The sequence below is a fragment of the Haliotis rubra genome, unplaced genomic scaffold, assembly GCF_003918875.1.
Source record: "Haliotis rubra isolate DU_JTF1 unplaced genomic scaffold, ASM391887v1 Scf128, whole genome shotgun sequence".
NCBI classification, from domain to species: domain Eukaryota; kingdom Metazoa; phylum Mollusca; class Gastropoda; order Lepetellida; family Haliotidae; genus Haliotis; species Haliotis rubra.
The window spans coordinates 3,915-76,003 of NW_025765203.1; the positions used below are offsets into that span (position 1 = coordinate 3,915).

Below are 72,089 nucleotides of genomic sequence, written 5' to 3' on the forward strand. Positions count from 1 at the left end.
ATAGACCCTACTGCTGGACCAAGTCGCCCTAAAACTATATCCCCACCACCCCAACGGAGAATTGTACAGGGAAACACCAGATTTACGCTTAGTCCCTGAACATATATAATTTTGATAGGAACAAATAAACCCAATTAAAGTGAAAAGGAGTCCCAGTGAGTTGGCAGATTCAGAGGGAATCTGAACCTGGGGAAATCTAGATTTGCTTCATATAGGGCTTTAGCATTACAGGGAGGACAAGGCAGAAGGGAAAATAATTTGGTTCAGGGTTTGTGAGACAGATTAGGGAAACACCATAGTCCCTGAATTAGAGTTATAATATTTGTAAACATTGGTCTAAAAATGAATGGACGACATCGAAAATGAAGCCAGAAGAATTCACAGTGTCCCAGAGCTGAAGCAATCTAGACTTGAGTTTGACTCCTTATTAATCAATGTTCTCGGGACCGGGAGACTGAATAACACACTATCACAAGAGTGAGTGAGTGAGTTTAGTTTTACGCCACACTCAGCAATATTCCAGCTATATGGCGGCGGTCTGTAAATAATCGAGTCTGGACCAGACAATCCAGTGATACAGCATGAGCATCGATATGTGTGTCAACCAAGTCAGCGAAACTGACCACCGATCCCGAAGTCGTACGACAAGATATTATCATGGGTTGCTGAAGACCTATTCTACCCCGGATCTTCACGGGCCCACTATCACAAGAAGCACATAGCAGTAACAGGATGTAACCAAACCAGAAGACATAGAGGATGACAGAAGACTGTGATTGTGTCCATTACCAACAACTGACATCCTGAAACGATGAAGTAAGCCCATCACATCAACTGTACATCCTTATTTAAAGGGTTAACAAACAGGGCAATAATGTCCATCATACCAACTGGACACCCGGATACAGAGCAGTAAAGGCGACAATAGCGTCTGTCACACCAACTGGACACCCGGATACAGAGCAGTAAGGCGACAATAGCGTCCATCACACCAACTGGACACCCGGATACAGAGCAGTAAGGCGACAATAGCGTCCATCACACCAACTGGACACCCGGATACAGAGCAGTAAGGCGACAATAGCGTCCATCACACCAACTGACACCCGGATACAGAGCAGTAAGGCGACAATAGCGTCCATCACACCACTGGACAACGGATACAGAGAGGCGACAATAGGTCCATCACACAAGAGACACCCGGATACAGAAGGCGACAATAGCGTCCATCACACCAACTGGACACCCGGATACAGAGCAGTAAAGGCGACAATAGCGTCCATCACACCAACTGGACACCCGGATACAGAGCAGTAAGGCGACAATAGTGTCCATCACACCAACTGGACACCCGGATACAGAACAGTAAGGCGACAATAGCGTCCATCACACCAACTGGACACCCGGATACAGAACAGTAAAGGCGACAATAGCGTCCATCACACCAACTGGACACCCGGATACAGAGCAGTAAGGCGGCAATAGTGTCCATCACACCAACTGGACACCCGGATACAGAGCAGTAAGGCGACAATAGCGTCCATCACACCAACTGGACACCCGGATACAGAGCAGTAAGGCGACAATAGCGTCCATCACACCAACTGGACACCCGGATACAAAACAGTAAGGCGACAATAGCGTCCATCACACCAACTGGACACCCGGATACAGAGCAGTAAGGCGACAATAGCGTCCATCACACCAACTGGACACCCGGATACAGAGCAGTAAGGCGGCAATAGTGTCCATCACCCCAACTGGACACCTAATACAGTGTCCAGTGGCGTGTACCAGTGTATCTTGGTTGGTAACTTATTCTTTAGATTTCTTGAGATAACCGCTCGATGTAAACATTGGGAAATCTGCCATTGTAGGGTGTTCACTGCTGCTGGTTCTTATCACTGGTTGAATAAGGAATACGGATTCAAACGGACCGCTCCATCCCATACTATATGGGAAATGACCGTGTAACGAATTAAGTAAACTTTCGATTTTTTGGGTGACACACTATTTATCTTTGAATGTTTCTCTTCTAGTTCTGCCTTGGTATGATACGCAAGGCATTTCGCCCTGATCGTTGTCGCAGAGGAGCATTAGCGATTGATATTCAAAGGAACGTAACTCTTGTTGGCTTAAGGGCCTTGCTTCTTCAAATAATACCACCGTTCGGGTTATATCTTAAGGTCAAATCTATTTTCACTTCATAGATAAAAAGTAGCATATTCTCTGAGCAAATGATCAAAAGAACGCATGAATAGACTCAAGAACTGTGTATTGCAATGGAAACGGAACCTGACCAAAAGTCATTATACCTTTCAACCATTATACCTGAAATGACTGCCCTTGGGGTATCGCAACGGGAATGAAACCACATTGAATGTATTCTTTACCGTTACTGAAGTTGTACTGCCGTTAATGTTTCACAGTTAAAAGTACGGACGAGCTTTATCAGACTATGGTGACACAATAGTGCAGAAGACATGGTTGGACGTACTTATGCATACCCATGAAATAAAAATAATCTCTGTATTAATACCTGTACCAAAACGTAGTCACGGTCATCCATAATCGATTCGGACAGGAGCGATATGATTTAGTACATAGGTTACGAAAGATATAGCTGTGAATAGATTGCACTGAAAGTCACAATGAAGTAGACTCGCAATCGTCTTTATTTGCAATAGGTTGTGTTGGCTTGAGTTTTATTGTCAAATTTCGTGTGTGTCTGGTGATATTTTGTCCTTATTGAAGCTGGAAGTTGAATTCAGACGAACGTTGACATATAAAATCCACGAATTGTTGATCCCGTGTTTCATAGATCACAATTATAGCTGTATCAATGAAGCAGGACTTGCAAGGTGAGTGAAAGAGTTTAGTTTTACGCTGCACTTAGCAATATTCTAGCTATATGGCGGCAGTATCAACAGCATGAATCTACTAAAGTGGGATACAATGACATGTGTCAACCAAGTCTGACCACCCTATCCAGTTAGTCGCCTCTTACCACAAGCATGGGTGAATCAAAGATCAATCCTAAGCGAGATCTTCACAAGTCCTGGTGAGGGCCACTAGGCCAACCATTACACTCTAGATGTATCAGTGTAACCAGAATATCATACAGTTCAGACTTGACACAAAATCCAACAATGTTTTCCAAATCAGAAATTTTTATTTCACAAATATGCACATTTGATTGAGCAGTAGAGAAAGATGCTGAAAGCTGACACAGTGGAAGCAAGAGGCCAGTCAAATAAGGCATTTTGGCAGTGCAAGATACATCAACCTGAACCAGGTGTGTGGACACCCTGCATGTCCCCCTCCGCCCGGTGGACCACTGTTACCTCAACCTAAGCCCCTCAATAGCTGGGCACAAGCCAGGCATTATGCTCAATTATGTAGGACACTACAACTGTTTACTGTCCTCATTTTGAGATCAGACATTTAACCACCCTCACTTTACATGTAAGTAGAATTCTAAAACATGATTCTAAATGTTAATTCTTTAAACTCTCCGAAGTATGAATGTTTAAACAAACTATATACACCATCTGTATACTAACTGGTAACCACTGGTGATAGGCTGGCTTGTCCCAGGGATCCACCGGTTGAGGGACATGAGAATACCTACTGGTGCCTGATTTGGAATGTAATGCAATTTATACAAAATACCAAAATGCTTGAAACGATGATATACATGTATAAAAAGATAGCACATTGATATTTTGATGACATCATAAAAATATGCTTAAAACTATCAAAATGTATTGGCAAGTCCAAAATCTCTTCAGAAGTAGAGGTATATGCAAAGTTGATAAAAATAAATAGCAAAAATAATGCATGGATACAAAACTGACCAGAAGTGGGTTACATGGTTGAGTATTAATAACTAAAGCTACAATAATATGAACATAGGAGTACAATACTGTCAACTGTTCTGTGCTCTACAACATGGCAGGAAGACAGCCATCAGGTCTCCACTACAGCTGGTGAGATACAAGGGTAGGCCACATTATGCCACAACCACATTTTAAGGCTGTCAATGTTATATGAAACAGTACAGTTTCATTCTGGACTATAGGTGAGATCTGATGGCATGTCAGTCAATGGCACCTTCTACAAGTAGTTGAGGGCTGAGCTCTCCAACCCGATTGTTTGGCATGATATTTGATGTGGCAGACTACTAGCTATAGCACACTCACTAAACCATGTAGTCACTACTGTAACAGCACTGTACATATGTTATAGCAAAGCACCTTCTGGGCACACATCTCTCACCCCACCATCATGTAACAGTCATGGAACCACGATTGTCTCTCCAACGCCATCTCCGACATTTGGAAAAGGCCACTTGTAATGTGAAAAAAGCAAGATGTGGATGTAAATAGTTACACTAACCTGACATATGTCCCCATGTTACACATCTACTGAGATGTTAAGGATGAAAGATATCCAGATAAAATATGCTTTCTCTGAGCAAATGAGAAGCCAAAGGATAGTAGACTTTATCCAATATAGATTTTAGAACCTTTAACTGCAATAATGAAACAGGGACCTTTAAGTAGAAGGTATTGTCCAGAATTATGACACAATTGACTTTTGGTGTATAAATTCTGGCAACACTGAGCCCAAAAGATAGCAAAATAAAAAAAAATATATATCAACATCAGTACAGGTGAAAGGGAAAAAGTGTCATGTTGTAAAGAAACATGAGAATATATATTGTACAAAATACCGCATGAAAATATGTAAAACAGAAAATAAGCTAAGTAGAATAGGGATGCATGAAGAGGTAATGCACCTCTTGTGAAAACACTTGATTGCTAGTTAGGCCTGCTATGAACTACCTAACACCCCCTTGGTCCCTGCCTTCTCCATAGAGCCACGCCAACATCTACACACGCTTCTCAAGATGTACAATAGGAAAAACATCACAAAACAGATGTAGATATAGCTTGATGATGGAGTTTTCATTACCACCATCACCACATTTTCATTGCATTATATGCCAAGACACAATTACCACATGAGGACAGTTACTGCATGATCTGATGAACAATTACTAGACATCTTGAGAAAGCTCCTTGTCATGTAGGTGGGTGGCTCGATGGAGTAGAATTCCTACACACAGAAAACCTTCTACTGAGGAAGTTCCTGCTCCAGTAAGTCAGAACCAGGATTAAGTCATTGTTGTCTAAAAATACTAGGGGTCACATGACATGGTCAATTTGTTCATTAGGGAATGCAACCCATTAGAAACCCTTCCACTGACAGTGAGCATGTTGACATCACGAAGGTAACCTGCAGGCCAGGGAAAGCGTTTCTATCTAAGGTGATCTGACTCAACAGAACAGGCAGTCGACACAAGCTTTGGGCAGTCATATAGGGAACTGTACACTCTCTAGAGGGGATCACCTCAAATCTGAAACTCAGGCTACCATTATCCTTGTCCATATAAGACTGCCTTGCCAGACTGTTATCTGTGTGTACCCTCCTGTGTTTCTGCATCATTGATAATCAACACAGCAGGACAGCAATGGAAGGTTTTCTGCTCTACAACTACATCAGTACAATGCACTGGTTTATCATAATGCTGCCAACATTGCAAAAGGTGAACCCAAAGTGATCCCTAAGTTGTGATAACTTGAAATGAACATACCATTGGATTTCAGACCACAGCATCATCTAGATCTAGTCAACCCTGTCTTGCTGGCCACTACTACTACTACCTTCAAGCACAATCAGCTGGAACACTCATATCTTAATACCGTTCAAGACATCAATGGCACAATTTTATATCACTTTGGACACAAGCATCATGAGTAATATTAAACACTAACATGCTTCAGACAGACATGTTACTGACTTGTTGAAAGACACAACCCAAGCACAGTGGTGTAGAAGACCTGACATCAGCCAGAGGTTAGTGTTAACCACACCTTCATACAAATCTGAGGGAAAGTTCTCAACATCAACATACTTGTTAAGCAACAGTATGGCACTGACATAAAGTGGCAATATCTAGAATCCACTCAATATAATAGTTGTAAATCTGTACCATTGGTAGATTGAGCAGGTACATCAAACCAGATGTTGTCCATGCTGCTGGTTTTTTAGAATTGAGCTCAACAACCTTTGTTATGAAACAAAAACAGAATAAGCATCAAAACCGACATATTAAGCAATATCAGCAATTATCATCAGCAGAGCTAGACATATGTAATACAGGATGATGTACATGAATATTATTCAAGAATACTGGAGGCACAAAACAGCTGGTACAGTGGTGTCACCGCAGTCAAGAATGACTGCCTGTGAAGTTGTGATAGCAGCTACGGTCACAGTAGTCAAATATGCTTCATTAATTAATTATATGAAGAGATGGATTGAATTAAAAGTCACACTAACCAAAGCTGCACAAAAATATGGCCACATTGTGATAACTTCCTCCCTCCTTTCTAGTCCAGTAAATGCTTCAATGGAACAATGTTGCAGCCAGGCCATAGCAGAAACTTCCCTACAGAAATCACAAGCAGCTAGTGTGGATGCTGACTTCCAAGCGTGTGTTGATCACCATCCCTCTTCCCTGGAAAGACAGATGATTCTTGTGTGATGAAATAGATTGGTTGCTCATAAACCTGGCTGCAGCACTGAAGGTAGAGATGACACAGAATTCCTGACAAAAAGCCATTTTATTTGTTCTCTGCTGGAGCTTCTTCAGTCTTTTCTTCCTTTTTCTCCTCAGTGTTTTCTTCCTTCTTTTCCTCAGTCTTCTCTTCCTCCTTGATCTCTTCTCCCTTCTTCTCCTCCTCCTTGTTCTCTTCCTCCTTCTCACCATCTTCCTTCTTCAGATCATCATCTCCCTTCTCTTCCTTGATCTCTCCATTCTCCTTTGGCTTCTCTTCTCCTTCCTTCTCCTCTTCCTTCTTCTCCTCCTCCTTGTTTGCCTCCTCATCTCCTCCAGCATTGGGGCCCTTATACTTCTTGGACTTCTTGATGAAACCTCCCTCTATCATGCTGTAGGCCATATCAATCAACGTCTCCTTCGTCTCTCGTGGAGTGATGCCCAGCACATCCTTCATCTGAAACACATAAGAAGGCACACTTACTGCAAAAACTTCTTTTCATTATACCAAGTTCAAAATGGACCATTTTTTCTTTGTCTCTTGTTTTACACAGATATCATCAATATTGCAAATGGCAAGAGTAGTTTCAGAAGAATGTATACAGACAGACACATTGGGACATGCACTTATGATATCTTACAGACTCCAAGGGTACAGGGTTATTAACTGAGACAGAACTTACCCTTGTATTGTCAAACTTGTAGACCTTGTTTACATTTGGCAGAATCATCTTGATGGTCTTGTCAAACAGGCTTGTCATCCACAGTGCAAAGTAGGGGCAGTTCATGGTGGGGACGTTGTAACCTGCACACACCATCAACACATTACAAATACTGCCATAAGTCACACAGTATTACTATAACACCCCTCCTACGAAGAGAATACCTTGCCTCATGGGTACAATACAATACTTCCTATCACTGTTCTGGATAGACTAAATGAACCCCAGTTTGGCCTGCTGACCATTACAGAACTTGATGGGTACAATACAATACTTCCTATCACTGTTCTGGATAGACTAAATGAACCCCCAGTTTGGCCTGCTGACCATTACAGAACTTGATGGATACAATACAATACTTCCTATCACTGTTCTGGATAGACTAAATGAACCCCCAGTTTGGCCTGCTGACCATTACAGAACTTGATGGGTACAATACAATACTTCCTATCACTGTTCTGGATAGACTAAATGAACCCACAGTTTGGCCTGCTGACCATTACATAACTTGATGGGTACAATACAATACTTCCTATCACTGTTCAGGATACACTAAATGAACCCCCAGTTTGGCCTGCTGACCATTACCCGGTACATAACTTGAAGGGTGCAACATTATACTTCATATCACTGTTCTGGACAGACTAAATGAACCCACAGTTTGGCCGGCTGACAGTTACATAATTTCAATATGGTGTAAACTTCTCTGTTGCTTAGTGAAGCTAAACATTTTGCACCAGAAACTTAAAATTACAAAATACCAGACTGAGGTGAAGGAAATGCATTTGTATGTAGGAGCTGGTACTATGTGTAAATACATACCATTTTCTGGGACACACACGACAGGGACAAACATTCACACAACAACTAGTATGAAAACAATTTGAAGATTTGAGTGCTGTGATAAATATAACATTCACATCTGGCGTGCATAAATGGATCATGCAATCATCATTAAATTATTTCAAGCAGACATTCTAGAATCTAAAATAATAAAAACGCACCTACCAACAACAACTGTCTGCACTGTGACAATCTATCTTGTTGCATGGATTTTTCACCAGTTGTAAGTTCTTTCAACAATGTGCTAATCTAAGCTCTGAAAAACTTGACTAGGAAGTCATGAACTAATTGATGGTGATTGACTTGCTTACTACTTCTTGTAAAGGACAAAAAGCTTGGGGAACACTGTTTCATGGGGGAAATCAAAGGTCTTTGATGTGACAAGGGAGTGCTTTCATCACTGTACCATACACAAACTCACCTTGGCTATCAAATTTCTTGGACAAAATAAGAGCCATTTCTTTAAACCACATGTTCTGAGCATAACAAATGTGCCGTCTACCTGCACAAAACATGCAAGCAAACATACAAGTATTCATGCAAATCAATACACAGCAGAAGCCAACAAATGTTAATGACACGGTGAGATGTAATTTTCTGAGTAAAATTGATATTTTATACTTATCCTGACTCATGCTCTTTTGCTTGTCCCCTTCCTCTTGCTAGAACATAGTGGAACACTTGTATCTCCTTAATTGAAGCTCCCTTCAATGTAAAATCACTAATTGGTACTCACCCACGAGTTACCTCCCCTGCCGTAAGGGCGGGAACAGGTGTCGCCACCCTCTGGCCTCATGCTTCACTCTCTCCTGATTTTGCGAGGCCCAACACTTGAATTTACAGGAAATCCAAAGTGTTATGTGGGGAGGATGGGAGGGCTAACCTCATGAGTCAGGATAAGTATAAAATATCAATTTTACTCAGAAAATTACATATTTTTCCTTATCCTGACTCATGCTCTTTTGCTTGTAGAATCCACCGGAGAGGTGGTGGGTAAACAGAATACTTTGGATTAATTAGTGATTTAAGTAAGTGATATTGTAATAACCCCTGCGGGAACTTCATAAGGCATTGAGACTTAGGATATTTCCTTATAATAAGCCATAGATATATACACTATAAGTGGGGTATTACCTTACTAATATACTGATATATCAATATATATATATAAACTGCTACTCTAGCGTGGCTGTACACTGAATATAACTCAGTATGAGCTTAAGGTTGAATAACCTAAGCTAAATATGTACATAGCCCTAGAACTCCATGGAGTTATAAGCTAGTGAATATATGTATCATATATCTAATAATCTCGTGGGGGTGAATATTAGCGCTCTCGAGGGACTATCAATTGCTGGCGAGGACCAAAGGACCGAAATGATGAATGCCAGAGGCGTCCTCGGTGGTGATATCTCTGAGATAGTGATTAGCAAACACCATGTTAGATTTCCAAAAGCATCCTTCCATAATTGTATTCAATGAACAGTTACCATGAAGAAGAGGGTGGATGCCAATGCCCTGATTTCATGAGGATTTGATGCTGTTGGAGGGTCCAGTCCTGCTGCCTTATATAGGCGTAAAATGACAGTTCTTATCCATATTGATATGGTGAGTGCGAGAGACTTCTGTCTGATTTGTGGCGATACTTGGGATGAACAATCTTCTGGCGATCTTAGCCTTGTTTTGGAAACGGCGTAAATAGATTATGAGAGCTCGTACTGGGCATAGAGATAAGTCCAATGTATCTTGAGATCCAAGAATTGAGGATAAGCGCGGGGATGTGAAATAACCTGTCTGGTTGACCTGGTAGTTGATTTTTAGCGATGAAATCCCATCTTAATCCCAGGTCGCTGTCTTTTGATTTTCATCAAACTGTATCCTCTCATAATCTAGAGCATGAATTTCAGATATTCTGGCTGCCGTGGCTAGCGATAACAGGAAGACTGTTTTCTGTGAGAGAAATTCAAGCGTTATCGATTCAATGGTTCGTAATCCTCACTTGTGAGGTGTCGTAAAACTACATTCAGATCCCAAGCTGGAAGTGGAATTTCGCTTTTGGTCCTCAATCGGAAAGCGCGTAGTAAGGCCAGTAACTCTGGTGTTCTTGTTAATTTAACACCCGTTCTCATAGAAATCCCACAGAACTAAAGCGGCAAGATATGTTGACAATGTCGAGCCTTTTAAATGTTTGTTTTGCGTAAGTAACACAAATAGTCTGCCACTTGAGGATCGTAGCATCTCTCGCTATAAAACCCTTGTTTGTTGCATAATTTTGAAACTTTGCCACTTGTCATCGTACAAGTTCTGGCGTTGAGTATCGTAAAGGCAAAGCGTGACGCTTTTGCGCCCTGGTAGAATATCCTCTCTTGTTTAAACACATTTTAATACAGTCCATCACGTGAAGTTTGAATACTTCTGGGTTTCTGTGCACCTGTTTGGTGTGAGGATGTATTAACAGGTTTTTGGCGCTTAGGTAGTTCTAGTGCGGTTGACCCGATATCTTGTATTAAAGGCGGAAACCACGTTCTGGCCGACCAATAGAGAGCGACCAAAGTGAGTTGTAGGCTCTGCGTTTGGTTGATTTTCTGTAATACTAGAGTATTATTGCTGGAAGGCGGAAAGCGTGCGCGCGTGAGGCCTTCCATGAAATGCTTAGGCGTCTGTTGCCCATGCTTGTGGGTCTGGCACTGGTGACCACGAATGTCGGTAGTTGATTGTTGAACCTTGTGGCGAATAGATCTACTAGCGGCTCCTATTTGCTTGATTATCTGTGCAAATATCTCTGTATTGAGCATCCATTCTGTCGGCGACGGTAGATGTGGCGAGAGAGTCGTCTGCTAGTATATTCCTGGCTCGGGAATGTGGCATGCTTTGACATGTAGATTTAGATCTTGGATTATTCGAACAGTTGAAAGGTTAAATTCAAAGGTTCGGCGATCTCGTTGAGCCTTGTCTGTTCACATAAAAGCGCCACTGTCGAGTTGTCGGTATGTATCATCAGGTCGCATTCTGTAGAATGTTGCTCCAATGTCTTATGGCGTTGATTACAGCTTTCATCTCTAATGCGTTTATGTGGAGTTTGCTTTCTAGCTGAGTCCATAACCCTGATGCCGTCGGTTGGAGAGATGAGCTCCCCAACCTTGGAAGGCAGCGTCTACATATAGATGGGTCTTGAATTCCTGCTCTGCTAAACAAATCCCGCCATGAGACATTCGATTTCTTTGTCCACCATAATAGATGAGGTCTGAGATGTATCGGTAGACTGAATGGTTGTAGGTCGTCGAGATGTGTATTGGCGAAGACCTGTAGCGGACGTAACTGTAATCTGCCTATGACTGTCAAGTCTTGGGCTGATGTTAGAAGACCTAGTAAGCTCTGCCATTGTCGAAGTGGTAGCGGTGACAGTAGAGCTGGTGGAATGATCTGTTGGATCTTGAGCCAGCGGTCTTCTGAAATACGACTATCACGGTTGAGATTGGTGATAAATCAGTTCCTAGGAATTGCAGATCTTGCGATGGTACTAGGTCCGACTTGTGTAAGTTTACTAACCATCCCAGCTGTGTTAGTAGCTTTATGATGTAGTTTAACTGTAGTTTGAGATGCTGTGGATCTTGATCTACTTGTATCCCGTCGTCGAGGAAGAGCGCTCGCGTAGCCCTTGGCGATGTAGATAGATAACAATCGGTTTTCGTTATCCTCGTGAATAACCATGGGGCTGATGCTATTCGAATGGGAGTACTTTCCACTGGTAATGTAACCCGTCTAAGCGTAAACCCGAAGGTATTTCCTGGATTAGGGATGTATTGGGATGTGCAGATAAGCATCTTGTAGATCTATACTGCCCATGTAGTCCATGGGCGAATCATCTGCCGTAGCTGCGGTAGATGTAGCATAGTGAACCTGGGTGGTTTGTTTAAGTAAGTCTTGTTGAAGAAGCTCATGTTGTAAATGAGTCTGTATTTCTCCTTGGAGTTCTTCTTGGGTACTAGGAAAACTGGGGAGTAGAAACCTGGTTCGATGTTTCCTTGCTCTATTACTTCTATGGCCTGCTTGGTTAGGAGTAATGTAACCGCCTCTCTTAACTTTAGTAGTTGTTGTGCCTCTACCTCGAACTTGTGAGGGTTGACTGTTAGTGGAGGCTTGGCCTGTAGTGGGATCTGAAATCAGCGTTGAAGAATGTTGGAGACATAGGTGTCTTGAAGTATTCCCCAGTTTTCCCAGTGTAGTTGAAGGCGTCCACCCACTTGTGGCGGTTGTACTGGAGCGGCTGGGGTGGAAGACTCCAGTCGTTCGAACCTGTCTTTCAGCGTTTATAGTTCGCGGGAACCTCTGGGTGTCCTGCCTCGTCCTGACCCTCCTCTATAGTTGCCATATGGGCGACGAAAGAATCTCTTCCCTGGAACTGGCAATCTTCCTGTCTCTAGCTCTTTGTAGGCCCGTGAATTTAGATCTCCTGAGTATCTTTGTGAAGTCTGTCGAATGACACTGGCTAAGCGTGTCCATCGATTTAATCATCAGGACTTCTCTAGAATCCTTGGTGACTTCTTTGGAGACTGTGTCTATTCCTCCGTCAAATATGGATGGGGAAGACCACGGGGCTGTATATAGTGGAGCTGTAAAGTTCTCACCCCAGTTGCAGGAAGCTAGGAGGCCTTGACGACGAGCTAAGGTCAGTGCTGCTGAGACAGGCGTCAGATGATCTGTTAAAACTGCTGGTCCTTCTTTTGCATCAGTAGGGCGAGTAAATCATTCTGTCATCTTCAGAGGTAGGTGTTCGAAATCTGGAGATAAGTGTCTCATTTATTGTTCTAGATCTATTTAGACCGAAGAACATCGCCTCGTCATGGTTTCTATCTGAACCAATTTCCGATCATCAATCTTGTAGTACTTGTTCTTGGCATCGGAGATCAGCTTATAGTTCTCATCGATGTCTTGCGCTTTGAAGAAGGGTTCCATATTATGCGTGGAGAACTTCTTGGCGCTGAAATTTGGCAGATGTGGCGTCTGAACCTTTGTGGCTTTGTTAAATGCTGTATCTAGGTTCTGAGGTACGCCCATGTCGAATTCGATTGGGGGTAGTGTAATAGCATCTCGTCATCTTCTTTCATCAGATAAGTCTAAGCCTTATTGCCACTCTTGGAAGGTGATGAGAGATCTAGATTATTGACCATCCAATATCTTATCTCTGCATCTGAGAAAATAATTCCTCCATCATCTTCCATTCCATCATCATAGATAAGAGGTTGTTGCTCTTCTGATGTAGGGCTGTGTGGCTCTATCTCTATATCGTTTGGCGCTTGTGGAGATCTAGTTGTAGGCTTATGTGCAGACCTGTGAGGTGATCGGCGTGGTGATCGGCGAGGTGATCGTCTTGGTGATCTATATCGATAGGTTGACCTTCTTGGCGATCTATGGGGGACTGATAACCCAGCGAAGCTCTTGTGTAGTCCCTTGCTGATCTTTTAGATGAAGGCGATCTGGGTTCAGGTGTGTCCTTGAGCGCGCCAGCGAAGCCTTTATCGTCGGTCCTGGGGAGCGATGATATGACCTTAGCGAAGGCTTGCGTGTGGTCTGGTGATCAGATTCCATATCTGAGTATGGCCCGAAGAAGGTGATGATTCTTCCGCGCCAGCGAAGGCCAGCCAGCGAAGCTGTACATCTGGGTCCGCCGTCGAGGTGGTCTGTGACTTCCTTAGCGAAGGCTGCATTGTCGTGGCTGCTCACGTTGACAGATGGTGCCCTGGGGTGCTGTCTACGTTGGAGCCTTCGATGGCTTCGGACCCTGGGATGGCTGCTTCTCCAGTCTATAGTGGCCTTCCATCATAATCATGATCTGTTTCATAAGATCGTTTGGGATGATCTGCGGCGTAGTAGATGGTGCCCTTTCTGCTGTGTTAGCGGTGGGGCCCTCAGCGATCTCGTCTGACATCAGTGTAGAGGCATCAGGCTGCTTGTTGATCTCTGCTGGCGTCACTGTCGCTGTCACTGGTAAGCTTCTTGTGGCGTATGTCGGGTATGATGATCGGCTGGTCATCGTAGAGGCCCAATTCTGCTGCTGGAGCGATCTCGTCTGAGAAAGTTCGATGACCGTAGATTTCCCTTTGGAGGAAGGCGCTGCCCTGGGGAAGTGCGAAGTCTGCGTTGAAGAGCGTTGAGGCCCTCTTGGACTTTGTCTGCGATGACTGGATGTCTGGAGAGGCGATTAAGCTTCTTAGAGGTGACGGACTGCATCCCGTCCCTCTTCGATGGGGTCTCAAGCAGAACACCAGGCGGGAGGGATCACTTTCGACAACAGTTGACTGGATGGGCAATCCGGCGTATCGGCCATGTCTACACCTAGTTTGCGTGACCTATCTGCAACCCGTCTCAAGGGCTTAAAGATGGTATTTATCAAAGGCAGAATTGGTTAAATTTATGCAGTAACTGCAGCGTGAGTCAAGCGCACAAAGTAGTACAACTAGGGCATACCACATGCGGATCCATGGCGGAAAAGCGTAATCTACAAATAGTACAGTTTTTCATCAATGTAAAACTAGCTGAACAATCGCGAACTCCGTGAATAAACAGTAGAAATCACGATTAATTATTAGCATAAAATAACTGAAGGATACTAGCTATACCTTTATAGTAAACTATAAAGGTAACTAACTAAGAAAAACCAAAGGATATAGTGTGTAAGGAGACACACAGGCTCTCACATCCTGCTCACTGGAAGAAGAAGGAGAGAGTGAAGCATGAGGCCAGAGGGTGGCGACACCTGTTCAGCAGCTTCTGACGGGGAGGTAACTTCGTGGGTGAGTACCAATTAGTGATTTTACATTGAAGGGGCTTCAATTAAGGAGATACAAGTGTTCCACTATGTTAGCAAGAGGAAGGGGACAAGCAAAGAGCATGAGTCAGGATAAGGAAAAATAAGGTCCTGTTATCAAAGTTCTTAACAACTCTAACATTGTGGTCCCCCCTGGACTACTCGTTTTGTGTGTGAAGGTCAAACATTGTGAACAGTAAATGTTTTGGCAAGTGACAGCAACTTAAAAGAGTACTGTGATGGTTAAATGTTAAAACCAGCAAACTGTAAAAAGAAGAACAATCTTACTACACTATGACAGAAACATGACACATACAAGCAGCACACAAGACATCATCAGTAAGCACATGCTTGACACAGTGACATGCTGCCAGTGTTTGGTCCAGCTGCCGGACACATCACCTTGAGGTTTGAACTCTTTAGCAAGAGCCTGCGCCATTTCTTTCATCCACATGTTAACATTAACAGCAAGGTGGCGATGCCCTACAATGAATAACTATATGTTAAGAGAATCAGAACAGCTTAAAAGCGGTAACAGCTAAGATTCCCTGAAGTGAAACCATAGATCAGTCATTTATACTTATAAACATAATGAGCTGGGAACATTGAAGATCCTGGTGGGCAGACAATCATCTGTAAACCTGATGTGAGCTGAAATTTCAGTTTCTGAATGAGCACAAATATGGAAATCACATATAATAAATAACAATTTCTAATAAGTACATCAGTACACAACTATAAGGAATTCAAAATGATGTTACCAAATTATTTAGTTATTCTCCAACAGGAAAACTAAAATCCATATGTCAAGTCAGTATCCATGGGAAGACTACACACCAATTCTCTTTACAATCTATCTTCTGAAGGTTAATTACAAGTTTATCAAGAAGAAGAAATATGATTTGTTCTTAACATAGGTCTCTCTTAGAGTGAGTGAGAGAGCTTGGGTTTAAAACCACTCTTAACTGTAATAACAATATTTGAACAATAAATAACAGAGGTGAGAGTAAAACCTGGGCCTTTGGTTACCTCAAACAATAAGCTACTACCCTAGTTGACCAGTGATAAGACCTGACGTTGATGCCAGTCCTGGCACTAACCTGCAGCCTCAGGGGTGACCATGGCCTTGATGTGGGCAGTAGCAACATCCCGCACATCCACCACCGGGAAGTTCAGTTTTGGAACAACAGGCATGGCTTGCGTTCAACAGGCTTGACAACCTACAAGTACAAGTAATCTTCCTGGATCAGGCAAAGGAAAAAAGTCGTGACACAATCCATTAGTTACTTGACAACCTACAAATACATGTAACCTTCCTGGATCAATCAAAGAAAAAACAGGCATGGCACACTCCAATAGCTGCTTGATAACCACTTACAAACACAGCAATGTTCCCTGATCAGAGATGATATATTATGGCCCGATTACTAACACACCTACTAGCACAATGTATGATCAAATGGTGTGACAGCTGCACGGTCTTCTATGATGCAATAGTCTGTAAGGTTCTACAACCTTCATTAGCTAGCTGCAGATTAAACAGTGCTAAGACTCACTAGTGTAGTGAGGCAGCACCACTATCCATGGAAGTGTTACACCTACCTCCATACTGGTACACTGTGATCCATGAAGAACAGGGCCCATTACATAGGCAGGGTTCACCACGGCAAGTTCAATCTTGTCCGAGTCTGGAAACAGGACAGCAGAAAGTGTCACTTCAATATATCCATGACAACCTCAAAGATCCCACAATCCATATTCATTCAATACATTCACACTTATTCATCCTTCAAAAAGCAATATGGAGCTCGTATCTACTGAGCTACAAGGTACTTGTGGGACAGAAGATGCAGGGATGCCAATCCACAGCCCATTTGATATATCTGGGACAACTGGCATCGGTGGTGAGTGAGTTTAATGCCCTTTTAGCAATATTCCAGCAATATCACGGCTTGGGACCCCAGAAATGGGCTTCACACATTGTACCCATGTGGGTAATTGAACCTGGGTCTTCTGTGTTATGAGAAGATGCTTTAACCGCTAGACTACCCACTGCCCTATCTGGCATCGAATATAAGTAATCTAAATTGACAATTAGTAATAGTCATTAAGTAATGTCTAACATGTTTGGATAAACATGATAAATGGAAGTTATTGATAGCAATATATTTCACCATTCGAACTCCTCAAAATCTGTGAACTATCCCATCCATGGTAAAGTGATTATTTGTGGACTATTGACAAGTTGTGTATATATGATAATGACTGAAGTGAAGTCAACAGTTAGTTGAATTACAGGTCATGTTGTTTGGACAAAACTCTTAAAACTGACAATCACATTGCAACAGGAACATTTCACTTTCGGACCTAGTTTAAACTATTGGAATCATTCTGCCAAAATCACAATCGCTTCTTTCTCTAAATAGTGAGTGCGTTTAGTTTTACGCCGCACTCAGCAATAATCCAGCTATATGGCGGCGGTCTGTAAATAATCGAGTCTGGACCAGACAATACAGTGATCAACAGCATGAGCATCGATCTGTGCAATTAGGAAACGATGTCATGTGTCAACCAAGTCAGCGAGACTGACCACCCAATCCTGTTAGTTAAGCCTCTCCACGACAAGCATGGGTTACTGAAGGCTCATTCTAACCCAGACCCATTATCTCTAATTAAGGTGCTGAGAGATAAACAACATTTATTTCATTGGCAGTACTAGGGGCAAATGATATGTGATTCCTTAACTCTCACAAACCTGTAGGGGTGGGTATTGCAGAGAATTTTCATATTGCGATATATTGCGATGCGAAAGCTTATATTGCGATATGTATTGCAATATATTGCAAGAAGGTTTTTTTAACAATAAACTACTACTGATCAAGTTAATGTTTTATTTATAAAGCAAAAACGCAACAAAATCACTATGCTTCATTAAGCTATAATAAAAACTTTTAATCATGACAAAATAAGAATATAGATAATATTTAATGTAATTTTCACCACATTCATTCCCACCACCATTACCACAATTGCCACAATCATCAAGGTTTCCGAGTGTTAAGAAGTTTTCCGAATACAAGTCAAAATATCGGTTTTCTATCAGCGTATCGCAATTGTATCGTTTTCATATCTGAACCGGTTAATACGGGTAAACCGGTTATATTGAGCAGCCCTACAAACCTGGCAACTCTTTAACGAAGTCCCAAGCAGCTTTCTCTGCCAGCGTCTTGCTCTTGGCATAGGCATCCAGCTTCTCCAGGTCAGTCCAGTCCTCTTCTGTGCATACCTTGTCAGCATTGGCTGATGGTCCCCCTGTCAACACACAATCTTTGTTATCAGAGCAATGCTACAGTTATCAGAAGTCTGACTGGTGATAGGTGCGTCTTGGAATTCAGCTGTAGTGTAAAAGTTATTTCAATAATGCTTAAATGAGACCAATGAGTAAACCGATAAGTAACCATGCTAATAAACTTATGTTTGTACAGAAATTGAGACCTACAAAAAAAGCTGGCTGCTGTAATTTACACTGCCTAAAAATATTTTGGAAATGAGAACACAATGTTTGATGATACTTTGATGATTATCTTACAGGAAATAGCAGCACAAGAACTTGTGAGGACCACCCTTTTGACAGTTTTGGTGGTGACACAAGCTTTCAGCACACTCTGTGTCCCATCAACTGCAGGCTGGATAACTTCGTTCTCATCCTTGGGACTCTGGGCAGGGAAGGGGCTTGCCACATGAATCACAAACTCAGCATCCTTGACAGCCCTGGAAGCATGAACACATTATACAGTTTCAGCAAATACACAAAACCATTGACAACATATTCTATATTCGATTCATTTATCCACATCCCATACTGTTAATCTTCTGTCGGCAGAGTTAGTGAGGCAGTGTTAAGTCCAATCATTATTTATCAAGGGTGAAGTTCATTTAAAAACACTGCAAAACTGACGACTTTCATCTGTCTGAAGTAAGAACTGTATTAAAAGTATGTTAAATGTTTCAGCTAGTTTTGCAAACACAGACCTTCCCTCTTGCTGACTGGCTTATGCTGCCAATCATATTGATTTAGCTCACCATGTATCATTGTATTACTGTGCTGCCCATTCTAAAAGCTACAAAAACCTGAGCACTGTTAAATGTTTAATGCCACTTACGCCTCCCATGACTCTGGTTTGGTTAGGTCAGCCTCGACAAGTTCCAGTTTGTGTGCAGCCTCTGGACACAGGTCCTGAAGGTGCTTCACCTTGTTCTCATCCTGCAAGCTCCTCACAGTGCCCCTTACTCGGTACCCACCTTCTTGCAGCTGCTTTACCACATGTGTTGCAATGTAGCCTGAGGCGCCGGTGACCACCACCACTGTAGAGGAAAAATATATGTTTTAATGTGGTAGCCTACTCACAAAAATGGTGTCCAACAAACTATCAATGCTGAGTGATTATTTCACCCATGCTTAAATGGTATCATTCTTTTTTTTTTTGGGACAACAAAATATCCTTGTACATGTAAGTTGTTTTTTAGTTAGACTCACCAAGACATCTGATCACCTTCTTAGACTTAACCCGTTTACTTTCAGATGCCACTGCATATCCAAGTTAAAATCTCTATCTGTTCCATAAAACTGCTGCTCTGCAGCTATTCCTGTTGCATGGCTACCAGAAAATCAATACTCTAACAGATCTTGTTTCTGTGTTTCAAACAGCTGTGATGTTTCTGTCCAGAAATCTCACAGTATCGACAATGTCATTTCTGGCTGAGGAAGCAGCAGCGTCACAACACAGCAGCATGTGAGACACCAGGAGAGATACAATACATCTCATCTTCACAACACCGTAGTATGTGAAACACAATCATAGCTGCAATACATCTAGATCTTCATGACACTGTAGTATGTGAGACACCAACATAGCTGCAATACATCTAGAACTTCATGACACTGTAGTATGTGAGACACCAACATAGCTGCATTACATCTAGAACTTCATGACACTGTAGTATGTGAGACACCAACATAGCTGCAATACATCTAGAACTTCATGACACTGTAGTATGTGAGACACCAACATAGCTGCATTACATCTAGATGTTCATGACACTGCCATATGTGAGACACCAACATAGCTGCAATGCATCTAGATGTTCATGACACTGTAGTATGTGAGACACCAACATGGCTGCAATACATCTAGATCTTCATGACACTGTAGTATGTGAGACACCAACATAGCTGCAATGCATCTAGATGTTCATGACACTGTAGTATGTGAGACATCAACATAGCTGCAATACATCTAGATCTTCATGACACTGTAGTATGTGAGACACCAACATAGCTGCAATACATCTAGATCTTCATGACACTGTAGTATGTGAAACACCAACATAGCTGCAATACATCTAGATCTTCATGACACTGTAGTATGTGAGACACCAACATAGCTGCAATACATCTAGATCTCTGTTGAATGTATGCCATTACCCACAAGCTGCTGTTGGATGTATGCTGCAACCACAAGTTGCTGCTGGATGTATGCTACAACCACAAGCTGCTGTTGGATGTATGCTGGTACCACAAGCTGCTGTTGGATGTATGCTACAACCACAAGCTGCTGTTTGATGTATGCTGCTACCACAAGTTGCTGCTGGATGTATGTTACTATCACAAGCTGCTGCTGGATGTATGTCACTACCACAAGCTGCTGCTGGATGTATGCTACTACCACAAGCTGCTGCTGGATGTATGTCACTACCACAAGCTGCTGCTGGATGTATGCTCAGTGTTTCCGTTTACCGGCATATGCCGGTATTTTACCGGTAAAAAAATCAAAGGACCGGCATATTTATGGCAAACAAGTCCTGGGGACCGGCAATAAATACACCCGGTTAAATCATTTCCTCCAAATTGGCAATACAAATTACCAGCAACTGTTAGATAAAGGAAACTTCCATGTAAATTCGATCTGCACCATATGCGATACGTGTAAGGAATTCCGTGTCTATTTTTAGTAACAGTCCCAGCGATTATTGTCATTGGCTGGACGTCTCGCTTAGCCTCGATCAGGCGAGAGCATTTTGGCGTGAGGTTATAATGCATCAGATTTCAATACTCTATCGGGGCCAATAGTAAGACAGCTTTACTGACGATGGGGAATGGACATATTAACCCATTCAACACCGCAGGCCGAATAATCGGCCACAACGTTATGAGTCCCCAGATACCGGAGGCCGATAAATCGGCCAGGCAGTAGTCACGTCAAAATGAGACATAATTTTAGGAACCTACCTGACTTTTGATTCATATATCAAATCTATCACATTTCACAATGTCTGAAAACACTTATTAAATTTCAATTTATCATATATTATCAGCAGAATTAAAATTATAAACTATTTTTCGCAATGTTCTTGAAAACACAGGGGCTTGTAACGCTAAAAACTGCCATCAAGGCATATACTATCACTGACGGGGTCTTAGGCTTGTAACGCTAAAAACTGCCATCAAGGCATATACTATCACTGACGGGTCTTAGTACAGTACTAAGACCCGTCAGTGATAGTATATGCCTTGATGGCAGGTTTTAGCGTTACAAGCCCCTGTGCTTGAAAACAACGATTCTCGGACACATGCTTCGGCAGCGGGTCTACAATAACATTGTCAAAGAGCAAAGTAACGATGTTTCGAGGAATTCATTAAATAAATTGAATAAACTAATGAATAAAATCAACAACAACATTCATAAAAGTTGTCAAACGTACATATAAAATTACTATTTCCATCTTTTGTGCGATCATGTAATGTAAGTCAAGTCACTGACCAGTGACATCTCGCTCTCGCCGCCTCAATCTTCACGGACCGACACGATGTTTAATGCGAAAATATATACATGAAGCATTTTTGTCACAGGTCATAACCTAGCACGATCGTCCAATAAGTTCCATAATTCACGTTACAGGTAGCGATTTCTTGCTTAATATGTTCAGAATAGCATTATTTTACCCAAAACTTTTGTCTAAATCTGAAGGTTTTAGTTAGCGAGGGCGGTATCCATTACCGTAATATGATTGGCTGCCTTAGGTCACGTGTCGATTTTGACCAACCACGACCCTTATAGCAGACTGTGGCGAAAAGCGTCATTAGAAACCAATCTTTATCCAATAAAATGCGCTTCTTACAACTGTGAAAATACTCTTGGCAAGGGTACAGTGATATTGTTGATGTTCAGAGCCATGAGAGCTTTGAGCGATGCCCGACATCAAAGCGATTCACGCCGCGCATGTTATGCATCTGAAAGCCAGCGGGAGGTATTTTCCGTTGTTATGTCATGTTACCGGCGGAAAGCCACAGATATCGGAAATAGGCGACCATACATATTATTTAAGAAATCTTTTTAATAATAATTTTCTGATGGCGTAAAAATGAAAATATAAAAGAAAAGGCACGGACATGTTATCACATGTCACAAATGGAAAAATGCGCCATAGTTTTTGCTTTTTTAGTGGTTTATCTGGACGTTATAAATGTAAGCTTGCATTTTCATTCAAAAATACATTTATTTAAGTTGTAGTTGTATTATTTGAATAATATTATAAAAATAAACTTCATATTTATCAACAGTAGGATTAGATCTTTTAAATGGTGTATGGGATGTAGTAGCAATAACGTTTTACAAGCTTATAACTTCCTTCATAAACATAGGCTTCATCTATGACCTCAGGGTCTCTGGGAACTCGGTGTCACGGCAGTAAATGCCTCTGGTTGACTGGTGTTGAAAGAGTTAAAAATGAAACACAAACACACACACACATTCTTGTTGTTATCTTTATTTAACATGGAAAAGAAGTGGACTGGTGAAAATAATAAGGGACTGGTATATTTGAGGCTTACCAGTCCCATGGACTGGTAAATTCGAAACTCACCGGAAACACTGATGCTACTACCACAAGCTGCTGCTGGATGTATGTCACTACCACAAGTTGCTGCTGGATGTATGCTGCTACCACAAGTTGCTGCTGGATGTATGCTACTACCAGAAGTTGCTGCTGGATGTATGCTGCTACCACAAGCACCTGCTGGATGTATGCTACTACCACAAGCTGCTGCTGGATGTATGTCACTACCACAAGTTGCTGCTGGATGTATGCTGCTACCACAAGCTGCTGCTGGATGTATGCTACTACCACAAGTTGCTGCTGGATGTATGTCACTACCACAAGTTGCTGCTGGATGTATGCTGCTACCACAAGTTGCTCCTGGATGTATGCTACTACCACAAGCTGCTGCTGGATGTATGCTACTACCACAAGTTGCTGATGGATGTATGTCACTACCACAAGTTGCTGTTGGATGTATGCCACTACCACAAGTTGCTGTTGGATGTATGCTGCTACCACAAGTTGCTGCTTGATGTATGTCACTACCACAAGCTGCTGTTGGATGTATGCTACTACCCACAAGCTGCTGTTGGATGTATGTCACTACCCACAAGCTGCTGTTGGATGTATGCTACTACCCACAAGTTGCTGTTGGATGTATGCTGCTACCCACATGTTACTGTTGGACGTACGCTACTACCCACAAGTTGCTGCTGGATGTATGTTACTATCACAAGCTGCTGCTGGATGTATGCTGCTACCACAAGCTGCTGTTGGATGTATGCTACTACCACAAGTTGCTGCTGGATGTATGCTACTACCACAAGTTGCTGCTGGATGTATGTTACTACCACAAGTTGCTGCTGGATGTATGCTACTACCACAAGCTGCTGTTGGATGTATGCTACTACCACAAGGCTGCTTGGATGTATGCTACTACCACAAGCTGCTGCTACTATGTATGCCACCACAAGCTGCTGTTGGATGTATGCTACTACCCAAGTTGCTGCTGTGTATGTCTGTTGCTGTTGGATGTATGTTACTACCCACAAGCTGCTGTTGGATGTATGCTACTACCCACACACAAGTTGCTGTTGGATGTATGCTGCTACCCACATGTTACTGTTGGACGTACGCTACTACCCACAAGTTGCTGCTGGATGTATGTTACTATCACAAGCTGCTGCTGGATGTATGCTGCTACCACAAGCTGCTGTTGGATGTATGCTACTACCACAAGTTGCTGCTGGATGTATGCTACTACCACAAGTTGCTGCTGGATGTATGTTACTACCACAAGTTGCTGCTGGATGTATGCTACTACCACAAGCTGCTGTTGGATGTATGCTACTACCCACAAGCTGCTGTTGGATGTATGCTACTACCCACAAGCTGCTGTTGGATGTATGCTACTACCTACAAGCTGCTGTTGGATGTATGCTACTACCCACATGTTACTGTTGGATGTACGCTACTACCCACAAGCTGCTGTTGGATGTATGCTACTACCCACATGTTGCTGTTGGATGTATGCTACCACCCACATGTTGCTGTTGAGTGTATGCTACTACCCACAAGCTGCTGTAGGATGTACGCTACTACCCACAAGCTGCTTTTGAATGTATGCTACTATCCACATGCTGCTGCTGGATGTATGCTACTATGCTACTACCCACATGCTGCTGTTGGATGTATGTTACTACCCACATGCTGCTGTTGAAAGTATGCTACTACCCACATGCTGCTGTTGAAAGTATGCTACTACCCACATGCTGCTGTTGGAAGTATGCTACTACCCACAAGCTGCTGTTGGATGTATGCTACTACCCACAAGCTGCTGTTGGATGTATGCTACTACCCACAAGCTGCTGTTGGATGTATGCTACTACCCACATGCTGCTGTTGGACCCCTACTACTACACATGTTGGTATTGGACCTCACCAAGTACCACGCTGCTTCAAGTGTGGTCAACTTGGGAAACAAAGTAGCTGTAAATCATTATAACATTTCCAATTCAGGAAATTCCATATCATATTCACAAGATAGACTATCTCTGTAACACTGTAAAGGTTACAAGCAATCATGTAGCTGCGTAAATCATGATCTATCATGATATCATGAGTAGTGTATATTCACGTTACAATTTGAACAAAAAATACCTCAAAGGGTCTTAGAGATATTATCACAAAAAGCTAACATTCATTTGTATGATGATGAAGGATGTCATATTTCCATTGTTGAGTCCCTTTGCCTTTGATATGATTGATAAACATGTTAACTATGTTTAAAAAAATTGTCCATTACAGAACATGTTGTGAAAACCTTTGGAAACCTTTGGAAACCTTTGGAAGTACAAAGACCATTACCACATTACTAGCATCAGCACATCGCAGTCCAGAATACATGATGATATAAAGTCATCTTTTACATAGCGTTTCTAACTTTCTGAACTGGTACTGTGCATACTGATCATGGACTAATTAAGAAGATTTCTGAGGTTTAATATTCAAAATCGAACCCAAAATCAGTGTAATATTACATTACATACCCAGTACACAATAGTTAATGTGCTTTATATCCGTAATGACAAATAAGAGAATAGTGTAATTTTACATTGGCAAAGTTCAGATGTCTTAGTATTCCAACAAAATTTGCAGTAGTGGTATACTGAAAACACAAAGGCTGTTGTGAGCATTGTTTTGCAAAGAACAATACTTACATCCAATACTTAGAGACCAGAGAAAGTTATCTGCAATGATTAAATCCTCCAACAAACTGATCATAAAAATGCAAAGGAATATATTTATCAAAAACTCTGCAGCTTTGGCAGAATGGATTTATCTTCCATAACATTTCCATCACAATAAAATATCTCAACATTACTTTGATGTTGTCCTTTTCAAACCCACTTCCTCCATGAAGCCTAAGATTATTGACGGAACCCAAGCTCCCTGATGTTGGTTTGATCAGTGAGCCGATGAACCGTGTGGCACAAGCTGCCCGAAGCATGTCATCATGTCCTCTTTAACACCTGCACACCAAAGAACCAGGCTGCACATGCTCAGACAGAACATATTGCCAATAGATCAATCAATACCAGCCAGCTCAGGCCCATCTTCCTGACATCAGCATCACATACGGAAGGAGCGCGGGCACAGTCAGCGTCCTTACACATACCAATAGGAAATATTAAACCACCACTTAAAAATATTAAAGAAATGCATCAGATCTGGCTACACGTTAAAGTCACAAGTATAACCAAAGCATGGTCCATCTGCTCATAAACAGCAATCAGAGAGATCCTTATTAATGAAATGCACTTCCAGAACATTAACGACAAAGAACTCTGCATTCCAAACTTGTTTCATAGAATGTTACATGTTTCACGGAGCCATCATGAGCTAATAACTGACAGCCACAATGATCATTATGTGTGACATTATCAATGACATTATGGTAAGACACGGTCATCACATCAGCTTTTAGAGTTGATGCGCCTTAATCCACCACCAGGATAAGAGACATAGCTTGTGATGGTCTTTCACGTGGGCAGAGTGCTGCAGTACAATATGCATGAAGCTGCTTTGCCAGCCTCGGTATAAAATGCCCATGGGGGAAAATACCCACTCAATTTGGAAAGGTAGTCACACCAGGAAAGCTGTGATTTGTTGCCAAGGGGATGTTATCCAAAGGAAATCAATGGCGTTACAGCAATTTTGGAGAGCTTTTACATGTCGTAATGTGATTTGCACTCAATCTATGTCCAGGACAGGACATGCCAGGCAGGATGCCAATATACCTGCATTATAAGACATGTTGTCATGGTAATTCAGTATATGTTTAATTCAAACCATGAGATCTAAAATTCATTTTTCTACACAATTTCAGGAACAGCTAATGTACTGGAAACATCACCAGGCATATTGTCACCCAGTCATAGTGCTTCTCCCATGTGGGAGGAGGATACTGTGACCCTGCCATAATCCTTTTCCAATGTTGAGCACATGCGACATCATCTGAGTCTGAGCTATTTGTGAATATGCAAGTAAGCATTCCCTGTGCTGGGGGCTGTTGCGAATCTGCAAGTAAAGCATCTCCTGTGTATAGTGTGTTGTTGAACAGTGTCACTTGTGTCTGGACTGTTGTGATACCTCCTGTGTCTTGACAGTTGTTCGAAAGTGTTGGATCTAAGTACAGTATGTACAGTGAATTCTCAGTAATCTATGAAATCACAGGTCATGATTTGGAACTAGTTCATCCTTTTAAGTTTGAAAATAATCCTAAATTTTATCTTACTTATTCACAAATCGCTTCTTGAAAAACATGCTCAACATGTTTTCGAAAGACATAATGTACATGCACTAAATGTTGACTGAGTGAAAGAGTCTCCAAAAACTCTGCATTAAATAACAATGAGGCAAATAACATTACTTTGTAGAGAGTGAGTGAATTTGGTTTTACGCCCCTTTTAGCAATATTCCAGCAATATCACAGAAGGTGACACAAGAAAATGGGCTTCACACATTGTACCCATGTGGTGAATCTAACCCGGGTCTTCGGCATGACGAGCAAACGCTTTAACCACTAGGCTACCCAAACACCCCCATTAACTGTACTTATTAACAGTAGTTACACATCGACCATAGTTCAGAACATTAACAGAAGTGGTAGAAAGCGATTGATGTTTGTTATTAAGGTGGTTCCAAACTCTACACACTGGCCATTGGAAGGCAGCCCAGAGTACCCAGACTGTACTGTGGACTTCACTCCACTGACTACAATACAGTGTGTTGTCACAAAACTCGCACTGCATGTTGCAAGTACTTTGATGTGGGAACAGACTAGACTAAAGTATGTGAACTGTGTAATGTGAACTAATTGTTTCACTACTTGACTTTACCATATATATCTTGAGGCATCGAATGAAAACCAAGCTAACGCTTTTATCACAAGGGGCTGTCAGGGCCTAGTATTGTGTGCAGGGTTTATCTTCCTTATTAGACACTGCTAGATGCAAGTGTTTTCTTTCCTGTGCAGGATTGGCCCTGATTGCGAAGGAACTAGCTACTTGTGCTTATTGTCTAATGCCAATTACTAACTTGCTGAAAAAAAATATAAAAATTATTGCTCAATTACTTAGCCATACAATCACACATTTGGCAGTAGTACATCTGTAAAGGATGCTGACTAAACCCTACAATCATGTAGTTTCCTTGGGTCTCTTGGAAAAGTCTGTAAAAATAGCATGGTTCCATTAACCTGACCGACCTTGCCAGTCTGACGCAGACCATCATAATTTCATTGACCTTTCGGAATTCTAGACATGGGAAATGCTATATCTTACTAACCATACTAAGCCAATACCTAAAATGTCCACACCACTGAAGATGATGCTATCTGATGTTAACAAATAATTATCAAGAAAAAAGAAATTATTAAGAGAAATGAATCTGTTTAGTTGAATATTCCATATATCTCTTTAAGTAGTATTATATCATGGATTGTGCCCAGTGGCCAATAATTTGCCTCAAGAGTGAAGTCAGTGACAATTCCAAAAATTAAACTAAACATTTGCGAAGTCATGTTATTATTGTAACAACTGGTGTAGGTCAACAGGTCCGAGTGACCTGATGAAAGGACCAATAATCATGAACAAGATTCAATGTTTGGATGAACATATTAGCATTGAATGGAAAATTAAAATCCCCTTGAATCCCCTTATGACAGTGAATATATAAGAAAAAAAATACCTTTGTCTGCCAAGGGCAATTAGTCTGGAATACTTAGTAAGTCCTTGCCATAAGTAATATATTGTACACTCTTTAACATGGCATTCATCCCTGTACATCTGCTCTCTCTTCATATCAAGAATTTAGTGAGAGGATCCTGTCCAGACATTCATGGCATGTATAACACACCAGCTAAATAAAAATTCAATTACAGATTTCCATTTAGCACTGAATCACATCAGGTGACTGTATACTTGTGTGAAAAGGGAACATTTCTACCAGATTGGATTAAACTAATTCAGCAAAAAAAGACACTTAGTAAACTGTATCATCAAACTTTCAGACACAGTAAATGCGTCTTTGAGAGGCATTTTAGAAGTTGTGAAGATGAAGGAAAACCAAGTTCTATGGATAGTCAACTTCTTTATTGCAATGAGTGCAAGTGATGTTTTGCTTGATCACAGTGTTGGTACCTGAACCGAAACATCGCACTCATTGCAATAAGGCCTAAAGAAAAAAATGGTTCTGATTACCCGACCGACCCTTGAATTCTGGTGCCGACCCTATATTTTTTAAGCTGTATGAATAAAATAAGCTTTCAGATACCATTGTTTTTTTCTTGCACCAAAGGACATCGGTCATTCTGATAGAGGAAACTGACATGATGGCCGCAAGCTTGATTGAATAAACAATTAGACATTGATAAATGTGTTATTAGTTTGTTCTTTACTTCTAAAAAAAATGTACAAAAAAAACCCTACCTGCCCTAAATTTTAAAGAGGTGTAATCGGAACCACAACATTTATTGTATTTGGTCTAAAGAAGCATCCATAGAACTTGGTTTTCTTACAGTAAATGTTCATGAATGGATGGATACCTGGTGATCAATAGTTTTTAACCAATAGAGATATTGCATCAGGTGACATCAGTGACATTACTAAACGAAGGAATGTGTTCATTAACATAAGAATGTCACAGGTGAGGTCCAGCTTGGAACGCTGCTACATTCCACACACTGCTATCATTTGTCGGTTGTCAGTCCCAACACTGACAACCACACATCTCAAATAGTCCATAAATACAACTTGCAAAACAAAGAACACATGAAGAGGTTTGCACGTTATCTCATGAATGACAACTGAATAACCTTGTTTGAATGCATGGTATGCAGCAGAAGCAGCACAGAGACTGCTCTAGTTGCTGCCTGAAATACACAGATGCTTATAGTTTTTCTGTGGAGTGTGTTTGTTTGTTGTTTAACAACCACCCCCACGCCCCCAACAGACACTCAGTAATATTCCAGCTATATGACAGCTGTATATGGATACTCACAACTGGACCAGACAATCCAGTGTTTGATGCTATGTACGCTTACCGACACATTTTGGATATGAAGCGCACTTGTCAAGTCAGTGAGCCCGACCACCCAATTACCTTTAGTCGCCTCCTCACAACAATCACTGAAGACCAACCCAGGTCTTCATGTATTCAGAACCTAGTCACAGAACCTGTCAGTGTTCTCGTTCTCTGGTAATTACCGTTTTTTTACCGATAAATATTGTGATGATCCAGTATTTTCAACTGCCGTCGGTAGCTGCCGCCGGTAAATTTTGTATTGCTTAAAGTTGCCTTTTATCGGTAAATTTAATTGCAGTTAATGTCTTGGCACATCTAAATATAGACTCTAGCACACTGAGCATATGCAGATCAAGCCATGCCATGTGCGTGGTTGATACAGACATTCGCACATTGCCATTGACACTGTCCTTCCCGCTATCTATTTATAGCCGTACCACTTGGTAATCTTTATGCTCTTAGTAAAAAAATGGCTTCCTGTAGTAAAAAACAGCGTACACTGACAGGGTTCTTTTCGGGGAGAAATAGGAAGCAAAATGAAAGTCAAACATCTAATCCAGTGGTTAAGGGTACAGAAAAATATGGCGATGTTTTTCAATTTGTGACATGTCATAATATCCCCGTGCCTTTTTTTTATATTTTCATATTTACGTAATGGGAAAATTATTATAAAAAGATATCTTAAATAATATGTATGGTCGCCCATTTCCCGATATCAGTGGCTTGCCACTAACAATGGAAAATACCTCCGGTTTTGAAGCCTCATATGAACAGTGTTCACGAATGGTGTTTCAAAGTAACAGGACTTTCGGTCCTGTAAGTTTCAGATGTCTGTCTGACCCATTGAAAATTCACAGGACCCATAGAATAAAATTAAACACACATTTCAGATTTAATATTTCTTATATTGGCACTGAAATTATTATAAGATTTATAAACAGCAAACAAGTGTCACATGTCACATATAACAACTTCAGTCAAAGTCATTGTGAAATATACAGTCAGAAACTGGGGCCGGCGGGTTGTAGATTTCTATCGGACCGTTGTCGGACCGTTGGCGAATCTGTCGGATTTGTCAGAGGGTCAGACGCTATTCGTGAACACTGTATGAATAACATGCAAGGCGATTCGCTTAATGGCAGGTTTGAACATCAATATCACTGTAACCTTGCTGAGAGTATTTTCACAGTTGTAAGAAGCGATTTTATTGGATAAAGATTGGTTTCTAATGACGCTTTTTCGCCACAGTCTGCTATAGGAATTGTGATTGGTTAAAATCAGGCACGTGACCTAAGGCAGCCAATAATATTACAGCAATGGATACTGTCCTTGTAAACGAAAACCTTTAGATTTTGACGAAAGTTTTGGGTAAAACAATGGTATTCTGAACGCATTAAGCAAGAAATCGCTACCTATACATAAATTATGGAACTTATTGGACGTATCGTGCTACGTTATGACCTGTGACAAATATGCTTCATGCATTAAACATCGTGTCTGAGCGTGAAGATTGAGGCAGCACATGATCGCACAAAAAGACGGAAATAGTAATTTATATGTACGTTTGGCAACTTTTATGAATGCTGTTGTTGATTTTATTTATCAGTTTATTCAATTTATTTAATGACATTCTGAACACATTTATTGAATTTAGTTGGACCGCTTTCATTTTCTGATTCTCAGCATGGCATCGAATTGATAATTGTAATGTAGGTCTAATGAACATATTCTCGAAAAACAAGCAACACACAGCACACTTTTCAACACATTTATTGGTAAGAGTTCCACCCGTAACCCCCGCTTGAAATGTATTCTATTTATTAGGATTATTTCGAGGGTTTAGGGTTAGGTTTGGGGTTAGGTTTAGGGTTTGGTTTGGGGGTAGGTTTAGGGTTAGGGTTTAGGATTAGATATAGGCTTTTTAGAAAAAAACATAGGCCTATATTCTTAGGCATAGAATGATTTTAAAAAATACGGGTTACAGGCGGAAATCTTTCCCATTTATTAACAGTATATCGTTATGAATACTGATTATTTTCTCCCTCCGGATAAAAACTAGTTCAGCCGGAATCTTCAAAACCCTGTCCGCATAAGCCGCCGGTAATTTTCAAAACCACTGGGAACACTGCCTGTGCGTATTCACAAGTGAGTGAGTATCAGTAATGAGCAGCAATCAAACCTACATGATTAGGATGATGCAATACCAGCCAGGTTACAATGTAAGCACCAGATTCCACATTTAGTCAGTTTTATCCACGAATGGATAAACAAGAAGTCACAAAGGTCATAATCAATAAAGCAATCTAAGCATATGTATTGTGTATCGTGTTCATATTGTGTCTTATGACATGATGGCTCTGCAGGAAGGTCCGGAATCCATTGGTAGTCAACAAGTAGGAATCATGTTCAAGAAACATGAAACACCGGCGCTGATGTGACAGTCAGCAAACAGCAAGAAATAACATTGATACACTGTACAAGCAGTATTTATAAACATTGCCACACAAAAGTCGACAAACCAAAACCTCCTTATCAACTCTTTCCATAGATACTTTGCTGGATTTACAACTTCAGAGCCAAACAGACATACATTGCTTTTCAAAACGACTCTAGCAGGCAAGCAGTTTCTCCTTCAGATGAATACCATCGAGATAGGACATGTAGGTGAGGTGAAATCTGGTTTAACGTCGTACTTAAGAATTTCATTCATATGCATATGATGACATGCATGTGTGTGTATGGGTGGCTACTTGTACTAGCCCAGACAAGCTGGTTTTATAGTGCTAGTTCACTGAGATACCATGCCGCAGGTAAGCATGAATACCCCACTTAGACACTTTATGCTGACTCCGAGCCGACCAGTCCTTGTTGTCATCATCATCATCATCATCATCATCATCATCATACTAACACTTGTATAGCGCTGATATCCAGCTCAGCTGCTCAAAGGCGCTTTGTTTTTCCCTCGATCACTGGATGTCATTCTCAACAGCAGTCGTATTACCAATCTCAACTCCCTGGGGAGTTGCAGCCACTAGGCGCACAAAGTTATCGTGGCTTTCCCACCCTTACGAGGTACCCATTCACAGCTGGGTGGACTGGAACAGATAGTACTTTGTCCAAGTTTACTGCATGTTGCTGTACCCGCAACTAGGTGTACCCATTAATGCCGAGCGCCAGGCAGGGACCAACAAGCACCATATTTTAACATCTTTTGGTATGACGCTGATGGGGATCGGACCCACGACCGTCCGATCTCCGGGCGGACGCTCTAATCACTACACCACGGAGGCAGTCCAAGACATGTAGGACAGGATATTTTAAAATAAAACTAATGTAGCAAGTGCATATGTATTGTATTTATTGTACCCTGACATGATGCACATATACATTACACACGCTCACAAGTTGAAGGTCATGTGTCAGTCCGTGGCACTCCAGGCCAGATAAAGGTGGACACTTGGCACAGGAAGTCAATCATCACTGGAAACAGCCAAAATGATGTACTATCAGTCACCACCAACCGCAATAAACAACTACAGGCCAGAATCATTTCACAGAGAGAAGGAGTGCCACTATGGCAACATAGTTCATCCTTTAACAGCTACAATTTCCATGAAAATAGGGGAAGTGTTCTATTTTTCACATATGAAATGCTCTAAAGTTCAGAGGTAAATCGGCATGAATTGTTGAAGCTTTAAATAAGAATATGCTTAGGCCAAAGTGTTAGCCCAAAGTATCATGAATCATAATTATAAGAATTTGAAATTTTATTACATCAAATAAGAAATATAGGATTAACTGTAGGATTCACTGTTAAAATGAACCAAGAATGTTACAAAGTAGTGCATACACTGCTGACTTCAGACCTTACATTAGTGTTGGGAATTGGTGTAAATCTCATAATTGATGATTGGTTCATTACAACCGATCAATCATCGAAAATAATTGGTTAGCGTCATTTATCAAATTTTCCTGGAAAAATAAAGAAAAAACGTAGTTCTCTCGGTTTTTTTTGCAAATTGCACAAAATGCATTTGCAAATTTCACATCTTTAAAGGATGACGAGTGTGTTAGGAACATACATTTCCTGGAGTTGTTAAGATAAACTTAATCATGACTTGGAACGAGCTTGTAGTGCTTATGTAATGTCGAGAGTAGTCGAGACAAAGTCAACCTTTTGAAAAATATTGTTATTGCAAACAAGTGGTCCAAAATTGTTTGTGTTCGATTATGAGAAAACATGATCGATTGCTTGGTCGTTTTGTCATTGCGACCAATATTCGATTATTTCAATTAATCGGACCACCACTACCTTACATCACTGATAAAATGGACCAAGAAAGGTGAATAGTAGTCTATGTGGTACCAATCCAATGTTTTCACCAAGTACTGATGTTCTTCTGCCTTAAAGAGTGCTGGCAATGACAGATAACTACTATGATAGGATGTTTGCTTATGCACTATTGCGTCTCATCAAGCATTACTGCTGTCTAACCTCATGTTAGACTGATCGAACCTCCGATTAGGTGGACATGGTGCATGATACTGTTATAGGGACCAATTCAGAACAGCCATCGTCCAAATATTTAAAAAGTCCAAAACTATGTACTCAAGACATGCGAGACTTTATTGTAATATATATATGACGCTAAGCTGTATTTTTAATCACTACTGTACATCCTTATCACTACCGCATTGTAAATTGACTTGTCAGCCCATTAATTATTGTATAAGACATTTATAACCTTCATTGGTAATCCCCCTTGGCCGTGTCTGCCATCACATCAACTGGTCAAGGAAGTGCTATTGTTTTTCTGTCTGTCCATTGATGAGTCGTCGCCTGTCCATTGTTGTCAAAAACTGTATATATACTTAGTATGCTCCCATCTAGACAGTGAAGGAGTACGAGTTCGGTATTTGGACTGTCTGTTGGGATGACCACAAGCAGGATAATGCCGCTCGTAGGAAACGCCCTGGGGTTGAGCAGGTACTCCGCTCACCTCGCTCATGTCTTGTGTATTGGTTTGTCATGTACTAAATACGTTTGAACTCAACTATGCCTTCGTCTTCATCAACGCACACTTCATCTTAATTATGAGCTAATTCCCCAGTTGACGAATACACCACGCATTGACAATACCATTGCGTATGTCACAACACCATAACATAGATTACTGCTCATAACATCAGATTAACTAGATTAACAGGCTACAGTAATATAGTTGTAAGTGTTGACTGTGATGTAACAATTACACATCCTGGATACTTGACTTCCTGTGAATTAGCATCATAACCATGGTATTGTGATAAGGCGTAAAAATCTAATAAATAGTTTAACACTCTGAATATTCTGTGCAAAGAAAGGCTTATCAGAAATACAGAGTGTCAAATAACAATAGAGTGAAACGCTATTGGAATAATATGTATATCAGGCATAGAAATACTTTTTTTCTAAGTGTGCCTTAGGGCACCAGGTAAATATTTTAGGTGTGCCTTTCAGAAATCAGGTGTGCCCACATGTTTTTTAGAATAAATGACTGTAGCAAAGATGATGATCTTTGGAAATTTATTGTCAGAAAACAACAAATGTAACCAGTTTTCTGTTATCACTGATATGTCTTCTGTTTAAGATGGCTTTCTTATGTTTCATTTGTTCTGCTTTCCCAACACCTTTAATAGCTAAGAATTGTGTGAGAGGTTCACTTTTTTCTATATATCTAACATACACAATTTCCTCTTCAATAACTGAACTATCAGTACTCCTAACACTCTAAATGAAAAAACAACCAGATTTCTTTACATGAACCATCATAATTCCAGTGATTTCCTGGGCGATAAAGTCAATAAATGTTTTTGCATAAGTGTTTTGTTTGGTTATTAAGAGTCCAAAGGTGTGTTATGTCTCTAAAAACTTAGGCATGCCATAAGGGCACCGAGAACATTTTTTATCCGTGCCATTTCGATATTTACCACGCCATGGCACGCTAATATATGGGGTATTTCGAACCCTGTATATGAAACAATACATCAGGAAAGCTAGTCAGTCTCGCAGCCCCTGAACCATACTATTTTCCCTACAGCCTAGCCCTCCCTGCAATGCTAAAGCCCTAAATGAAGCAAGTCTATATTTCCCCAGGTTCTGAATTTCTGGTCTCCCTGAAGCTCCTTTTCAATTTAAATGGGTTCATTTGTTACAATCAAAATTATATATAATCAGCGACTAAGCGTTAGTCTACAGGAAAGCAACTGCAACCAACACAAGATGGTTAGAGGGCCAAACACAGTCTTCACAATGAATCACATGGCCTCCTAACCTAACACACCCCATAATATAATCATCTCTACCATCTGGACCAGCTGTAGGCTGATATTTCAGACATTAAACAATGGAGTAAGCTCACACAAGTTCCCCCTTAGACATTAATAATTCATAAAGGCAACTCATATCAAACCTCCCTGACCACTAAGTCCACCATCAGCTATCACTGGATTAAACTGTGCTGAGAGTATTATTATTAGCATGCCAGGCCTTCAGGGCCAGTATCCCAGATCAGTATCTCAATGCTCATTCACTGAATCAATACACATAACTAGAAATACACATATCCAAATAATGGCATTTTACTGCATATTGAAACATTGTATCTTAATAGAATACTGTTCTTCAATGAAACTTAACCTTGCTTCTGTGATTAACATGACACTGTTCAAGCTATGTGATTATGAAGTACAACACAACAACATTGTGAGATATTATTATTTTTACACTGGGGGCATTATAACAGTGTGGTCCTGTAACATAAACATAACATCAAAATCAGGAATCAATCACTGTTGTGGAACTGAATGTGTATTAATACTAGGATTCTGTCTGTTGCAAAACATTCTCTAAAGAAGAGGTTTTGTTTAGGTTTTCTTGTATTTACCAATGTTCTGTATTCAATACATTTGTCTATGGGAGGTCCCTAACTTGAACAATACTAGACTACTATATTCCTTTTGCACACTATATTCTTATACACCCCATACACCTTTACACACAATTTCCCCATACACTATATACCATATGATATAAATCTGTACACACATTCCTTCCACACAATTCCCCCATACACTATATATCATACTATATTAATCTGCACACACATTCCATTACACAGAAAATTCTTACTGACACTTTATCATATCCTGCTCATGAAATCAGTGTGACCAGGGATTCAGCAAGTACTAACTGTAATCCTACATGACACTTTGCATGAATACATTGCTTGATAACATCTCACCCCCTGTGATATAATGAACACAATCACGATAACAAGCCAAGGATATGTAGTTGTAAACAGACAATCATCACGAGAAATGTTGTTTCATATTGGCATATGATTAGGATATCAGCTGCACACATATCTCAAATATTTGAAATAGGAGTTTCCAAACTTGAAATCAAATGACTCATGAACCAAATAAACTTCCACTTGCCAGCTATGTCTATCTGTTCTTTATCTCCACAACAGTAGCAAGCCTGTATCTAGCCTTCCCTGAGCTATCACATTACAATACACCATGGAGAGATACATGCACCATGGGCTGAGAGGATGTAAGGCAAACATTGCTCATGTGTTGGTCCAGGGTTGTACCTTGATGTACAATACTTGGTGTCACAAAAACTCCCAATCATTGATTTCAGGGCCCTTCAGGAAATATAAAGACCCTGTGAATAGTGGACTGAACAGTAAGATTTGATAATTACAGGGCATTCATGTTTCTTGGCAAGACTTTGGCATAATGATTATTACATATGTGTCTTTCAGAATGGATTAAAATCTTTCTTGTCAATTCTGTGCATTCTGGATGTGCTTTTCTGCTTCCCTTAAAACCCTGTGTAAGGAAGAATTGTCACTGCTGAGGGACTGGTGCAGTTTGCATATTTCATATGAGAGTGGGGCAGATGGCTGGTTTACTTTCGTGTGTGGTGGGGTAGATTGTTTTCTTCCATGTGGTGATGAGAAAGACAGCGTATGTATGTAGGGGTGGCGCAGATGGTTTATTTAAGGGCAGAGATGGGGGGAGATTGCTTACTAAACATGTGGGTTGGGAACATGGCTTCTTTGTGTGGCTGGGAAATGGCTGTTTTATGAGATGGTTTATTTTCATGTGAGATGAAGTAGATGGTTTATTTTCATATGAGATGAAGTAGATGGTTTATTTTCATGTGAGATGAAGTAGATTGTTTATTTTCATGTGAGATGTAGTAGATGGTTTATTTTCATGTTAGATCAAGTAGATGGTTTATTTTCATGTGAGATGATGTCAATGGTTTACTTTCATGTGAGATGAAGTAGATGGTTTACTTTCATGTTAGATGAAGTATATGGTTTATTTTCATGTGAGATGTCAATGGTTTACTTTCATGTGTGATGAAGTAGATGGTTTACTTTCATGTGAGATGAAGTAGATGGTTTACTTTCACTGACTGACTGAGTTTAGTTTTACGCCGCTTTTAGCAATATTCCAGCAACATCACGGCGGGGGACACCAGAAATGGGCTTCACACATTGTACCCATGTGGGGATTCGAACCCGGGTCTTAGGCGTGACGAGCCAACGCTTTAACCACTAGGCTACCCCACCGCCCTGGTTTACTTTCATGTGAGATGTCAATGGTTTACTTTCATGTGTGATGAAGTAGATGGTTACTTTCATGTTAGATGAAGTAGATGGTTTACTTTCATGCGAGATGAAGTAGATGGTTTACTTTCATGCGAGATGATGTCAATGGTTTACTTTCATGTTAGATGATGTTGATGGTTACTTTCATGTGACTGACTGACTGACTGAGTTTGGTTTTACGCCGCTTTTAGCAATATTGCAGCAACATCACGGCGGGTACTTTCATGTGAGATGAAGTAGATGGTTTACTTTCATGTGAGATGATGACAATGGTGTACTTTCATGTTAGATGATGTTGATGGTTTACTTTCATGCGAGATGTAGTAGATGGTTTATTTATGTGAGATGAAGTAGATGGTTTATTTCATGCGAGATGTCAATGGTTTACTTTCATATGAGATGAAGTAGATGGTTTACTTTCATGTTAGATGAAGTAAATGGTTTACTTTCATGTGTGATGAAGTAGATGGTTTACTTTCATGTTAGATAATGTTGATGGTTTACTTTCATGTGAGATGATGTCGATGGTTTGCTTTCATGTTAGATGAAGTAGATGGTTACTTTCATGTGAGATGAAGTTGATGGTTTCTTTCATGCGAGATGAAGTAGATGGTTTATTTTCATGCGAGATGAAGTAGATGATTTATTTTCATGCGAGATGATGTCTATGGTTTACTTTCATGTGAGATGTAGTAGATGGTTTCATTTATTATGGGAGTGGGGGAAGTGTCTTCCTTATGTTTGGGGTGGGAGATGTGACTACAGGCACTGTTCCATGTTATTTCACTCTCAGTGTTTGGCTTCCTTATGTGAGGGTTGGGAGATGTGGCTTCCTTATGCGAGGGTTGGATATGTGGCTTCCTTATGCGTGGAGTTGGAGATGTGGCTTCCTTGTGTGAGGGTTGAGAGATGTGGCTTCCTTGTGAGGTGGTGGGAGATGTGGCTTCCGTATGTGAGGGTTGGGAGATGTGGCTTCCTTATGTGTGGGGTTGGAGATGTGGCTTCCACATGTGTGCGAAGGTGGCTTCCTTGTGTGCGGGGTTGGAGATGTGGCTTCCTTGTGTGTGGGATGGGAGATGTGGCTTCCTTGTGTGTGGGGGTGGGAGATGTGGGTTCCTTATGTGAGGTGTGGGAGATGTGGCTTCCTTATGCGAGGCGTGGGAGATGTGGATTCCTTATGTGTGAGAATTGGGAGATGTGGCTTCCTTATGTGTGGGATGGGAGATGTAACTATAGGCCTTGTTCCATGTTATTTCATTAGTTCTCAGCGTTTGTAGCTAGTAATGCTTGGACAAAACAAAAGTGCTTAGATTTCCTTTCACTTTTATTTAGTTCTAATTCGTAACATAAAATTGAAGAACTAGTTAAAAAAATAGCCCTCAAATGATTCTCACTACTGACAACAACCATGATTGGATTTATACTTGTCATCAGGACAATTTAGGCAACTGAAGACAGCTTACTAGCAAGAATTATGAAGGCTTGTAAATATTGGGTGTTGACTTGGGTTAAATGAGGCAAATATGTTGCTGATGTCATATAGCCATAGCTCTGAAGTACCTTCAAGTTAGCGTTATGTTCTGTTTCATATTTAATGATGTGCTGTAGCAATACTACAGATGTATAACATAGACCGTGCATGTGAGTGAGTGAGTTTAGTTTTACACCACACTCAGCAAAATTCCAGCTATATGACGGCAGTCTGTAAATAATCGAGTCTGGACCAGACAATCCAGTGATCAACAGCATGAGTATCGATCTGTGCAATTGGGAACTAATGACATGTGTCAACCAAGTCAGCGAGTTTGACCACCCAATCCTGTTAGTCGCCTCTTACGACAAGCATGGGTTACTGAAGATCAATATTCTAACTCGGACCTTCACGGGTCATGTGTGCATGTATGTTGAAGAGGTTGAACACAGGAATAGGGGGAAACGGTATGCTCTTACCACAGTATGGTACATATTGTGCTACAAAGCCTTCGGTCCATTTCGGTTTGGTATACGAGATATGATCATAATGCAGAAAATTGACCACAGCCAAAACTTTCATTCTTATGACTAGATAGAAAACACATTAGTTCTACTAATACTGCGGTATACAGTTTCACCCCTACACAGGAATATAGCAGGTTTCCATATATGGCAGTCTGTAACTAATCTAGGTTAGACAAAGCCACCATCAGGGTATGATGACACAATCAATCATCACCATCACTGGTATCACACGTCTTCCTCAACCCTAATTGGGTACTGGGGACCTATTCTGACCTTTCAGAATGACACCCTGTATTTTTTAGTAATATGGTTGAGAAACAGAGCATTGCTCTTAAGCCCAGCTGATCCATATTAACATTTTATCAATGTAATGTCAAAATATGCCCTCAAAGTTGCTGCTATGGGTTGACCATGTAATATTATTGTCTCCATTACACAGACTACATGAAAAATATAACTGTACACTTGTACAATATAAAAAGGAATATGCCACAGTGTTCCTTCAAAATCATTCAAAATATAACAACAATGTAATCTCCATGGAACACACATTAAATCCTTGCTTCATGCTTGGGCAGATGTTTATAGCAAGTTTAGACACTTTTGTAGTTATATCAACAGATAAATGTGTATCCAAGCAAGTGAATGTTATACCCATACATGTGATAAGGAACATTGTTGAAAGACAGTATAAATTGGCACAACATTATGGACAGGTATGTTGATTGGGATCAAATAACCCATTACGATACTGAAAATTTCCAGGTGTGTTAACACTGTGTAGTCAGATTTCCTCCTTTCATTTCCTTGAAGTGATAGTATTTACTCCATACAATTACAACAACTGACATATCTAGATTATAATGTGATAAACACAACCTTGCTCATCCAGTAAGCCATATTGGTGATGCATCAGCATTGTTAATACAGCATATGTCAATGACTCATGAGTTGCACATCTCACTGAGGTGGCTGTAAACTACCTAGTCGGGATGGCTCAGCTGCTGTCACATGATCCTGTACAGCTAACACTGAATCACACCCTTCCAACATTACCAACAGTATGATGGGCAGATAAGTGACTAAATACTGGGAATACATACAGTTTTGAATCAAGGTTAAACTGCAAATTGATCATGATGTATAATTTGCCACACTGAATATGACTGACAATCAGTGACAATTGTAGTGGAAGTCACGTGTGTCTAAGTTAACATTTCATTAAAACTTCTACAAATAGCAACTTAACATTCCTTAAAATATTGTACCTTGTACTTCTGTCTGATAAAAGTGACATGCTTGTGTGAAGGTGTCATTTTATATCTTTCCATTGAAAAATATATAAATTCCTCAATGAAATGTTTAATTTTTTGGTAAATACATTTCATTTGTCTATTCAAGATAACTTTTAAGAGCATACATCACTTCAACTTCAACACTACAAAGAACTGGCCCCAGCACTGTGTGCAGAGGAGTGTCAGTTTTCATGCCTCATGCTAGTCCCCCCAGACAAGGCTTGGAGAGCCTAACTGCAATCCAACTATTCCAAACATCCCATGAACTTTATCTCAGTGTAGATCGCAACTGTGAATCTCATTCTCAACCACTGGAGAGAAACCACAGGCTCTCGTAGCCAAGGCAACAGGAGAAACTAGATACTGGCAATGCCAGGTTGAATTTGACAAGTCTTACACAACTGAGTGACGACCCCCAACAATGACACGGCGTTTCCAGGCTTGCTGGCTCTAAAACTACACCCCCTATTAGCAATAAACAAGAGAGAGGGGGCTATGAGGGAGCGAGAGGGTCTGAGCACGCAAACGCCGGACAAAGCCCTATCGATGAAGCGAGACAAAGGCTTGTGAAATACCATTTCCCAGCTTCTGTTTGCAACTCCGCTGTATGTCAAACAGTGGACGATGCTGGGGTGTCCCCAAGTAAACCCTACCTCACAAAATAACCAAATTTGTCAACAGCGAGTGGCGCTAGAAAGCTATAGAAAATCTAGGAATCGCTTTTTAACACGCACAATGAGTTTGTGACACAAGACGAAAGACCATCTGTCAAAATTTTCAGGGAGGCCCGAATCCCGACTTTGACCCTTTGTAAGCGTTTTCACATGTCTTACACCTGTTAAATGATTTAACATCTAAGTTGAAAAAAGAAATATGATCTTCTGAACCAGATACAAGCATGATTTACGTAATCAGTTAATAGCGATGATGTTACAAATAATTATAATATAATGACACAGCGCCGACCCATGACTCACGTTGGCTCAACAATTCACGGAAATTTTCATCGTCTGCAAACGCGCACACTGTCTGGAAACCTTGGTTTCCGACATCTTTTAACTCAGATAAATGCGAAGAGGTTAATATTTCATTTTTCTGCCTGCCAAGACTACACGTTATTTTCCAGACATCTCGCTCTAAGTTAATGCATGTAGCCACTGAATCCATTATTACTGCACGATTACTCAATGCGCCTGTCAAATTATGCAAATATATAAAATGACAAAATTGAGGATTTAATCCACATATAACCCGACCACCTTTAAATTACAAGGGAACGGCATTTTTACCGTAACTTTCACTGGAAAACTCGACACATACGGTTACGTGATATTATAATTCAGCTTAGACCGGCAGACAATATGCATGCTATTTATAATAAACAAACGTGCGCCACCGACAATCTGTCAAATGCGGATTTCCCTGTAACTTCTTAACACGTGAGAGAAAAAATACCCCTTTCACCACGGGGTTAGAAAAAATAAAGAAGAGTAAATATACACTCTGAAATCATGATATGTTCAACAGAATAGAAAGTGTTGGGATAAAGACGCTACTTACATGGAGAATCGTTTGCAGCCGCCATCTCTTTCCTCGTGCCGGGATCATGTGACCTAGATACACGAAGACGAGGCTGGATCTCCGCCGGGACACACCCCGAACATCTAATGCGGTCACACGAGAGCTCGTGCGCGTTCGGTTTTACAAGTGTACTATCCTATGATGTTTAACAATGAGAGGAATGCTGCTGACACAATTCCACGTGAAAACAAATGATAAATGATTGACTTAATGTCGTATCATCCATTATCATTAGTTTGCTTCTCAGTGTTAGGCGGCCATAGTTAGCAAGCGACTTTTTTTCTGTGCACAAATATTTAACTTTGTTCAAACTTATGACAAACACCTCCATTTTAAATAAACATTTTAACTTTATTTTTCGTGTCAGTTTACGAATTGGGTTTTAACTCGTTAAATAGATGCTGGGGCAATTCCCTAACTGTGTTATACAAACCTCTCGATGGTATTTGAACTATGGCGAGATATTTCTTTTGTTACTGGCCAACTATATGGTAAGTATGATTGATGATATCAACGGCTATGCAGATTCCACAATAACATGCCTATAGCTGCAGAACTTTAAAAAAAGTCAAAAGTAATCAGGATAATTATCATCATTATATGTTTGTCAAAGAGTTATTATGTAAATTGGACACAGACAGCTGTGGTGGTGTTGTTATAGAGAGGTACAGATCACTACAACGGGGGATGTTCCGACAGAGATGGGGCCGTGAAAATATAGAGGAGATTCACGGGAATGTCCGATGATATCCCTGTTGATATCTCCAGTTGCATTTACTTATTGTTTATTGCATGATATCTTCACCATACATTCCTTGTATGCACAAAATGTAAGCCTGCTTTGGACAGTCCTCAGCGCTAGTCCATGCGGTTTTGTTTCTGGATAAACAAGGCTGACCTCACCCCTACCCCCACCCCCAGCGCATTACTTTAATGTTGACTGCTGGGAGCGGTTAGTTCCAGGAGAGCATAAACTGAACTTGTGTGTCGCCAGCAGTTATTTTGCCGTACTATGAAAAACAAATAGTATATGAGGATTCAGCGGTGTAGTTCTTGGCAATTAGCTGGCAAACTGATCTTGACCAACACTTTGCGATAACAGAAAAAGTGATAAATCTTGGCGATTAGCTGGCAAACTGATCTTGATCAACACTTGGCGATAACTGGAAAAGTGATCAATTAAAGTGCATAGCTGTTTGAAAGTATGGCATCGTACCTGCACTATTGTTACTCTTACTATCGACCCTAGTTGGTTTCGTTCTGGTGTAGACTTTCATGACAAAGCTTTAAAATTGCTGACTGCAGCAGAAATTATTTACTGCCTCAGTAAAGCGTGGTAAAGTATATCGAGGGATGTGATCAAGCTACATATCTGTCAAAACATGTGGTGTTATATTGAATCCGACACGTTCACCTATAGGACCTGCAGTTACCACATATACAGGCTATATCCCACACCTCGCCACAGTATCACACATATTCCTAGTAGCCTGTTAGCACTGAGATGGTTAAGTTGCTTGATCTATAGTTGTTTACTCCGCATCACCAGTTTATACGTATCCGACCTTGGTGTTGACAGTCTACAGCACAATATAATATAAGTATACGACCTTGATAGTGATATTGCCACCGAAACTCAACTCAGCAAATATTTAATTTGAATCCACAACAACAAAAATTCGATCTCGGATGTATATATTCGGAATAGGGATATACCACCACGCTCCAACAATATCCCTGTAATTGATGAATTCGAAATTGTTTGTTGTTGTTTTTTCATTTTGTTATTTACAGTTTCAAACATAGATTGGAACTGAGCGTGTTGGAAACGTCTCGCCTTAATGTTGTGATGACGACGGCTGCCATCAGTTTGCGAGAGAGTGTTGGAAAGGTTGAGAATAATGAGGGTGAATTATGTGAAATGTCAGTGGTATGGAATTCCCTGTATTCTATCTCTCACCATGAATTACATGGAAACACGCTTGTCCATCCTTAGACAGCAAGGTCAGCTGACAAACAAGCCATAATGACGGTGGTCAGGTCGTGAATTATTGTTGCCAAGTTTGTTGAGGATATATTGAGAATGTGGTGAAAAAAAACACTCACAAATTTCGTTTGAAGTTCCTCTGAGAATTTAAACATGCGCTTGCGTACATAGGCAATTTTGTAAACATACAATATGACTTGTAGAGTAAAGCGGGGGACTGAGTGTTGTTTTACGCCAAAGCCTCCACCATTCCAGCTAACATGCAGCAGTGTAAGTAATACAAACATCCCGTGACCACCCTGTCTTGATCTAATCCCATCTACGTCCCAGCTAGGTAGCCCAATCACCATCCCTTCACCAGCCCTCCAAACCTGTCCCAGCTACACCTCCCTCCGTCCGTTCACTACCGCCTCCTTCCGTCACCACCCCTCACATTCTGTCCTGGCTACACCCATTTCCCGTCACCACCACTCAAATCCCCCCATCACCATCCAGCCCTGGCTACCCCCTCCCGCTCCTCTCTTCACCACCCCTCCCATCCTGTCCTGGCTACACCCCTCTCCCGTCACCACCACTCAAATCCCCATCACCATCCAGCCCTGGCTAACCCCCCGCTCCTCCCTTCACCACCCCTCCCATCCTGTTCTGGCTACACCCCTCCTCCCTTTACCGTCCTACCAAACCTGGCCTGACACCCCCACCATTTCCTTCCCCCCTCCCATCATGTCCTGGCTACACTCCCTCCCCTCAAACACCCCACCCCTCTTCACCATCCCTCCCATCCTGTCCTGGTTACGCCCCTCCCCCTCATACACACATCACCCCCACCCCTTCACCACCCCTCCCACCCTGTCCCTGTACTATTGACCTCGTGCATAGTAGTGCAAGTCATTTAAAAACAGGACCAATTCTTAACATACGATTTTAGCAATGAAGAAATACACTAAACGCAGCACGTAAAATATAAGATATTTAGATAAGATATGATATGCATTTAATTGCATACCATTCCATGAAGGAACAGTGACAATTTTCTATAAACTACAAATATAAACATAGCAGGTACAAATATACATTGCTACGTTCCACATGTAAATGAATGTGTTACGCTCTCAGTTATCACACTATTGCTGCGTCAAGACAGCACATGATCCCATCACGTGGATGACCATCACAAGGTTGGAGAAATAGACATGACATGCACAAATGACTGAACACTGTACTATTACCCTTATCCGTTTATCAGCCGAAACCTTCCGACTGCATGCAATTAATTATTGCATCCCCTCTGACGATGACTGAGGTCGATGCTACTGACACGAGGTCAAAGTTCAAGATCTAAAGGGAGGGTGAACGAAGGCGTGGCAGGTTCTACAGCGAAGGTGTATATTATTTGTGTGTAGGGGTGGGGTGGGTGTGTGCTTAATTATCTGGCGCCCATGTGGTACTCCACGGGAGGACTAATGACAGGCTCCCATTAGGGGATGTCCGTTATCTGGCAATGAATGGGGTGTTCTTACTATGACGTAACAATGGCGCACGTTATCGCTGTGTTTATGTAATTTTGCCTCATATCTTATCTTCACGTAAACATCAAAACAAGTAACCTTGACATCATGTTTAGTTTAAAGATATTTGTAGACTTGTTAGCCAGCTGGTGTAAGACAAGAATATACCCTTTGTTTTAGGCTGCTGCTGTCATTTAAGATTCCCTGCCTCAATCTACGGGATTGGAGGAGGGGGCATTTTCTTTTCTGTGTTTTTGTTTGTTAAGTCCTATCTCAACTATGTTGTAACGGCATGTAGATAACCGAAAACCAGTCAACTGACATAGTGAGCAACAATGCACGTGCAACATGACACGTCGTCAACCAAGCGACTGGACCAGACCAACCAACCCATTCAGTCGCCTCTCATGACCAGCATTGGTCGCCTGGGGCCTTTTCTAAGCATCGAACCCCGGAATCTATATACGTGTAGGAAGGATACAATCGTTAGTAGTGCCTGTTCGTCTATTCCAGCTCGTGTGGGGCGATGGGGTAGGCTTGTGGTTAAAGCGTTCGCTCGTCACGCCGAATGCCCCGGTTCGATTCCCCACATGGACAAACTGTGTGAAGCCTATTTCTGGTGTGTCCGGGCTTGATATTGCTGGAATATTGCTAAAAGCGGCGTAACACTAAACTCACTCACTCACTCCAGCTCGCGTACACCGCCACGTTTCGAAGACATCCAGCCTGAACGCTAGCAGCCCCATCACTAGACTTACCCCATCACGTGCATCTTGCACAAGCAGTGCACTGAGTTGACCCATCAAGGTAACATACGAATCAAGATACGTGCAGCTCCTCACAGGGAATATCTCGGGAATGTCTTGCTTGGGTGCGTTTACGGCGGTGTCACGGTAGAGTAGCTCTCGACACAAGGTCGCATACCTGATAGTTGTCAAGTAGCAGATGCGAGCATCCCCTGGTGGGCTTGCCGAGATTTACGACTCCGTGTTCAGGAAGATAAACGTAATGGATACATGATCGGTTACAAAATGGAAATATTTCAAGATTGTTGTAAACTGTCTTCTAATATTATCAGAACAGAAAGGAGTCCAGAGTATTGTAGACTTACTTGGGTATTCCTCGGATTTCTTTGTTTCAAGAATCATTAAAAGCATCCAAGAATTGTTCGCATTACATCAAACATATTTTTAGACCAGACAGCAGGGTCTTGTGTTAATGGCCTATTTCATGAGGGGCTGTGGGGTAGCCTAGTGTTTAAAGCGTTCGCCGAAGACCAGGGTTCAATTCCCCTCATGGGTCCAATGTGTCAAGCTCCTTTCTTGCGTCATCTCCGTTATGTTTCTGAGATATTGATAAAAGTGACGTAAAACTTCACTCACTCACGTACTGCATGTGTGGTGTAAACCCCTAAGTAATCTTATAACAGAAAGACCAATTCTTTCTAAGATAGAAAAACAAATACATTTTAAGTTTGTTTTTAGTTAATATTGAAACCTCTGGATAATGGACCCTTTACCCAAAGAACTATAATATTATAGACGGAAAAGAAGTCAACGATGTTTGTCGTGAACAAACATTCGATATACTGCGACCTGAACGGAGTGTTGTATCATCGTCAGTGTGTTCTCGTGGTGACCTAACATTTGCCTTGTGATATCACACAACCAATACTGTCACTTACAACACTGTAATTCCGGACTTCCGACACACATACCTTTCAGTAAACCGCTGGATGGATATTAATGGTAAAAGTACAGGAAGTACATGTAAACACGCCATATTGGGGAGGAAGTCCAGGCCCAGGAGGCTAATGGGGCATCTAGTCTAGGGTGTACTGTCAGTCTTAGATAGGTGTATCGGGTCCAGACAGGCCCAGCAGGCTAATGGGGCATCTAGTCTAGGGTGTACTGTCAGTCTTAGATAGGTGTATCGGGTCCAGACAGGTCCAGCAGGCTAATGGGGCATCTAGTCTAGGGTGTACTGTCAGTCTTAGATAGGTGTATCGGGTCCAGACAGGCCCAGCAGGCTAATGGGGCATCTAGTCTAGGGGTGTACTGTCCAGTCTTAGATAGTCTGTATCGGGTCCAGACAGGCCCAGCAGGCTAATGGGGCATCTAGTCTCTTAGGGTGTACTGTCAGTCTTAGATAGGTGTGTATCGGGTCCAGACAGGCCCAGCAGGCTAATGGGGCATCTAGTCTCGGGTGTACTGTCAGTCTTAGATAGGTGTGTGATGTCCAGACAGGCCCAGCAGGCTAATGGGGCATCTAGTCTAGGGTGTACTGTCAGTCTTAAATAGGTGTATCGGGTCCAGATAGGCCCAGCAGGCTAATGGGGCATCTAGTCTTGGGTGTACTGTCAGTCTTAGATAGGTGTGTGATGTCCAGACAGGCTCAGCAGGCTAATGGGGCATCTAGACTTGGGTGTACTGTCAGTCTTAGATAGGTGTGTGGGGTCCAGACAGGCCCAGCAGGCTAATGGGGCATCTAGTCTTGGGTGTACTGTCAGTCTTAGATAGGTGTGTGATGTCCAGACAGGCCCAGCAGGCTAATGGGGCATCTAGTCTCGGGTGTACTGTCAGTCTTAGATAGGTGTATCGGGTCCAGACAGGTCCAGCAGGCTAATGGGGCATCTAGTCTAGGGTGTACTGTCAGTCTTAGATAGGTGTGTGATGTCCAGACAGGCCCAGCAGGCTAATGGGGCATCTAGTCTTGGGTGTACTGTCAGTCTTAGATAGGTGTATCGGGTCCAGACAGGCCCAGCAGGCTAATGGGGCATCTAGTCTAGGGTGTACTGTCAGTCTTAGATAGGTGTATCGGGTCCAGACAGGCCCAGCAGGCTAATGGGGCATCTTGTCTCGGGTGTACTGTCAGTCTTAGATAGGTGTATCGGGTCCAGACAGGCCCAGCAGGCTAATGGGGCATCTAGTCTAGGGTGTACTGTCAGTCTTAGATACGTGTATCGGGTCCAGACAGGCCCAGCAGGCTAATGGGGCATCTAGTCTTGGGTGTACTGTCAGTCTTAGATAGGTGTATCGGGTCCAGACAGGCCCAGCAGGCTAATGGGGCATCTAGTCTAGGGTGTACTGTCAGTCTTAGATAGGTGTATCGGGTCCAGACAGGCCCAGCAGGCTAAGGGGCATCTAGTCTCGGGTGTACTGTCAGTCTTAGATAGGTGTATCGGATCCAGACAGGTCCAGCAGGCTAATGGGGCATCTAGTCTCAGGTGTACTGTCAGTCTTAGATAGGTGTATCGGGTCCAGACAGGTCCAGCAGGCTAATGGGGCATCTAGTCTCGGGTGTACTGTCAGTCTTAGATAGGTGTATCGGGCCCAGACAGGCCCAGCAGGCTAATGGGGCATCTAGTCTCGGGTGTACTGTCAGTCTTAGATAGGTGTATCGGGTCCAGACAGGCCCAGCAGGCTAATGGGGCATCTAGTCTTGGGTGTACTGTCAGTCTTAAATAGGTGTATCGGGTCCAGACAGGCCCAGCAGGCTAATGGGGCATCTAGTCTAGGGTGTACTGTCAGTCTTAGATAGGTGTATCGGGTCCAGACAGGCCCAGCAGGCTAATGGGGCATCTAGTCTAGGGTGTACTGTCAGTCTTAGATAGGTGTATCGGGTCCAGATAGGCCCAGCAGGCTAATGGGGCATCTAGTCTTGGGTGTACTGTCAGTCTTAGATAGGTGTGTGATGTCCAGACAGGTCCAGCAGGCTAATGGGGCATCTAGTCTAGGGTGTACTGTCAGTCTTAGATAGGTGTATCGGGTCCAGACAGGCCCAGCAGGCTAATGGGGCATCTAGTCTAGGGTGTACTGTCAGTCTTAGATAGGTGTATCGGGTCCAGACAGGCCCAGCAGGCTAATGGGGCATCTAGTCTAGGGTGTACTGTCAGTCTTAGATAGCTGTATCGGGTCCAGACAGGCCCAGCAGGCTAATGGGGCATCTAGTCTCGGGTGTACTGTCAGTCATAGATAGGTGAGTATAATTCATTGGACTTTTTGGCTCGCTTAAATAATAGCGTTGAAAGCGCTATTGATATGTCGTCTAAGGTTGTGATTGTTGGTGATATAAATGAAGATCTCTTATCCGCTAGAAAACTTAATGTAAATGAACTCTTGGTTATGAAAAATTTAAGAAATGTTATATCTGAACCCACTAGAGTTAGCAAAACAACCAGTACTTTGCTTGATCCAGTAATTGTCAGTGAAGACATTGATGTTGTTGTTGAGTTTGATAGCAATATAAGTGATCACAGAGGAACGTATGTAAACATAAGTATACAGTTATGTAACAACATAGCTTATAAACGAGAAATCTGGTGTCACAATCAGGGTGATTATGAAATGCTCAATTACCTTATAGAAAATACAGAATGGAAAGATTTATATGATGGATGTTCAGATGGTAATGATGCTTGTTCACTATTTTATACCAAATTTACTCAACATGTGAAATCATGTATTCCTTCAAAAATAGTAACTATTCATCCAAATGACAAACCATGGTATGACTCTAAGTTGAGGAGAGAATCCCGAAAAAGAGACCGATTACAGAGAAAGGCGAAGAAAACTAAAAAAGAGAGCGACAAAAAAAGCTTATAAACATCAGAGAAATAGAGCAAACAACATGAAATGTTATGCGAAAGAAAACTTTTATTCTAATATTAATGGCCTACTTTGGGAATTATATGCTGAAAATAAATCTTCATATTGGAAATTATTACGTTATATTGTTAAAAACTCGGGCTCTACTTCGCATATTCCTCCTCTCAAGCAGAATATTGATGATGAATTCCAAACGCTGTTTTCTGATTTAGAAAAAGCTGAAAAACTTAATACATATTTCGAATCAATATCTCGATTGAATGATAAAGATGTACCATTACCACATTTTCCCTCAAGGACCAACACGCAGTTACAAAAAAGTAGTAATGTCTAAGAAGGAAATATCTGATGTTATGAAAAGTTTGCAGCTAAACAAAGCTTCAGGGCCGGATAGAATAAGTCATAAATTATTAAAGAACACCGTTGATTCTATATCTGAGCCCCTGTGTTTACTGTTCAATTTATCATTAAAGCATAGTGTGTGTCCAAATATGTGGAAAAGGGCACATGTCATGCCACTGTATAAGAAAGGTGATCACTCTATTGTTTCCAATTATAGACCTATTTCTCTTATAAGTTGCACAGGAAAACTATTCGAAAGAGTGTTTTCCATGTTAACAAACTTTTATATAAGTACCAATCGGGGTTTAAAGCAGGTCATTCAACTGTCCATCAATTAATTGAACTTTACCATCATATTTGTACATCTCTAGACAGCACAGAAAAATATTGTATGATATTTTGCGATGTATCCAAAGCCTTTGATCGTGTGTGGCACAAAGGGCTTGTACTTAAATTAGAGAAGTACGGTATTAGAGGCCAGCTTTTACAATGGATTTCGAGTTATATAAGTGATCGCAGTCAACACGTCTTTGTAAATGGAGCTGTATCCAAGCCCTGGTATTTAACAGCTGGCGTCCCCCAGGGATCAGTATTGGGACCCTTTTTATTCGTGGCCTATGTTAACGATATTGCTGATAAATTAAATTGTGTAATAAGACTTTTTACTGATGACACTTCGCTTGGAAAATGATCGAAAAGTACTAAAGAAATCGAAACTTCTCTTAATGCCAATTTAGACATATTACATAGCTGGAGCAAAAACTGGTTGGTTTCATATAATCCTGCAAAAACAGAAGCAGTGTTGTTTTCCATGATTGATGAAACTGAAGAATTAAAATTATTTTTTGACGGAAAGCAAATTAATTTGGTAAACAATCATAAACATCTCGGAATAACATTAGAACCAAAAGGCAAATGGTCTTGTCACACTAATCAAATTATCAAGTCGTACTCCAAAATGATATCATCAATGCGAAAATTGAAATATTTACTAAACAGAAATACAATCAACAATATTTATAAGATATTTATCAGACCACACTTTGAATATGCTTGTGAATTATGGGATGGTTGTACCGTACAACAGAAGGAAAACTTAGAGAAACTTCAGTTAGAAGCTGCCAGAATAGTTACGGGTCTTCCTATATACCTCACGGGAAATTCTATATTATGAGACAGGGTGGGAACGAACCGAGGAAAAGAAGAAAACTTTGTCTATTTTATACAATTCAAAATAACTTAGCTCCTGTATACTTAAAAGATATTACTCCAGATATTGTGGGATCCAGATCAAACTATAACCTTAGGAATGCTAACATAATATCCTTCCTTCTTCAAGGTTAAGACTTTCGTATGGTTCCTTTTTTCCATCAACTGTAAGAATATGGAATAGGTATACCGGGTCCAGACAGTGCCAGTAGGCTAATGCCCCAAAGTATCATTTTCCGTTTTTTGCACACAAAATAATTGTACTTATGTTTCAGTTACAATGAGCATGTGTAAGTTGATGTTTCAGTTACAATGAGCATGTGTAAGTTGATGTTTCAGTTACAATGAGCATGTGTAAGTTGATGTTTCAGTTACAATGAGCATGTGTAAGTTGATGTTTCAGTTACAATGAGCATGTGTAAGTTGATGTTTCAGTCACAATGAGCATGTGTAAGTTGATGTTTCAGTCACAATGAGCATGTGTAAGTTGATGTTTCAGTTACAATGAGCATGTGTAAGTTGATGTTTCAGTTACAATGAGCAAGTGTAAGTTGATGTTTCAGTCACAATGAGCATGTGTAAGTTGATGTTTCAGTTACAATGAGCATGTGTAAGTTGATGTTTCAGTTACAATGAGCAAGTGTAAGTTGATGTTTCAGTCACAATGAGCATGTGTAAGTTGATGTTTCAGTTACAATGAGCATGTGTAAGTTGATGTTTCAGTTACAATGAGCAAGTGTAAGTTGATGTTTCAGTCACAATGAGCATGTGTAAGTTGATGTTTCAGTTACAATGAGCATGTGTAAGTTGATACAACTACAGTTCAAAGTCACCAGAGATTTTTTCTCAGAGATTTTGGAATATATATATGTTGTTGTTTGTTTTTTATTTTCATGTGAGATGAGCTTTTTGGGTTTTTCTTATTCTTGTACAGTCAAGCACATGCTTTCGAAGTGCATATATAACTGTGTAACTTGTCGCTGTTGCGGGGAAGTGGTTAATGCAGCTATTGTCCACACTTCCCACAGAGACCAATGTAGGAACAGAGAATATGGCAGTGTCAGTCATGACAACATGGGAGAATAATAGTTTGTAAACTCCTAACAGCTCCATAATAAACTGATAAAACTGACATATGAAATTGGCCGCTTGGATGTTCTTTCAAAATACTGGTTTCAGTGTCAGAGATTTAATATTTGTTCGTCACAGCACGGTGTAATATAAGTGCTTTAGGTGCGAAATCAGGATATGTAAAATCTATTAGGTTTTGTAAGTACAGAAAAGTAAAACACAGGTAACTTGGTGGTGTGAAGTGCTACACCTAAGTGTTAGCATGCGCTAGTTAGCCAGGACACACTTGTCGTTAGTTCCAATCCCCAATCGACGTTATAATCAGCACAGTACTTGAAACCATGATTTTCACCAACTTGAGTTTTTATCGACCTACTACAATGGGGGCCTGATGCACTAGAGGCTCATCATGTTGGTCATTGTGATGTAACCCAAATTATAGCTAAAATGCACAGAACCGTTACAAAAAGGTATTCAGAAATGTATGGCCTCTGAAAGTTTTAGCAGCACACATTGTTTAAACGAACTATGCATTGTTATGTGAAGTTATCTCATATTGTGACGTTGGTGTTTATGTTCACCATAGTCTGTTGTACAGACCCTGAAACAAATATAGTCAAGAAAGCCCACGCAAGTCTTCAAAATGTGGCAAGTCAAGATAACCACAGTTTCATCACTGGAAATGAAGAAAGTCTCTGGGCTCCTTTTCTTTAAATGTTATTATCATTATTATGTTTGGGTTTTCTTAAATATATGTTCATTTCAGAGACTAAATGTTAGTCTCTATTCACCACTTTAGGGGAATACTGTAAACGGCAATGCTTTTGTTCAGTTAGATACTTGCCATTCAATCCTAATTAACTGTTAAGTGCTGGCTACTATTTGTCCACTGTCAATCACCTATCAACACCAGTTAGCTGTCGGCTTCCCTTGTTAAACCCCCACCTTTGTTGTCTCAATACGTTTGTTGTTTTTACATGTACATACATACATACATACATACATACATACATACATACATACATACATACATACATACATACATACATACATACATACATACATACATACATACATACATACATACATACATACATACATACATACATACATACATACATACATACATACATACATACATACATACATACATACATACATACATACATACATACATACATACATACATACTTATGTGTATCCCTTCTAAATGTCATTCATACTTGCTGTTAGTGGGCACCGGAAATGGGCTTCGCACATTGTACCCATATGGGGAATCGAACTTGGTGCCAATGTTAACATTGGAACTCTTTTAACAGTGTATATGAGCGACTTACGGTAAGAAACCTATCTATTAAAACTGTCACGGAACCACAAACGCAAGCCACATTATCATTGTCCATCCCTGTATCGGATACATTACTCAGTCAGAATGAAAGGCGGGTGTATATAGATAATATGTTTATATACATCATTATTTACACACAAAAAACATGTATGTAATTATAAAGAAAGTTTATTTTCAAATGACATTCAGTACGTCTGTTGAAGGAAACATGTACTGATAGTTTAGCCGTCATGATCCAGACGCCCCACGTGTAGGACAGTGTATGCGTAGACATTGTAATTTAGTTGTTAAACATTTTTACCCTGACATGCTGGTCTGAAAATGACCACATTTGAGGCGAACATAACTGGACCGGGTGTTAAAACATGGTAGATTGTGTTTCATTTACCCCTGTGTAAATAATGTACTCGTCTAGACTCAAGAGAGAAATACTGGAGGCGTGGTTTAATGCTGCTACACTGGCTTGTCATACAGGAATTACGGTATATCTCTGCCAGTTTATATATAGTCAGTGGCAAGAGTCAGTTCGGGTGTGGCAGCTTCAAATAATGATAATTGTTGCTTGATAATTTGGTCTTCACATTTTGTAAACAAATTATGACCATTGTGCCATTCTTCCTAATTCCCGAAACTTAAAAATATCTCGAGAGACCTATTAAAGAGAGCTTTTGTTTGATATATGACATGTTGTTATACATTGTATTCCGAAATGAGGCATACAAACATACACGTGCACTAAGGAGGTTTATTGTACAACTGAATGCAAAACTGCAGCAAAGTTTAAAATAAGATGGTTTCAGCTTATGTGATTTATTTGTTTAAAATTACATTCCTTGCCCCAGAGAACACAGATAAAATAAATTCACTTGTCATTGTTTTTAGTCGAGATATGACAGAGATCAAACCTGGTTGGGATTCTGTCTGGAATCGAATTGTTTTTGGACATTCACATTAGAGTTTATATTTGTCTAAACTTATTGCTAAGCCAATGGACTACAGTTGAAGTGTGAACATCGCAAAAACTTTTTGGATTGTATAAATTGTTTAGCCATAACTATTTCATACCATATGATCAAAACTATTCCAAACAATTTCATTCTTAAAAACACGTAGCTACGGCCATAGTGAACAGAGCAACTGAATCCAATGGTGAGAGTAAACATTAGAAGACACCAGATGAAATAGATACTTTCTAGTCTATAGTTCATTTCAAAAATGCATTTCAAAAATACAATTACAAAGTAATTGTCTAAAATCAATGTCCCCTTTTTAAAAGAATTTGATTGATTTTTAATTGATTAAACTTTTTACATCATGTTGAAGTTGTCATTTTTCAGACAAAAATCTTGACATTTTGTATTCCGTTTCTAAACTAATAATAGAATACATTATTTTACTCGTTTAATAGAAAAAGGTCTCGATACTTGACATATAAATATATTTATTTGTTAAGTAAAGGGGAAACCAGGCAAAACCAATGCTGCCCAAATAACCAAAGGTCATCAACTATGTTGAATTGACGCAATTAGATAAATCGTACTCAATTCATAATGCTAGAACAGGACGAAGTTATCGTGAACGTTAAATCATGACGTGTTAGAGCGCTCAACATGATGCACAACACAATACGACAGTTGGCGAATTACCTCCCTTTGTGAACGAAAGTTAGTGTGTGTTCCTTTCAAGCTTTGATAAGAATTATAGATCTCGATAGATATACCTTTTAAATTATCTCAGTAGGTTTACTTGCAGGTTCCTTTATCGATGACACGCCTAAATGGGAACGGCTGTTTTGCTGTGATTTTTATCCATGTTGTGTCCTTGCGACTCCCGAGTTTACACTCGGAGGTAATTAAACATTTTGTGTTATCAGAACAAATGTGTTGGTTTTCCTTAGGGCGTGGTTTACTGTGCAACACTGGAAGTAGTTCCTCATTCTGGGCTCCTTAATTTACTCTGTGGAGCTGACGTCAGAATAATGTTTATTTCCGAGGGTATATGTCATTCGTGTTCCTGGATTTGAGTTATTATATATATTATCTACTTGTGGAAAAGCTTGAACTTTATAACTGTATGAAAGCCAGAGCTGTTTGACAGATTCTCCATTTCCTATTTTTAAGAAACATCCATCGTATGCAGCACTGCAACGGGGGGGCGCCTGCACAGAAACAGAGAAAACATTTAATCATCAAGTGCACAGCCTGGAAACCCCACGTACAAACACAGTGTTAAAGTATCTCCACTTGACGCCAACATCTATCTACCCTGAGCGTGACGTGTGTTATTGCGGCACTGGATCGAGTCGGCCATGATGAGTTGTCCAGAATTATTCTTCTACTGGATGAGACTCAGCTGCCAACACACGACTGTCTCACAGTCCCTGAGCAATATTATTTCCCCGTCCGTCCAGCCATATCTGCAATGCTAAAGGTCATAAATGAAGCAAGTCTAGATTTCCTGGATCTCCCATCTCGCTGGGGCTAATTTTCAATTTAATAGGAATTATTTGTTTCTGTCAACATTTGATATAGTCAGAGACTAACCGTTAGTCTACCAACACATCTGTATCACTACACACACATACAACGAAGGCTTCACAAGAATGTTTCTGCAGACACACATCACACACACACACATGATACACACACAGTGTTAATATTCATATTGTTTGTTATTTATATATATACATACATATATACACACACACATATGTGTGTGTGTGTGTGTATATATATATATATATATATATATATATATATATATATATATATATATATATATATATAATAATTATATAAATAAATTGTTTCTTGTAAGGACAATATTATTAGTTATATTCATTTCTTAAAGGTTTTCTTAAAACTAATTGGAAAGACAATGTTTACCCTGAAGCCAATCTATGTCATCGTCGGAATCAGAATTTGTTACAGATCTAGATTCATGACATATACATCTTTTTGTTATTGGGGTGATTCTGTCGCGGTTAGACCTTTGACCTAGCAAAGTTCTAATGTACTTTCCAACGGGACTCAACGGAGTGTTACAGACATTTGAATCTGTGTTTGTCCATAGCTTGGTGAGGACCGTTTGAGGACCGAAACATGCCGTTTGGGGCCGGCCATCATCTGACCAGCTGCAGACATGTCTACCCTTCCCCAGCGTAACACAGTATGTCATTTTATAACGTTGTTAGTAGTGTTTTATAACGTTATTTCACGTTAGTAGTATGTCACATAACGTTATTTCACAACGTTAGTAGTATGTCGTTATAACGTTATTTCACAACGTTATGTATGTCAATAACGTTATTTCAACGTTAGTATTTCACAACGTTAGTAGTCATGACGTTACCAATCGTTATTTCAACCTTTTATAACGTTAACGTTGTCACATTTCACAGCGTTAGTAGTATGTCATTTTATAACGTTATTTCACAACGTTAGTAGTATGTCATTTTATAACGTTATTTCACAACGTTAGTAGTATGTCATTTTATAACGTTATTTCACAACGTTAGTAGTATGTCATTTTATAACGTTATTTCACAACGTTACAGTAACGTTGCATATATACGTTGTCAAAACGTTGTGTATTGACTATTATTACCCACGTGGTCAACGTATGGGTAGTTGCATACTAATCTCGTACGTCACACGAGTGTCGTATCGCGTTGACCTGTGTCATAACGACTTGACCTGAGATTCTAACGATTTGATTGGATAACCGATGACCTCTCAATTAGGTCACATTCTGACGTAACTATTTTTTCATTCATAACAGACACGTGAATTCATTCATTCTACAACTTAAATGCATTGTGGGAATGTAAACATCGCGAACGTTGCCGTGTCGCTGTTTAATTGTGAGTTGAACTGAGACATTATATCCGTCGAAAAACGTAAACGCAATGTTTCCACAAGTGATGTTAGCCGAATGTAGCAACTGCAAACCAAGAAACGGGGTGCTACGGAGTAGTTTACTGTAGGAGGCTGTACGAGGCGATGACAACTGACATGAATCGTGACGTCAGTTACCAAGGCAGTGACATCATTACAGTGTGACGTCATACAAATATTGTACTACAGTACAAAACTCTTCCGCAACCTCTTTATGAAACCGGTTTCGGTTTGAAACCAAAATATTAACAAAAATACACTATTTTGTCAATTTAATGCATGTAAGACGTGGGTAATAAATAAAATACCACACTCGGTCTCATGACATACAAATTATTCGAAACTCGTGACCTTCCTATGTTATCTGACCTCGCTTTCGCTCGGTCAGATACCATAGGAAGGACACTCGTTTCGTATAATTCGTATGTCATGAGACCTCGTGTAGTATTCTCTATTTACACAATAACTTGGTGTCACGATAGATTTTTCTTTCTTCACTATTTAGCAACAGTTTCAGAAAACACACGACCAAAACAACATGCAAACTGACGAATAAACATTGAAGTACTGGTCACTACTGGGGAAACTATTCAACTATTAACGTTAACTAAAACGTGAAGACAACACAAAATACGTTAGCATCAAATAACTTTAACATTGTGACGACGTAAAACTGACGTATCACAACGTCAAGCCACAACGTTGTGACAAAGTAATTGGCAGTCCACAGAATAACGTTGTGACAACGTAAATGGGAGTCCACAGAATAACGATCTGACAACGTGAAATTGTTATCTGAATTATAAGCTGGAAACACAGATCAGGTGTTATTATCGGTTGAGGATCTTATCTGACCACTCAATGGCCAGATGTTCCCTGTCACCAACAATATCCCCTACTCACTCTTCCAACCACCAACCCCCCGCACCCCACCCAACCCACACCCACAACCACAAACACAAACGCAAACACAAAGATTTACATTGCTAACAAGTGTGATGTCATCATGTTCTGGTTTTCATTTACATTGCTAACAAGTGTGATGTCACCATGTTCTGGTTTTCATTTACATTGCTAACAAGTGTGATGTCACCATGTTCACCATGTAACAAGTCTGATATTACTGTGTTTTAGTACTGATATACATTGCTAACAAGTGTGAGGTTACCATGTTCTGGTACTGATTTACATTACTTACATGTGCGATGTCACCATGTTATGGTATTGATTTATGTTGCTAACAAGTGTGATGTCACCATGTTCTGGTACTGATTTACATTGCTAACAAGTGTGATGTCACCATGTTCTGGTACTGATTTATGTTACTAACAAGTGTGATGTCACCATGTTCTGGTACTGATTTACGTTGCTTACAAGTGTGATGTCACCATGTTCTGGTACAGATTTACATTGCTAACTGGTGTGATGTTACTGTGTTTTAGTACTGATTTACATTGCTAACAAGTGTGATGTCATCATGTTCTGGTTTTCATTTACATTGCTAACAAGTGTGATGTCACCATGTTCTGGTACAGATTTACATTGCTAACAAGTGTGATATTACTGTGTTTTAGTACTGATATACATTGCTAACAAGTGTGAGGTCACCATGTTCTGGTACTGATTTACATTACTTACAAGTGCGATGTCACCATGTTATGGTATTGATTTATGTTGCTAACAAGTGTGATGTCACCATGTTCTGGTACTGATTTACATTGCTAACAAGTGTGATGTCACCATGTTCTGGTACTGATTTACATTGCTAACAAGTGTGATGTCACCATGTTCTGGTACTGATTTATGTTACTAACAAGTGTGATGTCACCATGTTCTGGTACTGATTTACGTTGCTTACAAGTGTGATGTCACCATGTTCTGGTACAGATTTACATTACTACTGCTAACAAGTGTGATGTCACCATGTTCTGGTACTGACTTTACATTGCTAACAAGTGTGATGTCATCATGTTCTGGTTTTCATTTACATTGCTAACAAGTGTGATGTCACCATGTTCTGGTACAGATTTACATTGCTAACAAGTGTGATATTACTGTGTTTTAGTACTGATTTACATTGCTAACAAGTGTGAGGTCACCATGTTCTGGTACTGATTTACATCACTAACAAGTGTGATGTCACCATGTTCTGGTACTGATTTATGTTACTAACAAGTGTGATGTCACCATGTTCTGGTACTGATTTACATTGCTAACAAGTGTGATGTCACCATGTTCTGGTACTGATTTATGTTACTAACAAGTGTGATGTCACCATGTTCTGGTACTTGATTTACGTTGATTTACGTTGCTTACAAGTGTGATGTCACCATGTTCTGGTACAGATTTACATTGCTAACTGGTGTGATGTTACTGTGTTCTGGTACTGATTTATGTTGCTAACAAGTGTGATGTCACCATGTTCTGGTTTGATTTACATTGCTAACAAGTGTGATGTCACCATGTTCTGGTACTTGATTTATGTTGCTAACAAGTGTGATGTCACCATGTTCTGGTACTGATTTATGTTGCTAACAAGTGTGATGTCACCATGTTCTGGTACTGATTTACATTGCTAACAAGTGTGATGTCACCATGTTCTGGTACTGATTTACGTTGATTTATGTTGCTAATACAAGTGTGATGTCACCATGTTCTGGTACTGATTTATGTTGCTAACAAGTGTGATGTCACCATGTTCTGGTACTGATTTATTACGTTGCTAACAAGTTGATGTCACTAACAAGTTACTAACAAGTGTTGTCACCATGTTCTGGTAACAAGTGATGTCACCATATGTTACTAACAAGTGTGATGTCACCATGTTCTGGTACTGATTTACGTTGCTAACAAGTGTGATGTCACCATGTTCTGGTACTGATTTATGTTACTAACAAGTGTGATGTCACCATGTTCTGGTACTGATTTACGTTGCTAACAAGTGTGATGTCACCATGTTCTGGTACTGATTTATGTTACTAACAAGTGTGATGTCACCATGTTCTGGTACTGATTTATGTTACTAACAAGTGTGATGTCACCATGTTCTGGTACTGATTTATGTTACTAACAAGTGTAATGTCACCATGTTCTGGTACTGATTTACGTTGCTAACAACTGTATGTCACTGTGTTCAGGTACAGATTTGCATTGATAACTGGTGTTATGTCACCGTGTCCTTGTACAGATTGCTAACAAGTGTGATGTCACCATGTTCTTGTACAAGCTAACAAGTGTGATGTCACCATGTTCTGGTACTGATTTACGTTGCTAACAACTGTATGTCACTGTGTTCAGGTACAGATTTGCATTGATAACTGGTGTTATGTCACCGTGTCCTTTATGATTTACACCTAACAAGTGTGATGTCACCACTTGTACTGATTTACACTGCTAACAAGTGTGATGTCACCATGTTCTGGTACTGATTTACGTTGATAACAAGTGTGATGTCACCATGTTCTTGTACTGATTTATGTTACTAACAAGTGTGATGTCACCATGTTCTGGTACAGATTTACATTGCTAACAAGTGTGATGTCACCATGTTCTGGTATTTATGTTGCTAACAAGTGTGATGTCACCATGTTACTGATTTATGTTGCTAACAAGTGTGATACCATGATTTTATGTTGCTAACAAGTGTGATGTCACCATGTTCTGGTACTGATTTATGTTGCTAACAAGTGTGATGTCACCATGTTCTGGTACTGATTTATGTTGCTAACAAGTGTAATGTCACCATGTTCTGGTACTGATTTATGTTGCTAACAAGTGTGATGTCACCATGTTCTGGTACTTGATTTATGTTACTGATTTATGTTACTAACAACTGTATGTCACTGGTCACCATGTTCTGGTTCTGATTCCTACAGATTTACACTGCTAACAAGTGTGATGTCACCATGTTCTGGTACTGATTTACGTTGCTAACAAGTGTAATGTCACCATGTTCTGGTACTGATTTACGTTGCTAACAACTGTATGTCACTGTGTTCAGGTACAGATTTGCATTGATAACTGGTGTTATGTCACCGTGTCCTTGTACAGATTTACACTGCTAACAAGTGTGATGTCACCATGTTCTTGTACAGATTTACACTGCTAACAAGTGTGATGTCACCATGTTCTGGTACTGATTTACGTTGCTAACAACTGTATGTCACTGTGTTCAGGTACAGATTTGCATTGATAACTGGTGTTATGTCACCGTGTCCTTGTACAGATTTACACTGCTAACAAGTGTGATGTCACCATGTTCTGGTACTGATTTACGTTGCTAACAACTGTATGTCACTGTGTTCTGGTACAGATTTGCATTGATAACTGGTGTTATGTCACCGTGTCCTTGTACAGATTTACACTGCTAACAAGTGTGATGTCACCATGTTCTTGTACAGATTTACACTGCTAACAAGTGTGATGTCACCATGTTCTGGTACTGACTTACGTTGCTAACAACTGTATGTCACTGTGTTCAGGTACAGATTTGCATTGATAACTGGTGTTATGTCACCGTGTCCTGGTACTGATTTACGTTGCTAACCAGGGAGAATATATCTCTTCATGATCACTTCCAGCCATTGCCCTGTGTCACGGTCCAGACACTCGTCACGGGATGGGCAGTCAAACAAGGATCAGCTACCGACCATACACTGTAGCTATCGTGGATACGAGGCCTGCTAGGAGTCGATTGGGTATGACTCACCAGCAATTTGTGTAGTCGCCCCAGAGACCTGGTTTGGATTACATACATCTCTGGTGTTTCTACACAAATCATCAACCAGCATACCGTGTCGGGACGCCGGAATGCAGAGCACGCACACAGGTGCCTTTGATAGGTGACGATACTGTTAAGGAATTTGAGTTCCCGCCTCAATCTAAGTCTCCTACTGTCAACATTCTCATTCAGTCCTTGTTCATGTTTGTTGTCTCAAAGATCGATTTCCTTTTAAATCAATCCAAAACATATGGAACCATGCTGACTGCAAACACCCCAATCATTAAACCCTGCTCAGTTGGAGCATCCATCTCAGGAGCCCCTACTCGGTCGGAACACCCGTCTCAGTAGCCCCAACTCAGTCGGAACACCCGTCTCAGTACCCTACTCAGTCGGAACACCCGTCTCAGTAGCCCTTACTCACTCGGAACACCCGTTTTAGTAGCCCTTACTCAGTCGGAACACCCTTCTCAGTAGCCCCTGTTCACTCGGAACACCCGTCTCAGTAGAACTTACTCAATCGGAACACCCGTCTCAGTAGCCCCTACTCAGTCGGAAAACGGAACACCCTTCTCAGTAGCCCCTACTCAGTCGAAACACCCTTCTCAGTAGCTCTTACTCAGTCGGAACACCCGTCTCAGTAGCCCTTACTCAGTCGGAACACCCTTCTCAGCAGCCCTTATTCAGTCTGAACATCCATCTCAGTAGCCCCTATAGAGTAGGAACACCCATGTTAGTGGCCCCTACTCTGCACAGAACACCCGTCTCAGTAACCCTACAGAGTAGGAACACTCGTCTCAGTAACCCCTACCCAGTCGTAACACCTGGCTTAGTAGCCCTAGTCAGTCGGAACACCCGTCTCAGTAGCTCCTACACAGTCGGAACACCCGTCTCAGTAGCCCTACACAGTCGGAACACCCGTCTCAGTAGCCCCTACAAAGTCGGAACACCCGTCTCAGTAGCCCTTACACAGTCGGAACACCCGTCTCAGTAGCCCTACACAGTCGGAACAACCGTCTCAGTAGCCCCTACACAGTCGGAACTACCATCTCAGTAGACCTACTCTGCCCAGAACACCCATCAGTTGCCATACTCTGCCCAGAACACCTATCAGTAGCCCTACTCTGCCCAGAACACACATCTCAGTAACCCCTACACAGTCGGAACACCCATCTCAGTAGCCCCTACACAGTCGGAACACCCATCTCAGTAGTCCCACAGTCGTGACACCCATACAGTCGGAACACCCATCTCAGTAGCCCTACTCTGCCCAGAACACCCATCTGTTACCATACTCTGCCCAGAACACCCATCTCAGTAGCCCCTACACAGTCGGAACACCCATCTCAGTAGCCCTACTCTGTCCAGAACACCCATCAGTAGCCTTACTCTGCCCAGAACACCCATCTCAGTAGCCCCTACACAGTCGGAACACCCATCTCAGTAGCCCTACTCTGCCCAGAACACACATCAGTAGCCCTACTCTGCCCAGAACACCCATCTCAGTAGCCCCTACACAGTCGGAACACCCATCTCAGTAGCCCTACTCTGCCCAGAACACCCATCACTAGCCTTACTCTGCCCAGAACACCCATCTCAGTAGCCCCTACACAGTCGGAACACCCATCTCAGTAGCCCTACTCTGCCCAGAACACCCATCAGTAGCCTTACTCTGCCCAGAACACCCATCTCAGTAGCCCCTACACAGTCGGAACACCCATCTCAGTACACCTACTCTGCCCAGAACACCAACCAGTAGCCTTACTCTGCCCAGAACACACATCTAAGTAGCCCCTACACAGTCGGAACACCCATCTCAGTAGCCCTACTCTGCCCAGAACACCCATCAGTAGCCTTACTCTGCCCAGAACACACATCTCAGTAACCCCTACACAGTCGGAACACCCATCTCAGTAGCCCTCACCCATCAGTAGCCTTAGAACCCCTACCAGTCATCTCAGTAGCCCCTACACAGTCGGAACACCCATCTCAGTAGCCCTACTCTGCCCAGAACACCCATCAGTAGCCTTACTCTGCCCAGAACACACATCTCAGTAGCCCCTACACAGTCGTAACACCCATCTCAGTAGCCCTTCACAGTCGGAACACCCATCTCAGTAGCCCTACTCTGCCCAGAACAACACCCATCTCAATAGCCCCTCACTTTACTTGCTGACATTCAGAACTGGGTGGCCTTTGAGGCTCTGAACTATGTTCATCTGTTGCCTGCCAAGGACCATCCTGTGTACATTCGCCACGTAAATGATATGCGAAACAAGTTAGCCTGGACCTGATTGTATGTAACACTTAGTTTATGGATGTGACCTTTGTTCAATGGGGTTTAAATAAATTGACAGTGATAAAAAGGAACTGCATGTGTAGTTACAAAAACGAGACTTCCTTATTTCCAACTGACAATCTACTTAATCATTGGATCTCATACCATTTCACTCCTTATGTTCCCTCACATCAAAGAGATCGCATGTATACTTGAGTTCCATAAATGCAATGAATACCATGTATTTTAATGTAGAGTTCTGTTTCCAACTGGCTCTAGTCGCTCAAGTCCCACATTGAATCAAGCACTAAGTTCCCTGCAGGTACCCGAACATGCGTGATTCCTAACTGTACAATATGACATCATAGGATACAAGCCCAATACAAATGTGGGTCAGACGAATCTGTGACAGGTAGGGAGATGATGAACTCAAGATGTTCTACCTCCAAAGTAGTCAATTTATGTCGTACACAACATGAGATGAAAAACAGACTTGAGAAAAATAACTATTGGCAGATATATTTAGAGTTTTATTCACTCAAAATTTGGACACAAATGCTACTATGCTTTTTCACTCGTAGAGTGGAATTTTTGGCATCTATGGTCGTATTTAGATTTGTACGATTAGCAAAGCCGTGAAGATCGGGATTAGAATTGGTCTTCAGAAACTCATGCGAGAAACCCATAAGAGCCGACTAACGGGTAGCCTTGTGGTTAATGCGTTCGCTCGTTACGCCGAAGGATCGGGTTCGATTCCCCACATGGCTAGAGCGTGTGAACCCATTTCTGGTGTCGCCCGCCGTGATATTGCTGGGATATTGCTAAAAGTGGCGTAAAACCATACTCACTTCATTTCACTTCACAGACACAGCTCAGATTGCGACGTTTCAGGGTTATATTTAAACACATATGTATTACCTAGCTTTAACTCAGTGACAGGGCGGCGTTAAATGGGCACCCCGTGGGTCCAGTCACTGGCCGCCGGAAGTAGTCCGAACCTTCAGAACCTTCAGCTCAATGCAAGCCTCGCAATGTATCTCGTCACTCTGCTGCACATGAAACGTTCCGAATAACGGGCGACGAACAAGTGAATTGAATATTTGCCATTGTAACATAACTCTCACAGCCGTGCAGCACAGATCCCTATAGATGTAGTTATATATGCTACATAATGTATACCATTCCCGTGTCTGTGTATGGTCGCACGTAGTCTGTCACACAAACCCTGAAACAGATATATCCAATACAGTCCATGCAAGTCTAGAATATATGGCAGGTCTATTCTACCACTGAAAATGAAGAAAGTCTCTGGGATCCTTTTTATTATATTTTATTAATATACTTTAGAAAGTTTTTTGTCTGTAATATATGTCACTTCAGAGACTAGATGTTAGTCTAATGTTGGGATTGCCACAGTTTCGGCAAAATAAAAAACCTCTGGACTCCTGTTTATTATATATTATGGATATACTCTATTAGGAATATTGTTTTTGTAAAATGTGTTTATTTCTGTTGGTCCAGGTTGCACGCAATGTCACTTCAATGTACTTTTGAGGGACACAGTAGGTCGATTCCTAGGTACTAGTTTAATGGTGTGAGCTGATGGTGCAACAAACATTACACAGCAACGACCTTGTAGAGCAACGGCAATGACCTTACAGGTATTAATCGCTGAATGGGTAAATGTGCTATCGCCATAAAGACCACATAAATTACATTAATATAGAAAGCGCACTTACTCGGTAGAGATCCAGGTCGATGGACCAATCATTTCAATTATTTAATGAACAACAGAATTGGAAGCTCTCTTTAAACAATCAAAAACTTGTGAAGTACTAAAAACGAAAACACCATAACAGTGAATAACCTTTCTATAGCTCAACGGGGATTTAAACGTACGAGGGAAACGACTGGAATTGTATTTAAATCAGTTTTTGTGAAGTGTCAGCTTCTGTCTTTGTAAGGAGCAGACATGGGTTATCTGATTTCACCAGAAGTAGCAACACGCCGCTTTCATTAAAACACGGCTTTACATTAAGTCTCATGTCGCGCTGAGAATCTGGTGTGGAAATTTCAACCAACAGCTCCAGAGGGATATACTCCTCGGTCAAATGTACAGATACGCCTTCGCCTGCAGGAGTGAAGCTGTTGGCAGGATGATGGTCAACATCGTCCACGCGTCTATCAGCTTTAGCTGTTGACCGCTACCCTCAAATGCCAGACAGTCGACTTGTAGACCGCTTCATGCTTCACTGAACACAATATACAAAAGTCAGACAGTTTGGAGATGTACCGTACGTCAAGTTTCATTGCAGTAGGCATGTTCATGACACCGTTCACGTGCAACATACGTCACCCTCATTGATAACAATCTCCAGAAATGTCAGACATCGTTCACGTACAACATACATCACCCTCTTTGACAACAATCTCCAGAAATGTCAGACATCGTTCAAGTGCAACATACGTCACCCTCATTGACAACAATCTCCAGAAATGTCAGACATCGTTCATTGAACATACGTCACCCTCATTGACAACAATCTCCAGAAATGTCAGACATCGTTCAAGTGCAACATACGTCACCCTCATTGACAACAATCTCCAGAAATGTCAGACATCGTTCACGTACAACATACATCACCCTCATTGACAACAAGCTCCAGAAATGTCAGACATCAATACACGTGCAACACACGTCACGTCTTGTTGACAACACACGTCACGTCTTGTTGACAACAATCTCCAGAAATGTCAGACATCGTTCACGTGCAACAAACATCACTCTCATTGACAACAATCTCCAGAAATGTCAGACATCAATACACGTGCAACAAACATCACTCTCGTTGACATCAATCTCCAGAAATGTCAGACATCGTTCACGTGCAACATACAGCACCCTCATTGACAACAATATCCAGAAATGTCAGACATCGTTCACGTGCAACATACGTCACCCTCATTGACAACAATATCCAGAAATGTCAGACATCGTTCACCTGCAACATACGTCACCGTCATTGACAACAATATCCAGAAATGTCAGACATTGTTCACGTGCAACATACGTCACCCTCATTGACAACAATATCCAGAAATGTAAGTCAGACAGACAGACAGACAGATTTGAGTCACGTCACACGTCACTGATCGATGTCTCCAGCAGAGTGAGACGGTATCTCTAAGTAGAGCAGCGGTTACGTCTGCCTTGAGACACGATCGATATTACAGTACACCGAGGCCCGTGTCTACCTGCATGACCGAGCTTCAGGGTCAACGTCTGTCTACCAGAGATCAACATCGACGACAGAGATCTATCTCCATTACGATCAAGCTTCAAACTCCATCTCTGCGGGTTCCAACAAGTTCATAGCTAAGCAGTTCCTATAAAGGGAAGCTATTAAGTCACTCAAAACATATTTCATTTTGGTTAACCGATAACGAGATCTTGATTGAATTATTAACGTGCGGGCAGACACGAGGAAATCTATGCACAGCAGCGGAGTCTAAATGATGCATCTACTTCCCACTGACGAGCATCTGTAATCACGACAGTAGTATTTGGTGGTGGAGTAAAAGCTGCATAACAATGTCCCCGATGTCTACCACCTGAAACACAACCATGGACCCTTACATAGACTACATCAATACGATGTCGATCGTTAACAATTTTAACTGGTACCATTTGGAAAATACGACCATCTGCAAAATTACGTGAAATAATGGGGTTTCCAGTACAACCTGCATAATAAAAATAGATGACCTTGAAGTAAATCTGTCATTTCGAATGATATTCTTCGATCTTGCTCAATAATGTACCTGAAATCGCTCTCTGTTCTGCATTGAGTATTTATATATCACGTCATGACACCTGAGAAGCAAGTTTTGTGTGGAGCACTTATTGACAAACGAAAGCACAGATGAAAAAGACAATGGATCCGTGGAATATTCATCAATGTAAAGGTCATATCGGTATACAGTCTCCACTCAAGGTCATAGGGAATGGTGATGTGAAAACAATGAGGGAATTCAGGTGCTAAAAAGCAAGGGGTGCTACGCGGGTAACTGCGAACGTTATATCACATCACGACCTTGGAGATATATGGACCAGATTGACTGAATGTGTTATATATTGTAAATGATCTCCCATACACCTGTAGATATCAAACATGACCATGTAGCCAGGATATAAAAGGAATACAGGCAGTTGGAATACAACCAGGACACATTAGTAAAGACAGCACATACAGTGAAGACACAGTCACAACACATACAGTGAAGACACAGTCACAGCACATAGAGTGAAAACACAGTCACAACACATACAGTGAAGACACAGTCACAACACATACAGTGAAGACACAGTCACAACACATACAGTGAAAACACAGTCACAACACATACAGTGAAGACACAGTCACAACACATACAGTGAAGACACACAACACATGAAGACACAGTCACAACACATACAGTGAAAACACAGTGACAACACATACAGTGAAGACACAGTCACAACACATACAGTGAAGACACAGTGACAACACATACAGTGAAAACACAGTCACAAGACATACAGTGAAGACACAGTCACAACACATACAGTGAAGACACAGTCACAACACATACAGTGAAGACACAGTCACAACACATACAGTGAAGACACAGTCACAACGCATACAGTGAAGACACAGTCACAGTCACACATACAGTGAAAACACAGTCACAACGCATACAGTGAAGACACAGTCACAATACATGAAGACACAGTGAAGACACAGTCACACAGTCACAACATACAGTGAAGACACAGTCACAACACATACAGTGAAGACACAGTGACAACACATACAGTGAAGACACAGTCACAACACATACAGTGAAGACACAGTCACAACACATACAGTGAAGACACAGTCACAACACATACAGTGAAGACACAGTCACAACACATACAGTGAAGACACAGTCACAACACATACAGTGAAGACACAGTGACAACACATACAGTGAAAACACAGTCACAACACATACAGTGAAGACACAGTCACAACACATACAGTGAAGACACAGTCACAACACATACAGTGAAGACACAGTGACAACACATACAGTGAAGACACAGTGACAACGCATACAGTGAAAACACAGTCACAACACATACAGTGAAGACACAGTCACAACGCATACAGTGAAGACACAGTGACAACACATACAGTGAAGACACAGTCACAACACATACAGTGAAAACACAGTCACAACACATACAGTGAAGACACAGTCACAACACATACAGTGAAGAACACAGTCACAACACATACAGTGAAGACACAGTCACAACACATACAGTGAAGACACAGTGACAACACATACAGTGAAGACACAGTCACAACACATACAGTGAAGACACAGTCACAACACATACAGTGAAGACACAGTCACAACACATACAGTGAAGACAGTCACAACACATACAGTGAAGACACAGTCACAACACATACAGTGAAGTCACACACATACAGTGACAGTGAAGACACAGTCACAACACATACAGTGAAGACACAGTCACAACACATACAGTGAAGACACAGTCACAACACATACAGTGAAGA

The 72,089-nt window shown here is 41.1% G+C and overlaps 1 protein-coding gene across 1 annotated transcript; it reads right to left on the bottom strand.

The window, feature by feature from the left end:
• Positions 1–3,152: 3,152 nt before the first annotated feature.
• LOC124266750 (phenylacetaldehyde reductase-like) lies at positions 3,153–43,634 on the bottom strand. Its single transcript, XM_046701537.1, is given in 10 exon segments — positions 3,153–7,082; positions 7,309–7,430; positions 15,401–15,481; positions 16,099–16,194; positions 16,272–16,293; positions 16,601–16,686; positions 18,179–18,310; positions 18,588–18,769; positions 19,162–19,363; positions 43,488–43,634. Coding segments are annotated over 10 exon segments (1,338 nt in total). The 5' UTR covers positions 43,513–43,634; the 3' UTR covers positions 3,153–6,692.
• Between the last annotated feature and the right edge of the window lie 28,455 nt (positions 43,635–72,089).